A 72,089-nucleotide genomic window follows, 5' to 3' on the forward strand; every position below is an offset into this window, starting at 1 on the left:
AGCAGCAATGTCCACAATAGCCAAACTGTGGAAAGAGCCAAGATGTCCATCGACAGATGAATGGATAAAGAAGATGGGGTATATATATACAATGGAATATTATGCAGCCATCAAAAGGAATGAGATCTTGCCATTTGCAACGACGTGGATGGAACTGGAGGGTATTATGTTGAGTGAAATAAGTCAAACAGAGAAAGACATGTATCATATGATCTCACTGATATGAGGAATTCTTAATCGCAGGAAACAAACTGAGTGTTGTTGGAGTGGGGGGTGGGGTGGGAGGGATGGGGGGACTGGGTGATAGACACTGGGGAGTGTATGTGCTCTGGTAAGCGCTGTGAATTGTGCAAGACTGTTGAATCTCAGATCTGTACCTCTGAAACAAATAATGCAATATATGTTAAGAAAAAAAAAAAAGAAGAAGAAGAAGAAGAAGAAGGTAGCGGGAGGGGAAGAATGAAGCGGGGGAAATCGGAGGGGTAGACGAACCATGAGAGACGATGGACTCTGAAAAACAAACAGGGTTCTAGAGGGGAGGGGGGGTGGGAGGATGGGTTAGCCTGGTGGTGGGTATTTAGGAGGGCACATTCTGCATGGAGCACTGGGTGTTGTGCACAAACAATGAATCATGGAACACTTCATCTAAAACTAATGTTGTAATGTAAGGGGATTAACATAAGAATAAAAAAATTAAAACAAAACAAAAAAAAAAAAAAAAAAAAGGATGAGATCATGCCATTTGAGACAGCATGAATGGGCCTTGAGGGTATTACCCTAAGTGAGGGTATTATGCTCAATCTCTCAGACTGAGAAAGACAAATACCATATGATTTCACTCATAAGTGGAATCTTTAAAAAATGTATGAAAAATAAAAGAAGAATGGGACCTATAAGTACAGAGAACAAACTGTATTCCCCTCTCCAGTGGGAGTTGGGGAGGGCATGATGGGCAAAATGGGTGAAGGGGAGAGGGAGGTACAGGCTTCCTGTTATGGAAGGAATAAGTCACAGGAATAAAAGGCACAGCATAAGGAATACTGTCGATGATACTGTATAGCAATGTATAGGGACAGATGGCTGATACTTGTGGACATAGCATAATATATAATGTATAAATTTGTCACTATGTTGTACACCTGAAACCAATGTAATAGGGTATGTCAACTATACTCAAAAAGTAAATAGGTAACATTTCATAAAAGCCCATGCACAAAAGATATTTCTAAGAGTGCTAGATGCTTGAAAGAATCAGTAGAGTGCTATCTCAGTGGACACATTGCTCAGCAGTATGTGCCATGTGTAACACACTCCTAAAAGAAACATGCACAACAGTTGTTGGTAATAGTGATATCTGAGTGAATTAAACCATACCATTGATTTTAGTAAAGCACCATATTTAGCGCTTTGTGCTACATGTTACACACTCCATATAGGAACATGTCCAAAAGGTGATCCTGGCAATGCTGGATTCATGAATGACTCAGTGTACTGCTATTCCCAAATAAAAAGATACAAAATATAAAAAAGAACCTATCACAGTTGAAGAATACAATAACCAATAAAAATACACTAGAGGAAATCAGGAGTAGACTAGGAGATGCAGAAAAATATATCAGAGATCTGGAAGACAAGGTAATAATAGAAAACACCCAAGCTGAAGAGCAAAAAAGAAAAGAATTTTTAAAATGAGGAAAAGTTAAGGAATCTTTTGGACAAGTAAATAAACATTCGTATTTCAGGGGTCCAAATAAATAATAATGTTTTCCTACTGGATTTTTTATTCCTTGCTTGTTTGTCTGCTTTCACACTCATAGAACATAAGACCTTTTAGTGCATATCTGTTTCTACATATTTGACCACTCCATCTCCATAATTTTGCATGATACCTAGCCCTACTAGGCTCAATAATTACTTATAAAACAACCAGAAGAATGGATGGATGAAATAGTTCATTTGATTAGGGATTGTTGAGGAGTAGCATATTTAGAAGACTGTAACAAAATTTGTTTGTATAGTAGATGATAAATTGGGTTCTTTGTTATGCACAGTAGGTCAAAGTTTTGTTTTGTTTTGAGGTCCTGCTACTTCTCTTTTCATCTTTTCACTTTCTTAATACAGGAAAATACTTTCTATTATCATTCTTCCAGGGTCTGGCTCTTCATCCACAATCAGGTAATATCCCTAAGGTCAAAAAACTATTACTGTAATCTAATACCATTTCCATAGGGAACTATTGAATTCTGAAAACGCTTCAACATTTGAGTAGGCATATTTAATGGAGGATTTGCAGGCATGCTGACTTGACGTGAAATAACTATTTTGAGCCTGTCCAGTGTTGCTTAAATTGTAGCTTCCCTTGCCAACTATTCAGGCAAGAGATGTGAGGAAAGCCATAAAAGGAGCAGTGGGGAAGTGGACCGAGGGAGTAAGAGAGAGAAGGGGTTGAAAAGCCGATTAGCTGCTTCACAGTAAAACCCGGAGAAAGTGAGCACTAACGGGAATGTGGATTTTATCCCTCCAGGAATTCTATTCAGCCCAACCGGAAATAACCTTGACTGTAATTAGGCCCCTGAGAGCAATGACCCTTTCAGAGAACGTTCAGAAACCTCTACTTTGTTTAGACACCCTGTGTGGGTGGAACTTCCTGTTTGCACCAGGAGCAGTATAAAGCCTAGTTGCTCTGAGGAATGTTTGGGACCAGACCATTTGCAGGGAGCAGGGTACAATACAGTCTGGTCTCCTCAGGGCCCTTTTCCCTGCAGCATGGGGAAGAACAAACTCGTTCATCCAAATCTTTTTCTCCTCCTTCTGGTCTTCCTGCCTGCAGATGCCTCAGTCTCTGGAAAACCGTGAGTTTCACAGAGAACATGAAGAATCCTTTCCTTAAAAGAGATTCCTTTGATTCTCATTTAGAAGATTCATTTGTCTTTCCCATAAAACTGTCACCTTCTTATCTCTAAGGTCTCTTCCAATGATGAAATTTCATAAATCTGGTTTATTCATTCTTTACTTATTCTTAACTATTTTTCTCCAACTCTGAATCCCTGACTTTCTAAATTTTCTAGAGATATACAAAGACTTTCAAAGGGGCATTGGCAATTGATACTTTTAAAGGAAACAATTTTCAGATCCTCACATTCAGATTGATTTTCTCGAGACCATGCTATTTATCCTTTCTTACTTCTCCTTTCTTAATTGCCCATCTTCCACTTTATAAAAGAAAGACAAACCTCTCCCTCAATCAGATGTTACCATGAAGCATTGTCCTGGAGTATAAAAATCTGTAGGGTGGAATAATTTGAAATACTAATAAGGAACAATTTGAAATACTGATGCTGATGTTGAGAAAGCAAAGGATTCTAACAATGAGGGAGAAAATTCTTTTGCAGATTACGTGGTGATGATTTGTTTCAACAAAGTTGAAGGGGGATCTAAAGGAAATACCCACTGATAGATGATTAGAAGTAATTCTTGATAATAGGTACTGGGTGATTTTTGGTACCTAATGCAGAAGGAGTTCCAAGAACTGGTAACAATGATATAATTGTTTTATCTGTATTTTATTTACTTTATGTAAACAATTTTTCATGGCACTCATGTCCCTACAACTAAAAATAGCAACAGAACTAATGTTAAGCCTCCTTCAATTCTTGCAATTAAAGAATATCCATCCATGGATACATAAAAACCACTCATTTTTCTTATTAAAGATGTGTTTCAAAAATATTTTTATTTTATATCTAATATGTGTGAATATTATAATACATTTATTTTGTTTTGATAAGTTATATACTAGTAAGACTTGAAAATAATTCAATCCAGAAGAAAATGTTTAACAGCTTTATGGTCACATAAAGAATTAATGTTAAATTAAGCACCCATATATAATATTACATATATATGAGTATATGTCTATATATATATACACATATATAGTTAATAAAGAAGCAAGAGTTATCCATAAAAATATTTTGAAGCATAAAAAATCATAGGATAAACTTCTATGTTGTAAGCGGTATGGTAATTCAAGTTTAAGGAGGAAAAAAAGGAAAGATGTTAAATTTCTGATCATACAAAAAGAACCTTTTGATGTATTTTTTAAGTTGGTCATACTGGGTATCTTATCACTATGATATTTAAGAATCCATTGAAAACTTATAGAAGACTAAGTTTTAACTTAAAATGTCATCAAAAATAATATCTTTTGCTATTATTTGTGATAAAAATATAGATGTTCACTTGAAAATATGTAAGGAATGCATAGTGTCTAAAAATTATTTTAGGAATTCTGTGAGCAAAAATGTTTGAAAACTACATAGTCAATAAAATTATATATGAGGATATTGGCAAAGTTTCTGTTCTGCTCATTGAGTTACCAAGACCCATAATTCCATCACTAGAAGGCCATTTTTGGGTGGAACCATTGTCTAGCCATGAGTTGAAAGGCAAATATTTAAAATGCAAACAGTCAGGGTTAGGTAACATGGAGATTTCATTAGTCACTTACCACAACTGAGACTTTAAACTAATGACTCACTTTCTTTGAGCCTCAGATTCCATATCTGTAAAGTAGAAGCAAGTATTTGCCATACCATTTTCACAGGGTTGTTGAATATATATAACCAATGAAAATACTGTTTATCGATTGATTTTTATAGTGCCTCTCTTGAGATTTGCTTGCTTTTTACAGCAATCCTAGTGTAAAATAGATTTACAACATGAATAAACATCATTAGCATATATTTTATTTGAATTCAGATGCTCACATATTGTGTTCCTTAAAGTGAGGTATCCTAGCAAGTTTTAAACTATTTAAAGCTCACTTCCAGCAAAATGTTCATTGCCATGGCACTGATGGTGGAACAGGGAATAATTCTCATGCATGCCATTCAACAGCACAGATCAATGTCATGTTCATCAATATATCCTCTCTTGGTATCAAACTAACAATCATTGTGATGGAAAATAGTGCTGGTGATAACAATACCTCTCCTTTTACACTCTCCTCTAACTGGACTTCCCCCATTCCCAGGCAGTACATGGTCCTGGTCCCCTCCCTGCTCCACTCTGAAACCCCTGAGAAGGGCTGCCTCCTTCTGAGCTACCTGAATGAGACAGTGACTGTAAGTGCTTCCTTGGAGTTTCTCAGGGAGAACAGGAGCCTCTTCACTGACCTGGTGGTGGAGAAGGACTTATTCCACTGTGTCTCCTTCACTGTAAGTATGCCTATTTGACTTCATATACTTGAGTCTACCGGTTAGGATCATAGGCATCTAGAATTCAGTCAAGATAAAGATTTGAGAGCCTGGCAAAGACTTCAGAAAGAAATCTAAATATAGCAACTGTGCATAGAATGTAAGAAGCAATGCATGAATTTCCAACCATGGGAGACAAATACTTATAGGCATATTAAAAATCAACTTAATGATCAAAGAAAATTTCTATTAGCCAGGAGGGGAAAAGTAGTATCCACTAGACAAAAGGAAAATGTGACTTCTTAAAATTAAAATGGAAAAAATGTTAATAAGGCAAACGAGACCAACACATGACATAAGCCTCGAGTGGTGGTCTGACAGGAGCACATCAGCCCATATTAAAAGGGAAAATTGTAGAAATTACTATAAGCAAATATCCACTATCTCTTCAGAGTTGCCCATATATAAAATGCTTACAGCCTACAGCCAATAAGATATGGTAACTTCATTTCCCATAGCCTTAAATATGCTTCTACCATGCCCCTTTAGCACAGAACATCAACTTGGTAAAGTTCATTATATAATTGAATCAAGACTGTATTGGCTGATCTATAAGGAGATGTGAGTCTCACTTATGACCTCTTTTACTGATGTATTTTCCTCCATCTTCTGTTCTGTCTCCCCATTTATAAAATGATGGAAGTAATTCCTGTCCATGCCAACTTCCCCTGATGAAAATGAGGGGGTGCAGTGAAGTAAAGGTGCCAGGTCTCCAGGGAAGAGAGGAACAGAGAGTGTAGGAGGAAACTTGGAAGACTGAATGGGTTCTCGGGGTCTGTCCTATATTTCAGGTCCCAAGATCTCCGTCCAATGAGGAGATCATGTTCCTCACTATCCAAGTGAAAGGACCAACCCAGGAATTCAAGAAGCGGACCACAGTGGTGGTTAAAAACCAAGAGAGTCTGGTCTTTGTCCAGACAGACAAACCCATCTACAAACCGGAGCAGACAGGTACGAAGAGGCTCTACAGTCAGAACAACTCCTTCCTCCCCTACATTTTCCCTGGTCAAAGGCTCTATAGTCCTGGTTCTTTAACAGTTTTTTTGGCCGGCTGCTAAGCCTGATTTAAGGTTTCTGGGACTCATGGAAAATATTTCTGTTTCAGTGAAGTTTCGTGTTGTCTCATTGGATGAAAATTTTCACCCCCTGAATGAGTTGGTGAGTCTCCAAATACTATCTAGAATCATTATTATCTGTGTAAACAATCTGGGAGCCTGGTTTTGGTGCTGGGGGAGGACTAGGGCGAGGAACAATCTGGTATCACTAGCAGTGATTTCTGGCATTACAATAGTGCAAGATCCTCATTTAAACCAGAATCCCAGGTCAAAGAAGTAGCTAATTCTTTCCATCTTGGTACTGGTACTTAGTCAGTTGTCACACAATTAAACTTACTCTTTATAAAGTTCTCCATTAGGCAAATTAGAAAGATATGTTAAATAATAGCTATGCCTACACCATGAAATAATTTAAATTCAAATAACTTCTCAAAGATTTAGAATTTTTCTAAACACACCTACCAGAACCTCTTCTATCAAGGAAGAGTGTAATCAGTGTTTGTTCTTTGAGACTAACACCTGATATTTATAAGAAATAACTCTTTCAACTTTAATGCAGACATCAAACCAGAAAGTCTTAATTTTTCTCTCCCAAATCTACTGCTCCACCACATCTTCTTATCTCACAGGCAATTCTTTTCTTCTAACTCCTAAAACAAAAGCTTATTGTGGGGCACCTGGGTAGCTCAGTTGGTTAAGCAACCGACTCTTTATTTTGGCTCAGGTCATCATCTCAGGGTCCTGGGATCGAGCCCAGTTTCGGGCTCTGTGCTCAGCGGGAGTTGGCTTGAGGATTCTCCATCTCCCTCTGCCCCTCCTTCCACTCCCACTCTCTCCCTCTAAAATAAATAAATAAATCTTAAAAAAAAAAAAAAGATTATCGCATAATCCCTGTTTTCTCTTTTTCTCTCATATCTACATCCACTTTATCAGAAAATCATGTTAGCTTGAAATATATCAAGACTATTTCTATTTTCTCACAACCTGAATTGCCACAATCTCATCCTGGCCAATATCACCTCTAAACAAGGCTGTTGCAATAACCCTGAAGCTAATCTTCTATTTTCTACTTCCATTCCTCTATCTAAAATAAACACCTCATCCGTCACTCTAGCAGTCTTACCCTGCTTCATTTTTTCTTCTCAGCATTTCACTACCTAATATAAATCAGGTGTATACATATATATATACACACACATATATATATGTTTATCATATACATTTTATCTTTGAGATCTATATCATTGATATAGATCTCAAATAAATACTGAACATCAAGTAAATATCAATATCAAATTATAAATATAAAATATTAAGTATATATAAAATATGTATCTCCTAAATATATGTGTGTGTATGTGTTTCTTATATATCCATCCCTATTAGAATGCAAGCTCCATGAGAGTAGATATATTGTTCTTTTGTGCTTTGCTGTGCTCCCAGCATCTAGAATGATGCACAGCACATGGTAAGCACTTAATAAATATTAGTTTTTTAAAAATGACTAACCAGGGGCGCCTGGGTGTCTCAGTCATTAAGCGACTGCCTTCAGCTCAGGTCATGATCCCAGGGTCCTGGGATCGAGCCCCGCATCGGGCTCCCTGCTCAGCGGGAAGCCTGCTTCTCCCTCTCCCACTCCCCCTGCTTGTGTTCCCTCTCTCGCTGTGTCTCTCTCTGTCAAATAAATAAATAAAATCTTTAAAAAAAATAAAAATAAAAATGACTAACCATTGATAGTGGAGGAGCTATTCTTCCTCTTTATTCTTAGTACTAAGAATTCTGTGACCATTTCAATATTTGGGTCTGAGTATGGTTCTTATAGTTCTGTTAGTGTTTATTTCTTAATCTATAAAATTTCCTAACAAAGGAGTGTTCCTCACTAGGATGCCCATAAGTATTTAAGTAATGTTAGTAAATCTCATTCTTAATGAATGGCTGTGCACATGGATATTTGTTGCTGATGGCCTAATAAGTTCTTAATATTATTTATTAATTGCTTAAAATAGATTAATTAAAAGTTTTGTAAAATTTAACTTGGATTTTTTTTTTTTCTGTTTTACTACAGATAGAGTTACTCTACGTAAAGCTGTCTTGCTTATAAATCAGAATTGAGACTATTTGAGAATAATTCTACATTCCTTTATTTCTCTTTTGTCTTTCAGATTCCACTAGTATACATTCAGGTAAGCAACATGAAACATTCCATAAACTGAATTAAATAAATTTAGAGAAAATGTTCATATTTGAGAGGTTCTTACCATATACCAGGAACTTGTCACTGAGGGAGAAACCTTTGAGCTCATATCGCACTAGATGGTTCTAACTCATCTGTCCTCCCCACCCCTCACCACCACCCCATTGGTTTATTTGTGGCTAACATAGGAGTTTCCATAGATTTCTTTTATTGTCTCTAATGTTCTAAGCTCTTTTATAAGTTACAATTACTGTATCCATAGGACCCGAAAGGAAATCGCATCACACAATGGCAGAAACTCAAATTAGAGAATGGTCTCAAGCAATTGAGCTTTCCCCTCTCGTCCGAGCCCTTTCAGGGCTCCTATAAGGTGGTGGTGCAGAAGGAATCAGGTGGAATGACAGAGCATGCCTTCACCGTGGAGGAATTTGGTATGGATTATGAGAAGTCATGGAGCATTTTTCTTCATATCTAAACTTCTAGGGCCTAGAATTTGAGCTTATTTAAAGTCCTTCTATTTCCTATGTGTGAGGTTGAGCTTTGAGTAGAATCAATTATATCTAATTCCAATGAGACTATCAGTGATTTGTGAATAGAACTTCATATAGCTTGGTTAATTTTGTAATAATTTTTAATCTCAAAAAATATGTAAAACATTCTTGTTTTAGACAAGTCTTCCATAATTCATTAAGGTTACAGTGATCTGTCACAGTCCTTCAATCAGAATATCCATTTGAGGGGTGCCTGGGTGGCTCAGTCAGTTAAGCATCTGCCTTGGGCTCAGGTCATGATCCCAGGGGTCCCTGCCCAGCGAGGAGTCTGCTTATCCTTCTCCCTCTCCCTCTGTCCCTCCCCCTGTTCATGCTCTCTCTCTCTTTCAAATAATTAAATAAAATCTTAAAAAAAAAAAAGTATCCATTGGTAGTAAGGTGGTTGTATTGGAGAGTATAGCTACATATTCAGAGCCCTAAAATATTACTAGGGAATTGTTACTGAAAATACTAATTCCCCAAAAGTTGAAAAACAATCACTGACTTCCTTTATCTCCAATGAACAGTGCTTCCCAAGTTTGAAGTGCAAATAACAATGCCAAAGATAATCACTATCCTGGAAGAAGACGTGAATGTGTCAGTATGTGGCCTGTGAGTTTATATATTTTTTAATTTTTTGAGAGAATTATTTAAAGGAGACTCATCATTTGGGATATTTTGACTTATTTCTTCAGGAGCAGTGAGAGCACAAATACCTTAAATGCACGGGATCATCCCATCTCTGGAACCTTCCTCACCTGTTGCTTTTCTATTTTTCCTTCTTATTTTCTTTCATGGTCTTACCAGTATTATTATAACTATCATGGGGCAAGCAACTGTTCCTAGAGAAGCTATCTACTAGGATTGATTCTGAAAGTGACAAAGCCACACACACACACACACACACACATACACACACACACAAGGAATAGTGTTGAAGGGTATACTGACTTTCCCTTCCCCAGGTTGTAGAGGAAATTCTATCATCAACAGATCATTTACCTGACCTTGCATGCCTAGTGGAAAAACAGCTTAAATTCAGAATTTGTAGAGATAGGCATATTACCAAAATCTCAGCTGAGTCATTGGTCTACCTAAGGCATGTCACATACCTCTCGGCACTACCATTGTTACTGATGAGACTGGACATGATCTCTCAGTTTGGTCCTTCTCAACCTTGAAAATTCATGTTTCTAAAATCCTATGCTCCCATCTCCAGTAGTCCAGGGGTAGCACTAGCAGAAAGAGCACAGAGGGAAGAAACCAGCCCTGCCTAAAGACCACACATGTAATGCACCATGATTCAGCTGGGTCCCTGAACTGTCTCAGAATAATCACCCCCAAGTTCCTGATCCCACATAACTGGTGAGCCAATACTCTTACAAATAAAGATACAGAGGATATTTCAGGTAGGGAAGGAAACAAATGCCCTTGAAAACACATCAACCATCAATGACATATAAGTATATATGGCACAACCCCATTTTTGTAAAAAGTAGACAAGTTAAATTCCATATAAATAGAGAGAGCTACACATCAGAAGAAGGTAATGGAAGGGAACACCATTGTACTAATGGTTTGTATTCCTAAGTAGAATTGAGAGCATTTTATCTCTCTAATTTTCATTTTGTTGGTACTTTTTTTTTTCTTTTAAGAACAGGTGTAGCTTTGGTAATAAGAAATATATCTTTTTAAAGATGAAATTAAAAATAAAAAATAAAGGGAAAAAAAGATATGATCAAAGAAGACTGTGGCACTGGAGATTTTTTAAAAAGGGTCATAACTTAGTTTACTTGCTCTCAAAACTGTGAGAGCCCAGCAGAGATTAGAGAGAAGAACAGAGGGTAAACATACTATCACTAAGGGGGGAATAGAAATAGGTAGAAAATGGGGATGTTCGATGTCTGCTTGATTCATTTGGCAATGTTCTTATGACAGATACACATATGGGAAGCCCGTCCCAGGACATATGATGATGACAGTGTGCAGAAAGTACAGTAACCCTTCTAGCTGCTATAGTGGGGAGTCACAGGCCGTCTGTGAGAAATTCAGTCACCAGGTAGGTGGAAAACCGTTCCTTCTAGGGACTAACAATGGAGACATTGTTGATAAGCAGTGAATTACAACATGGTGCTAACTCAGGAAGAGAGCAATCTATAGGAGAATTCCGTGTTAGCTACACTGATTTTTAAATATCAGCGATTTAACACAATGGGAATTATTTATTTCTTGTAATTGTCCACTGTGGGTGTTCTTGGTTCACCAATCTCCCAGAATAATGAAAGTTGAGCAATCTCCAATACTTGGCATCCAAAGCTGCCTTGGGCATCTACCTGTATGAAGGAAGAAGAAAAGGCATTATACCTGTTACAATTTGGATGGAAAGGGTATAGGTTTTGCCTTCTTTCCATGAGCAAGAACTTGTCACATGGCCCCTCCTAGGTGTCAGGGAGGTAGGAGACATGGTCTCCAGATGGGCAGCCCCTTCCCAGCAACACCTATATACTATGGAAGGGGAGCTCGACTTCGGTGAAAAGTTAGCTCCCTGCTACAGTAGGATTACTCACAAATTTTTAAGGCATTTCTATCTCATTAACTCTAGGGACTATCAGATACTAAGAAATATATCTATTATAAACCAGATACTATTATGAAATGCAATTATAATTAATCCATAGAGAATATTTATTGTGTTCTTACCATAGAAAACCCCTAGTTTATAATGTCCCAAAAAAAAATCTCACTGGATTAATTGACCACTGATCTGTCCAGTATTATGTTTTTGTATTTTATTTTATCCCCTACTAGCTAAACAGCCAGGGCTGCTTCCCTCAGCAAATAAAAACCAAGATCTTCCAGATGAAGAGACAAGGGTATGAAATGAAACTTGAAGTGGAGGCCAAGATCCAAGAAGAAGGAACAGGTTTGCATACAACTTGGGTATGGGAGAAAAAACAATGAACATAGATTTATTTCCTTTGCCAAACTATGAACTGAAAGGGAAGTAGTAGTGTAAGAAGTTCAGGGAGATCATCCTTTCAAAAAAACTTATTTTTTTCTTTTTCTTTTTTCCAGAGATAGAATTAACTGGAAAAGGATCCATTGAAATAACAAGAACCATAACCAAACTCTCATTCGTGAAAGTGGACCCACACTTTAGACAAGGGATCCCCTTCTTTGGGCAGGTGAAGTATTTTCTAAGTCACAAATCAAATTTGGTACTATCACTTAATAAGTACATCATATTCTGCTAAAACCAGATCTGGTTTATTATCTATTGACTAATGTAACCAAAAGTATAAAACCACATAAAAATAAATCTGTCCCTCTATAAATTGATATATGAAATCTACAAAATTACTCGAAAGCACCATCATAATTAGAAGTGGTTTTTTTTTTTTTCACCTTTGGCACAATCTTTTGTGTGTGATATCACTCAATCTTTTCTTGGTTTACCAGTAGTATCGGATTTTTATATTTCTCACAAAAATCTCAAAATCTATGGTGGCCACTTACATTATCCTGCTAACACTAACTTTATATGGAAATGAGTGGGTAGATGGCTTTCATTTTTATTTTGAAGTATAAAAGATTCCACTGTACCTGGTGTTTCTTTCATGGATATTATATTTACATTATTTTCTCTGTAATAGCAAGAATATATTTTTAAAAAAACAGTGCACATAAAGGCAAAATACTGTTATTTAAGGCTTCCAGATTTTAAAAATATAAATTTTCTCATGTATCTACAAAATACCTTGTATTGTTATTTTTTGTTTTATAAGCAGACGTACAGATGGATCTTTCTGACTCCAGAGGTCTAAATGGCAGTTTTATGTCCACAAATGTATAATTATTGTGTATCATATTCTTAATGGAAATGTTATAAGGTTTTAGGTGTGGAGACTATAAGACAGAGAGGGACTAGACCCCACTAAGGTGGGGTGGAGTATGTTTTAGAATATTTTGATTATGTTATGACAGCAAAAGATTTGAGAAACTTTAGTCACTTCCTAAAATGAATAGTCCATTTATTTTTAACTTCTCAGAGATATATTGTACTTTTTTGATATTTCATTCCTGCTAAGTAACTACCCCATTAGTCATAAGACTCTTTCATCAAAAGAGAATCAGAATTTTGTACCTATCCTTGTCTTTGTATGTGCAGCCAATAGTTCATTGGCAAACTCAGATTTTATTAATCAATTACAAATATGGATCCAAGTCTTCCAATTGTGCTTCCTTCTCCCAAATTGTGCTTCCTTCCTTGGTAGAAGGAAGAATCATCATCTTTGCGATCTGAATCAGACTACTCATCTACTACTGAGTTCAATATTAGCAGTAATTTGACTTTAGGCCCTTATGAAATACTGTATGATTCTCCTCAACTTTGCATTTTTCACATGGGAAGTGCCTCATAATATCTGCCTACCTTTCAAAAGTTTGAAAGTCTAGATTGAGAAGCAGATGCATAAAAAACAACTAGAAAAGTACACAGGGTAATGCATTAGCAATTGTTAACTTGTGCACTTATTATACTTTAGAACACTAACCCATAGAAAGTTAAGGGTTGGTCACAAAATAAGTGTTTGGGGCTCAATTAAATTTGGCTAAAGAGTTAAAAATTTTCATTACTATCTAACACTTGTGCTCTGTGACTCTCCAAGAGTTCTATATAGTACATGGCATTTCCAAAATATCCACAGAATACTTTTTTTCAGGTTATCCCTATCATCAGCTCCATGATTCTCTACATTTTCAGACTGTTTTATTTTGTTTTATTTGGGGGGGAAGGGGCAGAGCAAGAGGGAGAGAGAGAATCCTAAGTAGGCCCCTCACCCAGTACAGAGCCCGATGCAGAGCTCAATCCCCCAACCCTGAGATCAACCTGAGCTGAAATCAAGAATCAGATGCTTAACCGACTGAGCCACCGAGGCACTCCCACAATGCTTTATTTTTCATCTTAGGGCTGATTACTCCTAAATAAATATATAATATCTGTGCATTTATTTAACATCTATCTCTTTTCTATGATGGCAGGAACTTTGTTTTGTTCACCGCTGTAGCCTCAATGCCTGGAACCATGTCCAACATATAGGACATAATAAATATTTGTGATAAAATGAATGTTTGGTGACTGCTGGGTATTAACCATATAACTGATCCACAGATTTTAATCTTCAGGTTCAGCTAGTGGATGGGAAAGGTGTCCCCATGCCAAATGAACTCGTCTTCATCACAGCAAATGAAGCTAACTATAACTCCAATGCTACCACTGATGAGCATGGCCTGGTTCAGTTCTCTATCAACACCACCAACACTATGGGTACCTCTCTCACTGTCAGGGTAAGTTTGAAAAGAAGTACCAGTGACATGAAGGAGCCTTGGAAATAAGGTTGCAACCTAAAAGTGATGAAATTTCCAAGTTATATTTAGTCCTATGGAAATGGAAAATAAATAAATAAATAAATAAATAAATAAATAAATAAATAAATAAATAATAAACGTAACACCCTTCAGTTTGCAGGGTGGTGGGAGTAAATGTGATATTTAATTTCTTTTTTAACAGTTGATATGTTATTTTGAAATAAAAATAAATAAAAATTTACTTATAAAAAAATGATAATATATATTAAAGCACTTAGTAAGCTCCCTTTACCTTGAATATTATTATTGTAAAAGTCCAGTTTAACATCACTAGCATTTACTTTCAAGTATATATACTCTATAAATTATTGTTCTTACTTTATTTTTGTCCTGCTATTCTAATTTTCTCCAAGTTTTTGTTATACCCATATAACTTGCTTTGTATAGCATAGAGTTCTCTATTCATTAATGAAGATGTAGATATACAGTAAGAGATATAGGGATACACAATAGATATTACATAATAATGATGATAAATAAACAGGATAAATAATATGCTTTATTGACTCCACTTTAAATAGATGGCATGAAAGCCCATACCTCCTAATAATTAAAAATCGAGTATTCATTCATTTATTCAATCAAGAAGTGTCTTGAATGTTTTCTATGTGCTAGGCAATGTTCTCATCCTGAAAATAAAAATATTATTTTTAAATACTCCCTCTTTTTGGTAATCATTTACCTATTATCATTAGAAAATATATTAAAATATAAATAAACTGTTCTACTGATACAAGGATTCGTTCACACCACTTGGGAGGTGAGGATGAAGGTAGAGGAAGCCTGAAAAGAACAAGGAAAAACTTGGAGAAAAGTTAAACTGCAACTCAAGTAGGGCCTATGAACTTTATGAGTCCAGAACCACAAAAAGCATTAAAAATAACCAGCTTAGGACAGTCCAGGAGAGATCGACTTCAACTAATTCACCAACTCAACTCATGAACCAAAGCCATTGACAGAAAGAGTTCTCAGACCTCTATGGCTGCAATATCACATTTATTCATAATACATATTTAAAACCCACCATAAATAGGTTTCTGAAATGTAGTTCTTCAGTTTCTGAAGAGTATTTAGTCTCTTCAAGGAGCTTTTATAGCTCCAACATCTCTGTCTGCATAGGCAAAGTGGCCCAAAAAATGTCGAGCAAATTAAACAGAGCAAAAGATGCCTCCATGTATGCTCTTCAGAAATTTAAGTACCAATCCAAGGAGCCTCTGCAGTGTAAAGATCTGCAATACAGATAAACACTATTCTCACTTTTTACTGTGGAGCAAAAGCTTTCTAGGAACTAGTTAAGGTAGGACAGTGAACTAATGCAGTTTTGTGAGAACACTGATTCGCTATGACATCTGATCTAGAAAATAATATCATTTTTTTAAATTCATTAGGTCAAACACAAGGATCCTAGTCCCTGTTATGGCTACCAGTGGCTGTCGGCAGAGCACGAAGAAGCTGATCACACCGCTAATCTTGTATTCTCCCTAAGCAAGAGTTTTGTCCACCTAGAACCTATGCCTCGTGAACTGCCCTGCAGCCAAACTCAGACAGTCCAAGCATATTATATTCTGAGTGGACGGGTCCTGCAGGAGCTGAAGGAGCTCGTGTTCTATTATCTGGTGAGAAGGAAGACCACTTCATTGACTCATCCATAGACAAAAGCCCTCTGTGGGGCAAGGAATTAAGAAATTCTTCAGCCATCACTACTTTGACTTATTATCCATGTTCCTGTTGAAAGTTTGACTTCTCTTAGGGCTAAATATTGCCAGCTGGAGCTCAATAAAACAAGCATAAACATGAAGGGCAGGACATGGGGTATAAGATTTCTGTCAAGCAAATCAAATTCCTTTTCCTTTCCTTTTTTGCAGATAATGGCAAAGGGAGGCATTGTCCGAACTGGGATGCACGTGCTGCCTGTGGAACAGGGAGATAGTGAGTACTTCCACAATTCTACATTTCTGCCCCACTCCGACATATTCAGCCTTACGTTGCAGAAATATCAGAAAAAGTTTCAAATAAATAGCGGTGATTTCCATCAAACTTCAATAAATGAGAAGTTGAGAGGGGAAAGAAAGAATGGGTGTTTATTTGTCCGTTTTGCCCTTTATCAAATATTTCTTTTCTTTTCCTTCAGCATCTTCTGTTCTGATTACTTAAAATGTTGAGGTTGTTGTTTTAGAATCTATGCTTATTCCAAATTTTCAAACCATAAATATTCATGGAGCTTCTTCTCAAAATGGCATTTTAGAATTGTTTCAGGAAATGGAGAGAAGGTAAAATCTTGGAATACTTCCTATATACTAGGTCTTTTGCTGAATCATTTATATCTATCATATTTCCTTTTTGAAGATAGTTCTGACTATGGAAAGTTAGACTGGGTACTTCCACCATTGAAATGGACTCTCGCCATGAACAAATATGGAGCAATATAAACCTCGGAAGCTTTCTGCTCTTCTTACAAGAAAACTATCAGGGAGCTACTCTTTTGATGATAGCATAGCATCACAGAAGCACCATTGTAAACTTACTTATTGAAGCTTGACGAGACTTCTAAAAAAATCTACATAGGTTTCAAAAAACAACTATCAAAGGAGCATAGTAGTCCTCTTAAGAAAAAACATAGAATATTTGGTTGCTAGAAAGTTAAAGAAGATATGAGGATAAATGCAATGTGTTAAATTTTTACTATTACATCACACAACTTCAGGTTCTATTTCCCTTCTCTAGTGTGAAGTCTAGATCAAACACTAGCCAAGTGGATGTCTCCATACCCTCAGATAGCATCAGAACTTTATAGAGATGAGCTAAAACTGAAAATTGGTGTGAAATCATTATATGATCTATAAGTGAAGAGAACCCTTTAATAAAGTTTTTTTCCTAAAGCTAGAGTTCTTAGAGGTATAGAATTCTTAGAGGTAAACATTCATTTATTACATCTACTTTTTCTGATACCTGTTATACCAACTAATAGAAACAGTAATTCACCAGACCAGGCTCCTAAAAATGGCTCTGTGTAACAGAAAAATTTCATTTCAGCCCTGGGGAGTTGTCTAAGCCATAATTGCTTCCTCGTTCTCTCTGTGCTCCAGTGAATGGCCATTTTTCCGTGTCAGTCCCTGTGGAGTCAGACATTGCTCCCATTGCTCGATTGCTAATCTACACCATTTTACCTGATGGGGAAGTGGTTGGGGATTCTGCAAAATACGAGGTTGAAAACTGTCTAGCCAACAAGGTGGGTTTTTTTATCATAAAATTTTCAACATTTAAAACCAAAAGTTGCTATTATCAATTACATTCTACATGTGAACATTGGGGCTAACGGGTTAAATGAATTTTCCAGAGATTGTCAGCAAGGTAATGGCAGAGTCAGACTAAGAAGCCATGTCATTTGATTCCTACTCCAAAATTTTCATGCATTGTCTCTTACTATATGATACAGTTCAGAGTACCTTGCTCCCTTCTATGATGAAGTGCTGGAAAATATGTAAGCAAGTTTTTAAGGCTACGAAAGAGCCAAAAGAAAAATACAAGAGCATCTAGAACCATTTGCAGTTGTTTTCTCAACCATTCTCCCCAATTCAACAGGTAGACTTGAGCTTCAGCCCAACACAAAGTCTCCCAGCCTCACACGCCCACCTGAGAATTTCAGCGTCTCCTCGGTCCCTCTGTGCCCTCCGTGCTGTGGACCAAAGTGTGCTGCTCATGAAGCCCGAAGCAGAGCTGTCCGCAGCCTCGGTGAGTTCCCGGCAGCCTCGGGGGTCAGGAAGGCTACACAAGGGGCTCAGAGCAAGGAGAAATGCCTATCTCAGTAAGATTGGATCTATTAAAATTCTATTTATCTAAGAGTTTATAGTTTTGATCTCCTTCATGGGCACTTTGTTGATAAGAAATATATCAGATTTGAATACATAGATATATGTTTATTTACATAAATTTATATACATACATACACAAATATATATATGTATTTGTGTGTGTTTATATATATATATATATATATATATCTCTCAATAAAATCATACACCATTCAAAGTCCCTGAAATCCTAGAGCTCTATGAAACTAGTAACAGGCGTTTTCAAGCTAGTTGTAATGTTTGAAAAAGTCTAACAAAAGTGGTGCATTGACCTGCACTACAACTGATATGAAATATCAAATTTCTGTTTTTATAAGAATTATATCAAACACTGTATGCCCCAAGACAAACATAATTTCTGAAGGAAGATATACATTGTCTCTGATGAATAAAAATTTGGAAAAATGAATTATATGGTAAATGACATTGATAAATGAAATCCTTTAAAATGTTGGGTGAATAGAAGAAATAGCAGAAGGGTATGGCTGGAATAGAACAATGAGAAACAACACGTGCTAATAGTAATCTGCTTATATTTTCAAATTTTCAATATGAAGCCAATTGAAATAACCTTTTTTTCCCACTATCAAAATTTTACAAAGGGAAATTTATATTTTACTCCCTAAAAAAGAAAGTTTTAAGAAAAGACATTTTACATTTTGATCCTTACAAATGGAATTTAACTGAAAATATTAGAATTCTTCTAAAGGAAGTATTAAGTACATTTCAATGAGAACAAGGGGATACATGGAAAAATAATGATGTTTTATGTTTATATAACATAATTTTATAGTTCTCAGGGTTTTTTCTAAATTATAACAATGCTGGTGGATAGATAAGGCAGAATGTCCTATTAGTTTGTTAATAAAAAAGCAGAAGCTTTCAGGTAGTTAGTAGTAGACCTGGGTTAGAACACTAGCCCAGTCCTCTCCAGCCTTGATAGTATTTTACTAATGAAACACTTTGCTCCCAGTAGCATAAGCCATCCATTCAACACATATTTATTTCACGTCTGCTGTGTTCTAGGTGTGCCCATTGTTTGTTGAAATGCCGGGGTGGGGATCTAGTAGTGAAGGACTCAAAAGACAAAAAGCCATGCTCTCATGGAACTTATGTTTCCACAGATGAGATAGACAATAACACATAATATGCTTTGGAGAAAAAGCAGAGAGGGGAGATGGAGAATAGTAAGAGGGAGCTACCTTCGAGAAAGCACGTAACTTCATTACCCTACTTACTTGGCCAAGCAGTTTTAAACTCCTTTGAACATAATACAATGCACTATCAGCATTTTTCTTCCCCTTCCCCTTCAAATGAATTTGAAAGCATCATTTCCAATATTATATGTACTGTGTGAAGATAAGGAGCATTTTGTTCCCATGAATAATACCTAAGAAAATACTATCCTGTCCTATATAGAGAGTATATACTTATTCATGTGCCAGTTTAGAACATGGGTTCATTAACTTTGTTAAACACTGAGTCAGCTGCTAACCACAAGGAGAGACAAAGCTATCACTTCATTGTATCATCCTGAAATTTTATGGCACATCTAAAATACAGCATACTCAATTTATCTCAATAAAGTTTTATTCCATTCTAACATGGAATCTAGTGTTTGCCTCTGAACTGTGTAACAAATTATTGTGGTGTTTGAGGACTCAGATGAGAATGTTCTGGGTTCTTTTCCCCCCTAAAACTGTTTAAAAAAAAAAACAGCTTCGAAATCATTTCTATAAATTACTGAAGCAACAGTGGTGCTCAAACAAAGACTGATGGTGATTATTCTTTTCTTTTCTCTTTGTGCTTAAGAAGAATAAGCCACAAATAAGTTTGTCCTTTCGTCGTTTGCATTTGTGCAGGTTTATAACCTACTACCAGTGAAGGACCTCACTGGTTTCCCTGCAAGCTTGAATCAACAGGAGGAAGATGATAGAGACTGTGTCAATCGCCATAATGTCTATATCAATGGGGTCATGTATTCCCCTGTATCAAATACAAATGAAAAAGATATGTATAGCTTCCTACAGGTAAGTTCCTTATATTGTAGATGATCCATTCTAAAGATTTACAAAATATTATATATGAAAAAATTATGTATTGTAATGCCTTCATATCATAACTGAAGCTAATGGGACACAGAGAGCTCAAGTGACTTCTCCAAGTCACTAATAGTCACAGATCTGTTACTAGCAACAGAGCCAGCCAACTTTCTGGACTAGTAATCAAGTTTTTTTTTTTTAACTTTTCCTGAAATTCATTGCCTTGTGTTATTTAGAAAAATCACATATATAAAATACTACTCTTAAAAGAGTTTTAGGGGTGCCTAGGTGGCTCTGTCGTTAAGCATCTGCCTTCGGCTCAGGTCGTGATCCCAGGGTCCTGGGATCGAGCCCCGCATCGGGCTCCCTGCCTGCTTCTCCCTCTCCCACTCCCCCTGCTTATGTTCCCTCTCTTTCCGTGACTCTCTCTGTCAAATAAATAAATAAAATCTTAAAAAAAAGAGTTTTAACAACAAAATAAAATTAACCTCCATAAGTATACCAATATCCCTTCTACAGATGTGAACATTAAAAGTTTAGTATTAAGCTAATTGGATTATTTGTGAAATTCAATGAAGTATGTGCCTATATATATTTTATAATACTTATGTACTGATTAGGTGATAATCTCCTTCATAGGATATGGGCTTAAAGGTATTCACCAACGCAAAGATTCATAAAACCAAAGTATGTTCACAGCCTGAACACAATGTAGTGTACTCATCTCGAAGACTATTCGCTTCTCCAGGTAAAAAACTAATAAAAATTAATATATTGAGTCAAATAAAAGAATATTTTTAAAGATAAAATGTGATAACATTAACAAAAATGGCCTCGTGATTCAGACATATTAAGGTTCTCGCTCAAGATCACATAGCAATACAAACCCCAAAATTCTGATTGTGTCAAGCCCCCACATGCTGAAGAGAATACAAGGCAGACTATGAAAAGTTTTCTGAGAGGTACAGTAATGTTGTGTGTCAACTATACTTCCATTTAAAAAAAAGAGAGAGAGGTGCAGATATGCAGAATAAAAGAAAGTATTAATTCTTATTGAGCAATCAAGAAAGTCATTCATAAGGAATCTGCCGCTAGTAAATGGAGATGTGTGAATGTATGAGGTTGAGGAGGAAAGATAATTTCCAGAGGATCAGTATAAACTGAAACAGAAATGTTCACAAGTTGGGACTACATTCTTGCCAGTTAGATAAGGAAGCTCTTTAACTTACCTGAATTATCAGCCAATATTCATGTCGAAGTCACATTCATTTGTCAATGAAATGGGCTACTTTACTGGTGAATCAGATAGTAACCAAACGTTTATTTCTAGTCTGATATTTTCAAATCATGGTGGAATATAGTTTGAGTACAAACTAAAGAATTTGTCAAAGATCAAGGAAAACGTTTGTTCAGTGAAAATTAACTGGTTATATGGAATTTAAATAAATATTATTATATTTTTTTATTATTTATAAATTAAAGTCAACCATCCTTTACAGTAGAATTTATAGTAAGCTTATGTATGTACAAGTATATATATGCACAAATTTTTTCAGAGCTGATTGTTAAATATTTACCAGCACACCATTAACAGAGAAGGTAAATAGGTGAGAGAACCTGACTGACCTTCTAGCACATGTGGAAACAAAGAACTTTTTAATCCTTGATCCCTCACTCCTATAAACTTTCTCAGAGCCACTGTCATCATGTCTGGGTATGATGTTTCTTTGATCCCACAGAGGAACACACCAAATGGAAACTGACTCCTGCCTTCCTCCCAACCCACGTCCTATCACTCTCCTCTTGAGACAAAGCTTAGTAACCACAGAGGACTCCTCTTCTGATTCATAGGCCATCCCAAGTTCTTTCTGCCTCTAGGTCTCTGCTCTCTGCTTGTGATTCTCTTCCCCCAGCTCACTTAGAACTTATTCTGAGACTCCAGGATTCAGCGAAAATATCACCTCCTCAAAGAAGCTTTCCCTTAGCACCCAAGCATCCTCTCCTGGTTCTTGTCTATTCCATCATCCTGTTTCTTTCTTTTGTAGCATGTATCACAATCTCTTTATCTGTATATTTATTATTTCTGTCTCCCCCCTCACCCACCATAGTTGTATCTGAATTGCAAAGAGGCCATGAACTTACAAAGATGGTCCACATTTCCGAGCATCTCACTGAGACTGTGCGGAAGTACTTCCCTGAGACGTGGATCTGGAACTTGGTGGCGGTAGAGTAAGTAACTTTCTTTATATATAAAAGGCAACAGGGGCGCCTGGGTGGCTCAGTTGGTTAAGCGTCTGCCTTCAGCTCAGGTCATGATCCCAGGGTCCCTGGATCGAGCCCCGCATCAGGCTCCCTGCTCTGCAGGGAGTCTGCTTCTCCCTCTGCTGCTCTCGTGCTCTCCCTCACTCTCTTTCCCTCTCAAATAAATAAATAAAATCTTTTTTTAAAAAAAGGCAACAATATAGACTTCTCAAAATTTTCCATTTTTAGGCAATTTTTCAATATCCAAGTATTTCTTTTAGACACATCGCTATTTTCAGGACAGGTTTAACATAAATACTTCTGCTATAAAAGTCTCACTATTCTAATTATATCAGAGCTAAGAAATTTTGTACACATTTGATTCTAAGACTTCCAGAAAATGGGAATAAAGACTAACTATGACCAGGCACGGCATAGACTAACACATATAAGAGCTCCTTCATTGGCCAACAATCTTGAGTTAAACACAGAATCAGTCAGGCCAACTACACACTGTAGTAGTAGAATTAAAACTTAAAAAAAAAAAAAAAAGCCCGCCCTCATTGGAACAGTATTTTAAAGAGTAAAATTTAAGAGCAATCTCAGATTACATACTTAGTTCATAAAGATATTGTCTATAATAGATAATGCTATAATTCTGTGTCTACAGGAGATTCTAATATAGACTAGAATTGAAAACAGAATTGGAAGGAAAGGACTTCTTATATTTTCCCACTTTAAGTCTTGACTATACTCTCCTATATTGATATTTCTACTGAGTGCTTTCAAGTCATGACAATAGAATTATTTATAGGGGTTCCCTCCTAGAAAGGATTTATTTAACTGCTTACTTTCTGTTCTTCACATCTCTATCTTCCCCAGCTCCTCAGGGGTGGCCGAAGTGGGAGTAACAGTCCCTGATACCATCACGGAGTGGAAGGCAGGAGCCCTCTGCCTGTCCAGTGACACTGGACTTGGTCTCTCTCTTCCCGCCTCCCTCCGAGCCTTCCAGCCCTTCTTTGTGGAGCTCACAATGCCCTACTCTGTGATCCGAGGAGAGGCCTTCACACTCAAGGCCACCGTCCTCAACTACCTTCCCAAATGCATCCGGGTAAAGACCTCTCTTACCTAAATTGAACACAAGGTGTAACAGTCAAGTAAATTAAAAATTGCATTTTCAAAATACTGACAAACTCCTGTGTGTAAGATGTGCTCACCCACAGAGGAACACTCTCAGAGATATTCATATATTATAGAAGTTGTGGTTGCTGATATTCCCATATACTTGCAACTTCAAACAAGCTTCTGACCCTTACCCCCACCCCATAAGGTTAGGAAGTTCATGCAGTGTGAAGATTTCTGACACAGTGAACAAAAATCAGTACACATCATTCTCATGTCTTAGATACCCCAAGTTTTCAACTTCTACATTCCATATATTTAACTTTCAAATATCATCATACAGCATTAATTAGATTAAACCTTACTTTAAAAGTTATTTGTGAGCATCTTACCTCCATTGAAACCATAACCATTTATAAATCTTGAATACTCTGCTTGGAGAGCCAAGGGAATGGTCGAGATCCCAGGCCAAAGAAGTAGAGCTCCCACAGGCAACATACCATCGTGAGTTTTCCTCACCTCTTGTCCCACCCCATAAAAGAGCAGATTATCCAAAAATACAAAGATTTCAATGTCAGATCCACTGTAAGGTAGTCAATCGGCATTTAGATCATCTTCAGTATTAGGCAACCTAAAATCTAACTAATCCCCCAATATACTTTATTTCAAACCATTCTCCCTTTGGTCTCCTTCTCCCTCTGATCTGTCTCTTTTTCTCATGTGTGGTTTCAGGTTAGCGTGCAGCTAGATCTGAATCCTGCATTCTTAGTCCAGGAGAAGGAACAAGAGTCTCACTGCATCTGTGGGAATGGCCGACAAACCATGTCCTGGGCAGTAACACCAAAGGCATTAGGTGAGGAACAGTCTCCTAGAGACAATTCTCTACTCAAGGATTGTATATATCAGTAGGATCCTTATATCTAGTGCTACTTCCTTCAGGCAAAGACCACGCCCCACCCCCACCCCCACACCCCCATCCTCCCCCACACCCACCCACCCCTGCCACCGCCATTGTAGGATATTTCTTCCTTTGTCTTTTATTCTAGCATGTCTAGAAGACTATCCCCACTTCCTTTACCTCCATCTATCTCTGCCTTGAATTCTTAGGATCACTAGCCTCTAGTTGATGCCGCTTCCATTCCTGTTCCTGTGTTTTTATAAAACAAAAAGAGGTTACAAAGCATTAAACACTTATAAATCTTGAGGTTTGGAGGCACGGAGAAAGAAGGAGATGGTGCTCATCTGTATTGCTCCTTTCTTAGGAAATGTGAATTTCACCGTGAGTGCAGAGGCACTGGAGTCTCAAGAGCTATGTGGGACTGAGGTGGCGGTGGTCCCTGAATATGGAAAGAAAGACACCATCATTAAGTCCCTGCTGGTTGAAGTAAGTAAGCCTACCCATTTGATAGGTCACAGTGAGCCAATAAAAACAATGGTGAGTTGAAGGTTCCAAGTTTTAGGTGAGAAGGGCTAAATAATACATAATGACAGAATATTTCACAATATTCTCTCCTCTGTCTCTCTCTTTTTCTCCATCTCTCTATCTGTATCTCTATCTTTCTCTGTCTGTCTCTCTTGATATTTACATAATTTTTCCTCACTTTCTCATCTATCAACCTGTCTTCTTCATATTGCTTATACTTATAGATTCGTTTATGTAATACATTTGGAAGTCAGCTCCAATTCTTCTCTTCACCATCAAGAAATTTGTGGTTCCGCTATCAACATACGTGTCCATTTTCACCTCTGCCTTTTCTTTCTTTCCACCTACAGCCTGAAGGACTAGAGAAGGAAGCAACATTCAATTCCCTGCTTTGTCCATCAGGTAAGAGTCATTCATCGTAATTAGAATAGCATTAACTAAAGTTTCTGTAACATTGAATGTTCAAAGAATCTTATATCTTATTCCTACACTTTCCTACAAGGTAAGACCCAAAGAACCATCAAACCATTTGATAAATGAGGCACCTGGTTCTTACAGAAGCCATGTAATTTGATCAGGAAACTGTCCTTAAGCCATGCTTTCCCAAGTTTTTAATCTGTTATAGCATCTATGCAAACACGCAAATGTCTTTCTGACCAGTGTATGATGTGGTTACATAGAAAGTGAGTAGAGGGGTGCCTGGGTGGCTCAGTCGTTAAGCATCTGCCTTCGGCTCGGGTCATGGTCCCAGGGTCCTAGGATCAAGCCCCACATCGGGCTCCCTGCTCGGCGGGAAGCCTGCTTCTCCCTCTCCCACTCCCCCTGCTTGTGTTCCCTCTCATGCTGTCTCTCTCTCTCTCTCTGTCAAATAAATAAATAAAATCTTTAAAAAAAAAAAAGAAAGTGAGTAGAATCAAATGAATATTGCCAAAGGGAATGTTTCCTTGAATGTTTAGTAATACAACATATGGGTAGCTGAATTCAAGCCACCCCAACATTGAATTTTGCACAGCCAATAGCATTTGATAATGAGACCATACGATGTTCTGGAAGAAAGAATTGTCTTCACGTGTACCATTATTGTCGTGTCAATATCTGTTTGATGCCAATCTTGTACCTGATGCTCTGTCAGTCATTTGAGAAGATACTAAAGAAACTCACAGCAGAATATATAAATTTATCTTGGTGGAGAATTTTCTAGTCTAAACAAAAACACAGAAACTTAATACACTAAGAAATTTATCAACACAATGTGTTCTTACCTCAAACAATGTCAAATCAACATCACACATGTGTTTCTTGCCTTTCTCTGTCTACCTCCTAAGTTCTGTTTATAATGCTTATTATACTGCCAAGACTTCAAATATATAAAATGTGTTCTAAAAACATAATTGCCTGGTTGTTTAGCCTTATTTCTGCATTTAAGTGAACTTGCCACCAAATCCTTTTATTATGGCATGTCTTCCATTACTGAGTTCTTCATTTTTATTTATTTCTTATGTATCGAGGGCTAATCATCAAGTAGTTCTATTAAAATTAATTTAATTGCCCATGTAATACAAAAATACATTCTCCTTTACAAAACATAACAAAACTTCCTACTAAAGGCAATCTTTTTCAATACTTTAATGATCATCCATGTATGTTTAGAAATAATATGCACATGATTTATACAAATCGTGTAAGTTTCATTCTATAACTTCTATAAGTAAAATTTTATAACTTTTTACTCAACAACACGTTTTAGAAATCTAACCATGTTAAATTATAGAACTAGGTAATCCTTTTTAGTCCCTTTTAATTCCATACTATTAATATATCACAGTTCTGTTGTTTTTTAGCTATTCTTCAATTTGTTTAACTATTTGCCAGAATGAATGAATGAATGAATGAATGAATGAATGAATGAATGAATACTTATGTACAGATGCAAATATATTTAAGGTAGATGCCAAAATGTGAAATTCCTAATTAAGAGGGAACATCTATATTCTTAAGTTTTAATAGAACTTCAAAAACTTTTCTTTATTACCTATGTTAATAGTCCCATTAGTTTATATTTCCTTGCATGATCACCACCATCTTTAGCCATCAAAGTTTTCAATTTTCCTGAAAAATCTATTGCTGTTGTTTCAATCTAAATTTCTATAATCACAAGTGAGGATGAGCTTTTTTTTACATATTTATGAATGCTTTCATATCCTTTGACTGTTCGGGTTCTAGTGGTTTGTCTTTTTCTGATTCATCTGTATGACACTGACGCTTTATTGAATAAGTTGCAATTATTTTTGCTTGGTAATTTGTGTTTTACCTTTGTTTATGGCATCTGTTTTCTTACAAAATTTTTTTAGGAAACGTAAGAGAGGTTTTTTTTAACACACAAATAATACATACATAATTATATTATATACTTAATTACAAAATTAAATTTAAATAAATACAGAGCTGTGTATATTAACATAATAACATAATTAATGTATACAACTTGATGAGTTTGGAAATAAGTATACACCTGTAAGACTGTCACCACAATCCATACCATAAGCCTACCCATCACCTCCAAAGGTTTCCTCCTACTCTCTTACTATATTTTTTGGGTGATAAGAACACTTATTATGAGCTCTATCTTATTAGCAAGTTTTTAAGTATACAGTATGATATTCTTAATAGTAGGCAGTTCTAGAATGCAAGCTGGTACAACCACTCTGGAAAACAACATGGAGTTTCCTCAAAAAATTAAAAATAGAGCTACCCTATTACCCAGCAATTGCACTACTAGGTATTTACCCAAAAGATACAAACAAAGTGATCCAAAGGAGCACCTGCACCCCAATGTTTATAGCAGCAATGTCCACAATAGCCAAACTGTGGAAAGAGCCAAGATGTCCTTCAACAGATGAATGGATAAAAAAAATGTGGTATATATAATGGAATATTACTCAGCCATCAAAAAAATGAAATTTTACCATTTGCAACTATGTGAATGGAACTAGAGGGTATTATGTTAAGCTGGATAAGTCAATCAGAGAAAGACAATAATTGTATCATTTCACTTGTATGTGGAATTTAAGAAACAAAGCAGAGGATCATAGGAGAAGGGAGGGAAAAATAAAATAAGATGAAATCAGAGAGGAAGACAAACCATAAGAGGCTCTTAACTATAGGAAACAGAAGTGCCTGGGTGGCTCAGTGGGTTAAGCATCTGCCTTCAGCTCAGGTCATGGTTCCAGGGTCCCATCGAGATCCCTGCTCATTGGGGAGTCTGCTTCTCCCTCTCCCTCTGCCCCTCTCCCCTGCTTGTGCTCTCTCTCACTTGCTCTCTCTCTCTCTAAATAAATAAAATCTTTAAAAAAAAATTTGGAGGGGTGCCTGGGTGGCTCAGTCATTGAGCGTCTGCCTTCGGCTCAGGTCATGATCTCAGGGTCCTGGGATTGAGCCCTGCATCGGGCTCCCTACTCAGCAGGAAGCCTGCTTCCCCCTCTCCCACTCCCCCTGCTTGTGTTCCCTCTCTCGCTGTGTCTCTGTCAAATAAATATATAAATAAAATCTTTAAAAAAAAATTTTTTTTTGGAAATTAACTGAGGGTTCCTGGAGGTGAGGGGGGGGAGGGGGGAGGGGAGAGGGGTAACTGGGTGATGGGCATTAAGGAGGGCACCTGATGTAATGAGCACTGGGTGTTATATACAGATTAATCACTGAACTCTCCCTCTGAAACTAATAATACATTTTATGTTAATTAATTGAATTTCAATTTAAAAAATAGGAGGCACTGTTCTGTACAAAATAATCCTCTTGCAAAACTGAAATTTTGTACCCTTTAACAAAAGTTTCAGTATTTTATTTCATGAGGAAGGGGATGCAGCATGAAGATAAATACTACGATTCTCTTTCATCATCCTGAAATTTACCAATACTCAAATGGCAGTAAATGTATGCCTATCAGCAGCAATTATTTTATTTTCAGTGAGTCAAACACTGCTCATCTTCATCCCCAGTCCCATGTCTAGGGTTTCCATAAAAATACTATTTTCATATCTGGCGAAATTTGATGGCAATAAGGACAGAGCATTACTGTAGAATTCAGGAAATTTCAGAGATTTTTCCTTTGCTTATGTATACATTAAGGGTTTTTTTCATTAAACTTTTGAGTAATGAGTTGAGGGATGAACATTAAACAGATCATCTTGTGATAACCATCTCATGCTAGCCACAGGATGACTACAACAGAGTCACAACATCATGGGCACTTCTCAATCTGTAGCCTTCTTTTGGAACACAGTCTACATACAGAGGGGAAAGAGAGATGAGGAAGGAGAATTTCTGGAACTCTCAGAATCCCGTTCATACACATTTAAGATATATATATCTACTTTGAAAACAGAAGTATTAAAAGAGTGACAACTTTTCAGAACTTTAAGTGTAAGGCACAGTTCTGCCTCCTGGGTTTGGAGGTCTTCAAGAAGATATATGGCAGACATAATTCCCATTATTTCTCTAGGTGCTGAGGTGTCTGAACGATTATCTTTGAAGTTGCCAGAGAATGTAGTAGAAGACTCTGCCCGAGCCTCCATCTCAGTATTGGGTAAGCTCCAGCCCTAGTGACTTATTCTACTATATTAATAGTTTTTACCATATTTCTTTTCCATAAATACTCAAAATCACAACTATAATATTAACTTGATTCTTACCTCCTTCTTTGGGCTTGTATACTGCTCCCAATCATACTTCTGTCCCTGGACAACTCACCCTTCCTAAAAATCTTCATTTTTCGATCTTCCTAAAATTATTCATTTCTTCCTAATGATTCGGACAGATTAAAATCTATAAGCTTTCTGATGTCCCATCTCTCCCATTCCCTAGGAGACATACTGGGCTCTGCCATGCAAAACACACAAAATCTCCTCCGAATGCCCTATGGCTGTGGAGAACAGAATATGGTCCTCTTTGCTCCCAACATCTATGTTCTCAGTTATCTAAATAAAACACACCAACTGACTCCAGAAGTCATGTCCAAGGCCATTGGCTACCTCAATACTGGTGAGTGATTAAATGAGTGAAGACTTCACGGTGTTATTTTAACAATAGATTGGATTTCCCAATAGGTTGAGTTACTTAGCAATTCTATTTTATGTTAGCATAGCATAGAATCATAGTTACTGTGATAAAAATGACAGTTAATTTTATGGTTATTATCCAGTGTCCAACCTCTAATAAATGCTTAGAATGCAGAACCTTGTAACATATGACAGCAAAATTTAAGAAATATCGCAAGAGAAACCAAGGCATTTTAGTAATTTCTCTGGCCACAACATATACAATCTGTCATATTGTTTCATGAACCTTCCATTTCAGGTTACCAGAGACAGCTAAACTACAAACACCATGATGGCTCCTATAGCACCTTTGGGGAGAAATATGGCAATAATGAGGGCAATACCTGGTAAGGAATAGACAGTTTTTCGAGGTCCTATTTTTGTACTAGCTCTTTTACATATATTATCACAATTATAGTCACAGTAACCTTATCAGATATGTATTATTAAACCTATAGTTGGTTATACTCAACAAATATACCAAGGGTAGCAAGGTAACAAATAGAAAAGCTGACATTCAAATACACATATTTTAGATTTGTCCCCCAAATTCATCCTGTTAATAATAACCAGGGTATTCTTTCTAAAATAGCTAGTTTTTTGAGAGAGAGAGCGCACACGAGCAGGGGAAGGGGCAGAGGGAGAGAGAGAATCTTAAGCAGGCTCCTTGCTCAGCACAGAGCCTGACGTGGGGCTCAATCTCATGACTTGAGCCAAAAATCAAGAGTCGGACATTTAATTTCAGGTGCTTAACTGACTGAGCCACCCATATGCCAAGAAATAGCTATTTTTTTAAAAGGTTATTTTTTTTCTAGAATAGTTCCCATAGCCATGAGTTTTTTAATATATGGCAAGTGAACATATCATCTAACTTCTAGATAAACCATGTTAACTTCAGCTTTTTTTTTAACTTCAGTTTTTAATATGTTTTTAGATCATACTCATCTTGACTGTGAATAAATAGGAAGAAAGAAATGAGGAGGACCCAGTGACATGCAACATTGTTTTAAAATCCCTAAAGCATGGGGCACCTGGGTGGCTCAGTCAGTTAAGCACCTGACTCTTGATCTCAGCTCAGGTCTTGATCTCAGGGTCACAAGTTCAAGCCCTGTGTTGGGCTCCATGGTGGGTGTGGAGCCTACTTAAAAAAAAAAAAATGAATAAATAAAATCCCTAAGGCAAAGCAAAGCAGTTTGAAGTTATTCAGTCTTCTAAGTGAGAAGATTCTGCCATCTACAGAAGGAAATCTCTAAAGAGAAGAAAGCCTTACTCAAGTAAGTAAAAACAAGTAATATCAGAAGTACTTCGACTCTCTGTAGCAATGAGAAAATGAGCCAGCAAGGAAATACTAGATCTAGCAGATTAATCAAGCAGTCTAAAGGCAATGGGCATTCTAAATACACAGGAATACCTGTCAGGTGACTCACGTCAATGTAAACAACATCATAAAAAGCCTTTACTGTGCCACAGTTATAAAACGATTGTAACAACATAAATATCATCATCCCCTCCCCCGCTGCTCAGGCTCACCGCCTTTGTACTGAAGACTTTTGCCCAGGCTCGAACGTATATCTTCATTGATGAAGCACACATCACCCAAGCCCTCATCTGGCTCTCCCAAAAGCAGAAGGACAACGGCTGCTTCAGGAGTTCCGGGTCTCTGCTCAACAATGCCATTAAGGTGAGGTGTTCTTGGAGCTAGTTTTGGTTTTTGTTTTGTTTTTTTAATAAGATTTTATTTATGGGCGTCTGGGTGGCTCAGTTGGTCAAGCGACTGCCTTCAGCTCAGGTCATGATCCTCAGCAGGGGGTCTGCTTCTCCTTCTGATCCCCTTCCCTCTCGTGCTCTCTGTCTCTCATTCTCTCTCTCTCAAATAAATAAATAAAATCTCAAAAAAAATAAGATTTTATTTATATATTTGAGAAAGAAAGCGAGAATGCACAAGCAGGGGGAGCAGCAGAGGGAGAGGGAGAAGCAGGCTCCCTGCCGTCCCCTGAGCAAGGAGCCCAAAGCGGAACTCGATCCCAGGACTCTGGAATCATGACCTGAGCTAAAGGCAGACACTTAACCGACTGAGCCACCCAGGGGCCCTCAGAGTTAGTTTTGATTTGTCCATTTATGATGTCTACAAGGATGAGAGGAAGTAATAATGTAGGAATTAGCAAAGGTAACTAGCTAACTAACTAAATAAATAAATAAATAAAACCTAGATCGTACCAAGAAAGAGGGGACGGAACTTAGGTTGATTGTGATAATTGGCCCCATGGGGATGAATAGGAGTGAGGGTAAATTCCATGACACAGCAGAAGGCAGAGAGCTAAGGGAGCGCTTTCTCCAAAGTTAAATTACTCATGTCTCTCTCTGTGACTCACAATTACAGGGCGGAGTGGAAGACGAAGTGACCCTCTCTGCTTATGTCACCATTGCCCTTCTGGAGATTCCTCTCCCCGCCACTGTGGGTACCACCTCATCTCCCTGCTGAGGCATAGTTCTGGAGGCAAATGAAATCGTTGCCCTGCCGTCAGAACCATCACCCTACTAAAAGTCAAGTGTCAGCTTTCCTTTTATGCCATGATGGCGCTTCCCAGATCAACAGAAAATTGGGTCAACCCGCTAAGAAAGATTTACACTGTCCCAGTGACGCCCCGAAGCTATTTCTCCCCTAGAGACCTCCTGCTACTGCCATATACACACCCAAAATGAATTCTAAAAACATGGCCCGCGTTCCTGCCTTATGAATGTAATAATAACATAAAGATCCTATTCTCTCTTTCCACAAGAATGAGAATAGATGGACACATGCAGTTGAAAAATGATCTGTGCTTGCCTGGGAATGCTAGCATCCCTGGTCACATAGCTTGGTTCCCGTCTTGTCTCCCTCCCCAGCACCCCGTTGTCCGCAATGCCCTGTTCTGCCTGGAGTTAGCCTGGAAGTCAGCAAAGGAAGGAGCCCATGGAAAGCATGTCTACACCAAGGCACTGTTGGCCTATGCTTTTGCCCTGGCAGGTAACCAGGACAAGAGGATAGAGACGCTCAACTTACTTCATGAGGAAGCTGTGAAGGAAGGTGAGAGCACATCTGAGATCTTCTCCTATCCCCCATTCTCTGTACCAAGAACTGTACTGCAGAACCCCCACACCTACATCCCGTGATCCCTTTCCCCTCTCTTCTCTTGTCTATATCACTATCCAGTCTGAGATTTCTTTAGCAAGTCACACATCAAAAGATAAGAGGAAGTATACTGTAGTAGTGAGAAGCTCAGCCTCTGGAGACTAGCTCCAAAGCATTTCACATATGAGGCCTTGGCCAAGTCACTTACCTTGTCTGTGCTTCAGTTCCTTCATCAGTAAAATGGGGATAATAATAGTATTTACCTCATAGGGTTGTGTCAATATTAAATGAATTAATACAAGCAAAGCACTTAGTAGACTATATGGTACATAGTAAGTGCTATAAAAGTATTACCTATTATGATTACAATAGCCATTCTTTATATATACCCAATCCTTACTTGGTGCATCATATCATCTTAAACATAAGAAAGGACTGGAGAGGGGCGCCTGGGTGGCTCAGATGGTTAAGCGTCTGCCTTCGGCTCAGGTCATGATCCCAGGGTTCTGGGATCGAGTCCCGCATCAGGCTCCCTGCTTGGCAGGGAGCCTGCTTCTCTCTCTCTCTCTATGTCTCTCATGAATAAATAAATAAAATCTTTAAAAAAAAAAAAAAAGAAAGAAAGAAAGAAAGGACTGGAGGAAATAACCCTACGAATAAATTCTGGTATTTTATGCTCATATCACAAGTCTGATAATGTTGATAAATCTATTCATATTCACACAATATTCCTATGTATACAGTGGTCTATATGAGGGGTCAAAGAAATAGAAAATAAAAACGCAAATAATATTTTATCCCCTAAAATATATTCTACCTTTCTCCTTTGACCGTGCCATCAATTGCTTATCCTTAAAATGTATTGGGAATATTTCAGATATACAAAAATACATAAAGAATAATTAGCAAACCACTATATACTTTCCTCCCAGCTTAAGAAATACAAAATTACCAGGCAGGAAAAATTCCACTCCAAAAATATCACTCCCACCTCCAAAGGTAACCATTATCCTGAATTTGTCATTACAATTTCCGTGGGTTTCTTTATTTTTTCCTGCATACTTATTTCTAAACAATATTGAGAATTTTTACGTGTTCTTCATCTTCGGATAGACAGTATCACACTTTTGAGTATGTCTGCATCTTGTTTTCTTGCCTGTTTGTCGGCCTTTTGTTTTTTGCATTCAACCTTGTGCTAATGGAGTCCCCTATATGAGTGCCTGTGGCTCTAGTTCATTATTTTCACTGCCACATAATATATTGCAATGCACACGTAGGTCATAATTTATATTAAGGAGTCTCTCCTCATGGATCTTTTCTTGTGTCTTATTTGTGACTATTGCAAACCATGCTGCAGTGAACCCTCATATACATGCCTCCTTGTACCCGTGTGTGAGTTTCTCTCAGTTACACTTCAGGAAGTGAATTGCTGATTAATAAGCTAGACACATCTTCCCCCTTGCTGGATATTCCCAAATGGCTCTCCAAAGAGCAGTTTCCTTCCCACAGCAGTGTAAATCAGTACCCATTATTTCACACTCTTGTCAGCCTTTGCTATTTAAAGGCTTATGTATTTTTTCTGGCCTCATGAGTATGAACTCCACTATCTCACGTCATCTGTGATCCTCACAAGAAACCTCTATAGAAAAATTTATAGAAAATTTAACAAAGCCCAGATAAGGTCTGGATAACATCAGAAAGAGGAAATCCCCACAGTCGGTAAGCGAACTTGCTCTTGCTCTTTTTCCCCGACAACCCAACGATGGCAACCATTTGAAAACTTCCATGGCCGTGGGCTTCTGACGCCAGCAACGTCATCTGCCTTCGGCTCGCCGAAACAAACCAAGTTCAGGTTTACACAGAAGGAAAAGTATCTAGATAAGGTTCAAGAGAATAGAATGGGAATGTACTCCTTACTTCAGCTCTGGCTTAGGTACTTTCACCTTAAATTAAATAAGAATATGTAGTCACTCATAAATCTTTTTCTCATCTCCAGATAGTTCCATCCATTGGGAGAGACCTCAGAAACCCAGGGCACCAGTGGGGCATTTTTACCAACCCCCAGCTCCCTCAGCTGAGGTGGAAATGACATCCTATGTGCTCCTGGCTTACCTCACGGCCCAGCCTGCCCCGACCTCAAAGGAGCTGACTTCCGCCTCGCGCATTGTGGAGTGGATCACAAAGCAACAGAATTCCCAGGGGGGCTTCTCCTCCACCCAGGTCTGTGTTTCCCAGAACTTTTCACTTCACCTTTAGGTATCAAAAGTTTTGAACAAGCTATAAAGACACGCAAGAAGAAAAACTGAAGTTGAGAATAACTTGGAATGAGGAAAATATTACTAGTATTCAGGGATAGTGAGAAATAAGGAAAAATGAAAGTCAAAGAGGGCTAAAAAGAAAATACCTGCAATCTTGGGACCCCATCCTTGTTATCATCACAGCCCCCTCCTCCCGATAAAAACTCTACCTCTCTAAAGAAATGGGACCCGGTATGCAATGGCCACAGCAGAATGAATAAAAAAAAAAAAAATCTACCTTCTGGAATCTTCTGGAAGTTCTAAGAGTGCCTTTCCTAGGAATGCTACTCAAAACCCAATAATCTGTCCTTGCAAATCTCTCCATTCGTAGGTCCCCTTTAACTGACTTATTTTAAAGCTAACAATTTTATGGTTCCACTATTCACCTCTTATTATACAAACATCTGTTCACCAGGAGCATGAAAAATTTTCTTTACTGTGCCAACATCCTGAGCCTAACTATGTAATCTTATATCTTAAAAATTCATCAATATGTACAGAGCAGGACATTTCATCTTCAGAGAAGTTAGAGGTTAGCCCACAGGCTAAACCTAAAAGAGAAAGAGAATGTGACAAAATGGCATCCCATCTTTTTTCATTGTATTTAATTTCTTACTTTTCCATATGAATGGAAAAAACTGAACACTTTTATTAAAACAGTGATTCTTTCTTAGAAATCTATTATTTAAAGACTGTCATTCAAGTTCAGTGCTAATGAGAATGGAGAATATGACGTGTGGGGGTGGGAGGAATCCAGACTTCCAATAAAAAAGGGAGACCCAGGACGCAAGGTGGCTCAGTCAGTTGGACGGCTGCCTTCGGCTCAGGTCATGATCCCAGGTTCCTGGGATGGAGCCCCGCATCGGGCTCCTTGCTCAGTGGGGAGCCTGCTTCTCCCTCTCCCACTCCCCTGCTTGTGCTCTCTCTCCCTCTGACAAATAAATAAAATAAAATAAAATCTTTTTTTAAAAAAAAAAGGAGAGAGAGCCAAAAAATGTCAATAAATCAAGAAAAGAATTATAATTAAGCATGACCTTCATCATGGCTGCAAACGACCTTGGGCTTTCTCAGGGCACTGACCTCAGCAGCAGAGCAGAGTTTAATCTGGGGTGAGAGCCAGACTGAACTTTGGTTGAGCAGTGGCAGGAATGACCACAGTTATCAAGTAAGACCTCTTAGGCAAATAGCCAAAGCAAATAAATGATTCCCATTCATGGATATTTTCCACATTCCATATCCCACGATTATTTATAGATAGAAAAAGGTCGGTTTTCTGAGAAATAAAATAAGCTTCTTTTTTTTTTAAAGATTTTATTTATTTATTCGTGAGAGACAGAGAGAGAGGCAGAGGGAGAAACAGGCTCCCCACCATCCCCCGAGCAGGGAGCCCGACTCAGGACTCGATCCCAGGACCCCAGGATCATGACCTGAGCAGAAGGCAGATGCTTAACTGACTGAATCATCCAGGCGCCCCGTAAAATAAGCTTCTAAAGCAGATATGTGAATGTTATGGTTCTATCTAAGGCTTATAATCAATCTTGAAATTAGAACTCCAATATTTTAGCGAGCGAAGCAGGAAAAAAGGAAATCAAAGCCCCAGTTGTGGCAGCTGACATGGGCCTTTGGGCCCTGGGGAGGTTACCAGGCCTACGCAGGTTCTCTCGCTCGTCTCTTCCAGGACACAGTGGTGGCTCTCCAGGCCCTGTCCAGATATGGAGCAGCCACCTTCACCAGGACTAGGAAGCCCGCACAGGTGGCCGTCCAATATTCAGGGACACTTGTCACAAAATTCCAAGTGGACGACGACAACCGCCTGTTACTACAGCAGACCTCATTGCCGAAGGTGCCCGAGGAATACACCATGACAGTTACAGGAGAAGGGTGTGTCTACCTCCAGGTGAGACTCTCGGGCCCCGTCGGGGCAGAGGGTCCACGTTAGCCGTTCCCGCGGAAAACCCCTAACTCAGCAACGGAGAGGGCAAATCAGAGAACCAGTGGAGGAAGTTGGGAGGAGAAGGGAGAAACACAGATTTTTGTCTTTGTTGTTTTACAGACATCCTTGAGATACAATATTCTGCCAGAAAAGGCAGAGTTCCCATTTGCTTTGGAGGTACAGACTCTGCCCCAAACTTGTGACAGACCCAAAGCCCACACCAGCTTCCACATCTCACTGAATGTCAGGTAAGACCTCTGACTGAATCATCTAATTCTGGGCATAACAACCAGTCCTTTTACTGGAACTCCTCATTAAGCTGAGTAGTGTGTCGGTTAATGTTTGCACTACATTTATTGAAAAAGCAGTGTGTCTGTCCTCATCCTCATATTATAGAATGTCTCCGTGGTGGGGTACCTATACATTGTACAACTCCTGCCTCCAGGATCTATGATTGTCAAACCTCATTATTTAAAGGTTAATTCCCGGGTGGGGTGGGAGGGATGGGGTGACTGGGTGATAGACACTGGGGAGGGTATGTGCTCTGGTAAGTGCTGTGAATTGTGCAAGACTGTTGAATCTCAGATCTGTACCTCTGAAACAAATAATGCAAAATATGTTAAGAAAAAAAAAGAAGAAGAAGAAGAAGGTAGCAGGAGGGGAAGAATGAAGGGGGGGAAATCGGAGGGGTAGACGAACCATGAGAGACAATGGACTCTGAGAAACAAACTGAGGGTTCTAAAGGGGAGGGGGGTGGGAGGATGGGTTAGCCTGGTGGTGGGTATTGAGGAGGGCACATTCTGCATGGAGCACTGGGTGTTATGCACAAACAATGAATCATGGAACACTACATCTAAAACTAATGATGTAATGTATGGGGATTAACATAAGAATAAAAAAAAATTAATTCCCCTCAATAATAGCTAAAGAAAGAACGTTAGCCCTTGCCTCTGGCCTGAATTCCTGATTTAACTCTAATGTCATTGAGTAATTCTCTGATTTCATTCTCTTGTAATGAAAGTCTCTATCATCCTTGCTCTCTCCAGGGCAGAGATGAAGAATTCCTGAAAAGCATGAAAAGAAGGAAGTAGTGACTCTCTAGTTAGGATTCCTACTGGCAATAAATAAATCTCAGATTATATACAAAATAATCAATTTGGGGGAAAAAATAGATATATATGCAGCAGTATTCAAATGGCTCCAGGGCTTACAAAAAATGTATCTGTCCACAAGAATATTCTAACCTGGGTGGGGATACTATACAGGAAAAAAAGTTAAAGTATGTGTAAAAATAACTGGCAGAGATTAGAGGTCTCAGACCAAGCTATGCATCAGGTGCTTTCTTAAACTGCACAACCTCGAGTCCACACACATGAAGTCCCAATTCATCCGGTCTAGGGTACAACCTGGTCTTTGTGGCTTTACCAAATTCCCTGGAGATTCTAATGCACCACCGTCTTCCACTTGGGTAGGATATTTAGGAAGACTTCCATGTACCTTTGAGGGCTGGGAGGGTTTGCTCTGGGCATAGGAAAAGAGAATATTTAATAACACAGAAAACCCTTATTCCTTTCTTCCCTGAATCTTCAGTTACACCGGGAGTCGTCCCACCTCTAACATGGTGATTATTGATGTGAAGATGGTATCCGGCTTCATTCCCCTGAAACCAACAGTGAAAATGGTAGGTCTAGTATATGTCCAGGAAGCCCTATTTTATTTAGTGTTTTAGGTATCTCTAGACTAAGAAAATATTAAAATATTTTAAATCACTTCTATCAAAGACTAATATTTTCTCCAAAGTCAGAAATATAATTTAACATGCTTGTATACGGGTTTTTTGGTGTGTGTTTTTTCCTTCGCTAAACTTTGTTTTAATGGGTCTCAAAATTCTGTGACAGATTTTTGGTCAAGTTGTTCCCACTAAAAAGTACTTATTTCAAAAACTAATTAGTTAAAACACACACGCATATACACAAACGAATGGTCCACAAAACATTCTCTCTTCCCTCTGAAGGTTTTCCGAGGCATTTTTATCATTAACCAGTCTTCCTTTTAAACTTAAATGGCCAACTGAAACAAACAGTTCTGTGATCATTCTTCCACAACTGGTTAAGACTGGGGTGGCCGGTATTAGGGATAATATTCATTTAGCCTCTTGAGGTTTCTGGGCAGACGTGGTAACCTTGCCAGCTCCAGCAGCCTTTTCGTCCACTGCTTTGATACACCCACGGGGACTGTTTCATGTTACAAACAGCTCTCTTCTAGGAGCCACATCTACTAAAAGAAGAATGTCAGCAAGTTCCTTCTTTCATGGAGCTTAGACTCTTAAGAACATAAAGCTTAGGGGCGCCTGGCTGGCTCAGTAGGAAGAGCATGAGACTCTTGATCTCAGGGTCATGAGCTTGAGCCCCACATTGGATGTAGAAATTACCTAACTAATAAGACTTAAAAAAAAAAAAGAAGATAAAGTTTATGCACCAGTGGAAAAAAATATGAAAGTGACCTGTAGACATGAACTATAATTATTACAGAAGTTCAGAGAAAAATAAGATTGCTATAAGTTAAAGCAAGCAAAAAAGTAAAAAAAAAAAAAAAACTCTCTTTCATGAAGGAATAGAATATACATTGAACATCAAAATATGGACAATTCCCAAATTTAGGATACTTATTTCACTTTTCTTCAGATATATCAACTTTACACATAGGTCATGTGTCATACTAATACCAAACCCTGCATCCAAATTATCTCTCATTTTTAATTTAAAAACATTATCATCGGGCGCCTGGGTGGCTCAGATGGTTAAGCATCTGCCTTCGGCTCAGGTCCTGATCCCAGGGTCCTGGGATCGAGTCCCACATCAGGCTCCCTGCTCGGAAGGGGGCCTGCTTCTTCGTCTCCCTCTGCTGCTCCCCCTGCTTGTGCTCTTTCGTTCTCTCTGTCAAATAAATAAATAAAATCTTAAAAAAAATAAAATAAAAAAATAATAAAAACATTATCATCTTCACTTACAAAAATCACTTGAAGAAACTTTACCCTCAGGCTTAATTTGGTAATAAAAATTCTTCATTTCTCTGGTTTTCCCAGAGGCTTCATCTGTTTATTAACATTTGTGATGTATTAATTTTCTTCAGCTTGAAAGATCTAACCATGTGAGCCGAACAGAAGTCAGCAACAACCATGTTTTGATTTATCTGGATAAGGTGAGAGCCCTGCCAATCTAGTTGCAAAAAATGTATAGATAATAATCTCTCTAAGGGAGCTATACGAATCCTATCCTAAGGGAAGTGAATGGAGGCATTTTGGAGACATTGGCTCCATGGCAAAAATTTGAGCATTCTAATATTAATTCCAGTAAATATTCTCTTCTCCTTTATTCGCATTTCATGCGAGACTATGGGAAGAAATGGCTTATTATAATACTGGGATATGAATACTTCTTGGACCTCATAAGCAAAAAATTCTCTGCACAATGTGTTTGTGTCCATAAGTTATTTTGAAGATATCGAGTAATGTAAGGAAGAAACCATTGGTTTCTTCTTCCTTACATTATTACATCAACATCAACATAATAATTGATGTTATATATTATATATTATATATATCTCAATATATCAATTATATAATTCACATCTCAATTATTATATCAACAGTATAAAAGAGGAAAATACTGTCCATTTCAGCAAGGATGTACCATAAAATGATAAGATCAGTCAACCAATAAACCAATCTCATTTTATAGTTATGTGTTCTAACATAATTTATTCATTCATATATTAATGGACATTATATTTTACAAGTTTTGTGAAATTTTAAGGCTGTAATGATAGACCTTTTATATGACTTTTTAAGTCAACACAGTATTTCTACAAGACAGAGAAGTAAAACTATGCCAAATCTCTTGATGTGTAAAAATGAACATCACCATTCAACCAACAAAATCATATTTCACCCCCTATAAACAGAGCCCATGTACCAGTATTGATAGGAGTATATGAATTGTTCGGGTTATTTAAGAAAAATTTAAGGATGTTTTCATTCACTCTGGAAGCTTTCTGTACAACTTAAGGACACTGTTAGTTGATAAAAAGGTTTTTCCCTCCAAAAGTAGATGAATAATTAAACTCATCCAAAGAAGAGAGAAGAAAGCTTGTAATTCCCTTTTGCTTTCTAGGTGACAAATCAGACACTCAGCTTGTCCTTCATGGTTTTGCAAGATGTCCCAGTGAGAGAATTGAAGCCCGCCATAGTGAAAGTCTATGATTACTATGAGACAGGTGAGTGTGAACAACTTTGACTTAGAAATTAAATTTCTGATCACAAAAATTTAGACCTGAGAAATGTGTGGGGGCAACTTATTACACTGTTCTTTCATTTTTGTCTCCATCAAGTCTGATTCTTCTCTGTCTTCTATACCTACATTGTAGAAACTACCTATCGTATAAATCCATCAACTACTAATACAGACCACCTGTAGGATATTTAGTTCCCTTTTCTTCAGATAAGACAACATGAGACTTTAAATAAGTATAACATTTGAACTGTCTTTCAGAAGTTTAGGGGAAAGAAATATACTATATTTGAAGAGTTAACATTATAAAACAGCAAGCAATGCATCAAGTGGATAATGCTGATGTTTCTGATACAATTCTTCCCGTAATAAAAGTTTTTTTAACTGACCTGTATCCCATAAATGTTTGCTCTCCCTCTCACTTCACGTAATGGTTTTGCTTTTATTCAGATGAGTTTGCAATTGCTGAGTACAATGCTCCTTGCAGCAAAGGTAAGTAATGCACACTCCTTCCAAATGCAGTCAGACCCCCTTGGCTTGTCTCTTAACATCTCCTCCATAAAATTCTGGCTAACTATTTTTCATAGACATCGTCTTGCTCACAGTGCAATTTATAATAGAAAAATGAATTTACTGGGAAAGGACCACTGATGGTCAAACTTCAGATAGTTCATAGGATTATTTATTGGATACTTAGAAGTAGTAAATCTCATTTCCCACTCTACTAATCAAGCTTCCTTAGACAGTATGCTACCCAGATCTGAGAGATGGACTATTCACTGCTCAGGAAGCCCGAGTCTATCTTGATTCTCTCTTCTTTGCACTATCACAGATCATGGAAACGCTTAAAGTCCACGACCATGAAAACTGCTTTGCTGGGGTCCCTGTTCCTCAGACTGAGGTCTCTGTGGAAAAAAAGAACTTTTGTATCTTTGAGGATTTGAAATAAACCTTTTTTTCTGGCCCGTCTTTATCACTGTTTCTTCATTCATTCAATAAACATTTATTAAATTTCCATATAATTCCCAATAGAATCCTGAGACTAAAAATTCATAGCGATCAAGGGTTGAGAGAATTCAGAAAATGAGAAATATTACAGCGATATTGGTCTGAGTAGGCTTCATTAGGGGTTGCAGGGAAAGTATTGGATTATGTACTAGGAGAATGGGAAGGGTGTTTGGTTACAGGAATACCCTAAGAAAAAGCCAGAGTGCATTTTAGGAAAAAACAAGGCTGTCTCGAGTAGAAAAGAATTTCCACATTAAAGGGAAATAATGAAATACAACGTTGGATAGGTTACACTGGGAGGCAGCATAATTAGCTGGAACTTCACCTCAACTGGGGTTATGTGTCCTCAGAACCAAATCTGCCATTTGACTGATACGAGTGATTAGTCAATTAACTGTGGGTCTCAGATTCAATAAAGGATGACAAATGGAAAATGCTGAAGGGGTGACACATTAGAAGCGAGCTCTCTTAGGGGCGCCTGGGTGGCTCAGTCAGTTGAGTGTTGGACTCTTGATTTCGGCTCAGGTCATCATCTTGGGGTCATGGGATCAAGCCCCATAACTGGGCATGGAGCCTGCTTGGGATTCTCTGTCCCTCTGTCCCTCCCCCCAACTTTCTTTCTCAAAAAATGTGATCTCTCTTAGAAGAGAGAGACTCAAAAGCCCACATAGGAGTGTTATAGTGGAGTATTTTTTTTCCCAGAACTTCAAGCCAGGATCAAAGGATAAGTGTAAACTTAAGGAGGAATTCAGAAGCAGAAATCAGTGTCCCCACAATACTCAGTCTCTACATTTTCTTTGTTCTAAGTATTGAAATCATTTACTGTATGTATCGAGGGGCAGAAACCTCAGGAGTTCAAAGAGATCTCTGGAGTTGTCCTAGGAGTCCATGTCTTCATTTGGGTTAGCTTGACTGAAGCTTGGATGGTATCAGCTAAGAACTCTAAAGGACCTTGAAGTTCAAGTGTTCTTAGCTCTATCCCTGGACTGGGCAAAAGTAGAAGATAAAAGCTATCACTGAATTCCACACAGTCAAGCATCCCCCACCCCAACCCTACTTGAATCCCAGATCACTTGCAAAGCTGCAATTGCACTACAGAGTCCCCACACAGAAAAACTCACAGGGATGATGAAGCACAAGATTGCTTCAGCACAAACTCGAGAACCAGGGCCAAGCTAAAAATCCTTCCAAAAACACAGGGAAGAAATGATTATCCTAACGGTGACATGGTCGGGGACCAGGTTTCCCTCTTCCAAGAATCATCTTCCACATTTTACGTAATTTCAGTGTGATGTGGTGGGAAAAGCACGTGTTTTCAAAGATGTGGAAAATGGAATGGACTCAAAATTCGACTCTGCTACTTAGCACCTGTGGAATCTTACCCAGCACTTTAACTCCTCTCTAAACTCAATTTTTTCACCTGTAAAGAAGGAGAATGTTATCACCTTCCACAAGTGTGTGTGAAGATGAAAAAACAAAGGGCCTGCACCTTGCGGGCCTCACTGGACCCAGCAGTGCTGACTGGAGCCAGTGGCCACCTCGGTTCCATCTGTGAAATGGGAAGAGAAACAGACAACTCTCCCAGGAGACAGCTGTGAAGAGTGTGCTGAATCTAGTTCTTGACATGCAGAAACACTCAATAACTAAATGGTAGCCATTTATTAAATGATCTTTTATTTTTTTAAAAGATTTTATTTATGGGGCGCCTGGGTCTGCCTTCAGCTCGGGTCATGATCCCAGGGTCCTGGGATCGAGCCCCACATCGGGCTCCTGGCTCAGCGAGGAGCCTGCTTCTCCCTCTCCCTCTGCCTCTCTCCCTGCTCATGCTTTCTCTCTCTCTCTCTCTGTATCTCTGTGTCTCAAATGAATAAATAAAATCTTAAAAAAAAAAGATTTTATTTATTTATTTGAAAGAGAGAGAGAGAGTGCAAGCGAGAGCACAAGCAGCAAGGAGAGGGAGAAGCAGGCTCCCCGTGAGCAGGGAGCCCAACGTGGGGCTCGATCCCAGGACCCCGGGATCATGACCTGAGCCGAAGGCAGATGCCCAACCTACTGAGGCACCCAGGCGCCCCTACTAAATGATCTTTTAAAGCCTGCCAGTAATAACATGATCTGTTCAAGGGAAATCTGTCCAGAGGTGGGGAAGCTCAAGGTTGTTTCTGAACAATAATAACAATGCACTGGAGAGCAATTAACCACAAAAAAGCAAATCTAAAAATGGTAAGTCTACCATTTAAAAAATTACATTTTGAAGTCCAATCGTTTTTTCCAATTTCCTGAGTACAGAGTTGGTAGAAATCTGAGACTTTAAAAATATATTGGAAAAAGCAAGTAATTGGGTTAATGCCCTTATATTCACTCTGCTGGCAGAGAAGGGAGTGGGGAGATGATAGGGCAGGAGGAGGGGGCATCGGGCCTGAGCCTGGGGGGCTCCTGCAATGGTTTCTAAAATATGACACCAAAGACACAGGCAATAAAAGAAAAAATAAGTAGGGCACCTGGGTGGCTCAGTTGGTTAGGCGACTGCCTTCGGCTCAGGTCATGATCCTGGAGTCCCGGGATCGAGTCCCGCATCGGGCTCCCTGCTCGGCGGGGAGTCTGCTTCTCCCTCTGACCCTCCTCCCTCTCATGCTCTCTGTCTCTCATTCTCTCTCTTGCAAATAAATAAAATCTTTAAAAAAAAAAAGAAAAGAAAAAAGAAGTAAACTGAACTTCGTTAAAATGAGAAACTTTGTGTATCAAAGGACACTGTCAAAAAGAGTGAAAAACAACCTGCACAGTGGGAGAAAATATATGCAAATCACATATCTGATAGGGGTGTGACATCCAGAATATATAGAGAACTGTAAGTCAACAACAAAAACAGAAACAACCCAGTTTAAAAATGTCAAAGCACTTGAATAGGGATTTCTCCAAAGAAGATATAAAAATGGCAAATACGTACATGAAAGATGCTCAACACCATGAGTCATCCAGGAAATGAAAATCAAAACTACAATGGGATACCTCTTCATGCCCAGTAGGATGAGTAATAAAAAAAAAGGAAAATAACAATTGTTGCTCAGGATGTAGAGAAATGATAACCCTTGTTCCTGAGAATGTAAAATCCACAGCCACTATGAAAACGCTTAGTGGTTCCTCAAAAGATTAAACACCAAATTACCATATGATTCAACAACTCCACTCCTAGGGATATACCCCAAAGATTTGAAAACAGGAGCTCAAACAGAAACTTGTACCCCATTGTTCATAGCAGCATTATTCACAATAAGGTAGAAATCAAGTGGCCATCAACAGATGAATGGATAAACAAAATGTGGTATATACTTGGGCTGGAACATTACTCATCCATAAAAAGAATGAAGTTCTTTTTTTTTTTTTAAGATTTTATTTATTTATTTGACAGAGAGAGGCACAGAGAGAGAGGGAACACAAGCAGGGGGAGTGGGAGAGGGAGAAGCAGACTTCCCTCCAAGCAGGGAGCCCGATGTGGGGCTCGATCCCAGGACCCTGGGATCATGACCTGAGCCGAAGGCAGACGCTTCACGACTGAGACACCCAAGGGCCCCAAAAGAATGAAGTTCTGATACTTGCTACAACTGGATGAAACTTGAAAACATTATGCTGTGAAGTAAGCCAGACACGAAAGGACAAACACTGTCTGATTCCACTTGTATGAAGTTATCTAGAATAGGCAAATTCATAGAGACAAAAGGTAGATTAGAGGCCCCCGGAGACAGGTGGAAGACGGAGGGTGGGGGTGGGTTATGCTTAGTGAGTACTTAAGAATAATGAAAAGGCTTCAGAACCCATGGTGATGGTTGCACAATACTGCATATAGAATTAATGCCACTGAATTGTATGTGTAAATAATGGTTAAAATGGCAGATTTTATCTTAATATTTTTTACCACAATTTTCGAAAAGCAAAAAAATAAAAACAACAGTTTGGATATTGAAATGGCTAAATAAAACGTAGTATTGTGCAATATAACACTATAGAACACCTAAAAAGAATTAACTGGCTCTTTATACATATCAACATGGCACATGAAACCAAACAACTGGGAGAACAAAGCAAATTTCAGACTGATTATATGCAGAATGATACATTTATAGAGAAAAAACACACAGCAGTAGTTTATCTTTTCTTTTGGGATACATAGATGTATGTAAAATAGTGTTGTTGTTTTTTTTAATTCTAAATATCTCTGGGGAGTATGGAAGACAGCAAATGGAGGGTAGCCACAGAGCACTTTCCCTTCACCTGTAATCATCTTTTTCTTTTTTTTTTTTGTTTGATTTCTTTTTTTTTTAATTTTTTTTATTCTTATGTTAATCCCCATACATTACATCATTAGTTTTTGATGTAGTGTTCCATGATTCATTGTTTGTGCATAACACCCAGTGCTCCATGCAGAACGTGCCCTCCTCAATACCCATCACCAGGCTAAGCCATCCTCCCACCCTCCTCCCCTCTATATCCCCCAGTTTGTTTTTCAGAGTCCATCGTCTCTCCTGGTTCATCTACCCCTCCGATTTCCCCCGCTTCATTCTTCCCCTCCCGCTACCTTCTTCTTCTTCTTCTTCTTTTTTTTCTTAACATATATTGCATTATTTGTTTCAGAGGTACAGATCTGAGATTCAACAGTCTTGCACAATTCACAGCACTTACCAGAGCACTTACGCTCCCCAGTGTCTATCACCCAGTCACCCCATCCCTCCCACCCCACCCCCCACTCCAGCAACCCTCAGTTTGTTTCCTGCAATTAAGATCATCTTTTTCTTTTAAGTATGCGTTAGTATATTACTTCTATGCTTTTAAAAGAATGGAGGGGCGCCTGGGTGGCTCAGTTGGTTAAGCGACTGCCTTCGGCTCAGGTCATGATCCTGGAGTCCCAGAATCAAGTCCCGCATCGGGCTCCCTGCTCGGCAGGAAGCCTGCTTCTCCCTCTGACCCTCCCCCCTCTCATGTGCTCTCTCTCCCTCTCTCATTCTATCTCAAATAAATAAATAAAATCTTTAAAAAAAAAAAAAAAAGAATGGAAAGAAAACTTTCTGGAGAGAGACTAAATAAATTAACAGTGGATACTTCTATAAAGGAAAATAGGAGAATAGGGACTGATGAATGGAAGCCTTTCTATTTTTTCCCTTTAATCTTCTGCATTTTTACCCAGTGTGTATTCATATGTTACTTTTGTCATTTTGTAAATGCTGAGTTGCTTCACCACGTTATAAGCAAATATTTAAGGGCTGAGACATTGTTATTACTACACATGTGAAATGTGATTATGAATTTATCTATGATTTTTTATTAGAACATTCATAAACTCTTCTTCCATTAGATGAAATTCTTAATTCTTTACACATAAATGGCAAATTTTACCCAGCTGGGGCAAGGAAGGAGAGAATTCAGCAAAATCAATGGAGAGTTTATGTGATCCTTTAGACAAAAAGATAAATACAATTTATTTGCATTTAAAATGTCCAATGAGTCAGTCTGTTTAATGTGCCTTACAACTCAGTAAAAGGGATAAAACAATAATAAAGCCTGGGTTTGGATTCCAGGCATTGTCTGTTTTTGTTTTTAGCCCTCTATAAGTGACCCAATGCTTATGGACTATCACAATAGATGTCTTTCATGCATCCTTTTAAAAAAAAAATGCAAGATGGCAGAGATATTAAAACTCCCATAATCAGTAATTTTGCAAGGGACTAAGTGAACCATTATCTTCACTGGACAATAGGCTTGGGTCATTTTGGGAATAACATTAAAGTAGCAAGATCTTAATGTTCAGAGGTTGACATGATTACCTAAGTATTTTATTTTTTTATCACTTTTAGAAATGAATGAAATTGCCTAAATTATCAAATTCATTTTAAAAATAAACGAATTACGACCTGATGAATAACAATGGTCTGAAAAACGTTTATTAGGTTTTTCACATTGTGTATTCTGATTCGCTTCCAATTAAAAACAAGTACAAAGAGTTAACGTCATAGCAAAGTTGGGCTTGCATCCCGAGAAGAAAAAGTTGGCCATGTCCAGTTACTGGGCTTTTTGTATTTGAAAGCGCTTAATATTTAATCAGAAGAAATGTCCTTCAGCCACTGTGGACTCAGGCAAAGTGCAGCTAATGTACTCTTGTGTAATTTATTCCAGCAGAGTTCAAATACAAGACCGAGACTCACAGGATGCAAGAAGACAAGAGATTTAATCCAGCCACACAGTAATTGTTATGGGAAACAAACATTTCATGCAGTTAACTTGTGACATCTAACCTCATAATCCCCATTTGTGTCCAGTCTCAAATGTTCCTGCTTTCTGTTTCATGTTAATCAATCACGCATTCATTCAACAGTTATTCATTGAGCAACTACAATAGGAAATAACACAGACAAAAATCTCCACCTTCAGAGGGTTTATATTCTAGAGGGTGGCGAAAGATTTAAAATATATATATACTATATATATATAAACTAGAAATTTAAATTACTGGTAAGAGACGTTTCCTGCTATGGGGTGGGGGGGCGGGAGGAAGATGGAAGTAGGGGTGGGGCGTGGCTACAGCTCTGCGTAGAGGCTATGGAAAGACCTGTGTAAGAAGCAGTGTTATGAGGGGCGCCTGGGTGGCTCAGTTGGTTAAGTGACTGCCTTCGGCTCAGGTCATGATCCTGGAATCCCAGGATCGAGTCCTGCATCGGGCTCCCTGCTCAGCAGGGAGTCTGCTTCTCCCTCTCCTGCTCTCCCCCCTCTTGTGCTCTGTCTCTAAAATAAATAAATAAAATCTTAAAAAAAAAAAAAAAGAAGAAGCAGTGTTATAAGGGGAGACTTGTGAAAGATGAAAAAATAATGCATATTTTCCTGTCTCTGGTTCCTCATCTTTCTTGTTCTTGATCTCTCTTCCTTCTTTCCTTCCACCTTTTCTCTCTAGGTGAAGAGTGAGAATCCCCAGTAATGGGATGAAGTAAGTATTCCAAAGCTGTAGTCAGCATCAAAGTTACAGTGGCTCTCTTTTCCCACAGAATTTTTACAAAGATTATCTAATGTCTATATTCTCTAGAGGTTGGTAAATTCCTTCCCTATGCTTCCCTAGCAGACTTGCAACTAGTCCCCTTCTCACCCCTTGGGAACAGTGATATTAAGCAACTATTATTATAAGGAAGGGAGGGAGAAAGAGAGGAGCTCTAACAGATGTTGCTTACCTCATGCTCTGCACTGTGATAAGCACATTACATGGCTTTCCTTGGCACGTTCACAGTGACCCCACGAGTGGATGGTATTATTATTTGCATTTCAAGGTTGAGAAAGTGAGGCTTAGAGATGCCAAGTAAATGGAGAAGCCAGGATTTGATGATGACATTCTCAATCATTACGCTAATCTTGCACTTTTGAATGTGCTTTCCAGTGAATGTGCTTCTCTTCTCATGAAATACCAGCTATCACTTAATACCCCAACATTAGAGTTGATATTAGTTTATGTTATTTCTCCTCCCCAGGAACATTTTCAAAGTCTCTGCAAAAACGAAGAATCCCTATCATCTAAAAGGAAAATGCTAATGCACTTCCCAACCAGTACATTAACGTGCTGCAAAAAGAATCTAAGTGTCTCCCAAATATTGATCCCCTCAGCCCTCAAAACACTCACCTTTACCTGCACTAAATGCCTTTGACTTACTACTATCCTGAGCAAATATTCTCACTTTCCATGTGTGCCGTGATGTGGGAAAGTTTGGGGAACACTATTCTAATGAAGAAACTGCAGGCGATGACATGTCGTTGGTAATAGGCTCTGAATCTTCCCAGTGTCCACAAACTGGGAGAACTGAAAATCTCTCATCAGGACTTTATAAGCCAGTGGTTCTCAACGGAGGAGAGAGGAGACATCTTTGGTTGTCACAACTGGGAAAATGCTACTGACATCTACTGGGTAAAGACAGGGATGCTGCCAAGCACGCTACCGTCACTGCACAGCCCCCAGAATAAACACTTATCTGACCCCAAATATCAACAGCGCTGAGGTTGAGAGACTCTGTTCTAAGATGAGGAGGTGGGTTCTGACTATAGGGTGGATTTCCATTCCCTGGGCCCTTTACTACCAGCATCTGCTGGGACACCACTTCAGGCCACTACTGAGAGCAATGACCCCTTTCAGGGAATTCTTGCCAAATTCCACACACTCTGCTTGGAAGTCTTGGGGTGGGACATTCTGTTTGCACAGAGCACTCTCATAAATAAATTCCTGTGAATCGGGGGAGTTTCTGAGACCAGGCAGAGTGCAAGGAGGGAGACACCATATTGTCTGATCTCCGGCACCATGGGGACAGGGAGATATGCTCTGTCATGTCTAGTTCTAATTCTTCTTGCCTTCAGTGCATGGAAGACCATGAGTACCTCCCATGGTCCTATTTTATATTGTCCCCTTTTCTTCCAGTCTCTCTTCTCTTACGTCATTCCATTGCCATATTCCCCTCAAAATCTCCAACTGTATTCTTGAATGCCACCTCGTACTTTAATATTGTATAATTCTATATAATCTTTTTTTCTAAAATAATTAATGTGACTAAGCTTATATGTGATTTTATTTAGGGGAGAATTCCCTTCCTGTGAGTCTGTCGCTGTTGGTTCATAACCTCCTCAGGAGCTTCCTAGGCGAAATCTGAAACCAGCCCCTGTACATAGAGGGCAGAGAGAGAACAAATAAGCAAAGAGAACTTACACAGGAGCCTGTGTTCAGCAGCTGCAAAATGAGTAGATCTCCACACCCACTTGCCAAATCTTAAAAGTTTACATAAAGGCCTGACCTGGGTTCAGTCACGTATACCGTGCAGGTGTCCCCAGGGCAGCTTCCGGGAGTAGGAAAGGCAAGCAGAATTCCAAAGACAGGGGAATGGGTAAGGAGCCTCTGAGTGCCAAGGTCAAGTCACAGGTCAACCTGCAGTCACGTCCTCTTAATAACGTCCTCCAACATTCCACTGGCTCTTACAATTTCTTCCCCAGTGTGCTCTGAGAAGTCAGCAAGCGTTTCCTTAGCAGGGAGGTGGCTCCTTTTCTGGCTGTCTTTCTGTACGGGAGGCAGATGCCACAGCAAGAATGCAGGTACACGGAAGAGAAGACACAGACTGGGACAGTGATTCCCGAACTCAGTGACAATTTTTCCAGCCAAAGCCCTGTGATCCAAACCGCTGATTTCTTAAAACCTCTAGGCTGGGGATCAGCTCACGCAGGGTGTTTACTTGTGTCCTCATGTGATTTAATAAAGACGATACATTAGCAGACTGACTCATCAGGTGTGAACACACAATATTCTGTTTGGAAAATGGCACAAGTGTGTCCTTGTGAGACATGATGGTGTCTAAGGCCAGCCTATTTTGGAGGACAGCTTTTCTCTTTAGAGAAGTTTCAGTACTTGGTAAGGACAGGCTTTGTTGCTATCATTCAAGGCTTGCTGGGTGAATTTAGGAAAAGTGTCTCTCTGTGCTGTAATGTTCTCCAGGCCAGTGGAGGGGACAAATGATGGTACCAGTGGAAAACAGAATGTGCCCACCTGACCTTGAGGAGAAGGATGTTGACAGTTTTAAGAACTTGACCTGGTTGTACATTCCACATACATTGGCCGGGGAAACAGCACTGTCAGGCATGAGGAGATGGACCGAGGGAGAGAGATGCCAGACCAGGACTCCCATCTTTTCTTCAACAACAGGGGTATAGATGGCCCGTCTCCAACTCCCTAAGAATTTGTTATACCTCCTCTCTAGATATCCAGGGTCTCACATGCCCAGCGAGATCCCCCTCATTGGGCTGACCCTGCAGGCTAGAATAATCCAATCTAGGGGCGCCTGGGTGGCTCAGTCGTTAAGCGTCTGCCTTCAGCTCAGGTCATGATCCCAGAGTCCTGGGATCGAGTCCCTCGTGGGGCTCCCTGCTCGGCAGGAAGCCTGCTTCTCCCTCTCCCACCTCCCCCTGCTTGTGTTCCCTCTCTCGCTGTGTCTCTCTCTGTCAAATAAATAAATAAAATCTTAAAAAAATAATAATAATAATCCAATCTATATGGGAGTGCCTGGATGCCCCCAGGACCATGCAGTTGCCGGGGACCATGCAGTTCTGAGTGTGTGCGATGTTGCTCATTTTCTCTGCCTCCTGCCCAGTCAGAGAAACGCCATGGCTCCTGTATCCTGCAGTGGCACGAACCACACCTGGAGACTTTCCCGGGCCTTTTGTGGGAAGTTGGCAGCTATTCAGTAAGCTCAGTGAGCATATATTCTCTCATCATGAGCATTTCCTAACTTGGGGGCTCCCCGCTAGCTGGGGGTGTTGTTGCTGTGCTTTTGCTCTCCTTCGTGTTAGGAGCTGGAAGCCATGGGACGTTTTATCCATTTCCCGGTCAATCCCCATGACACCTCCTGTCCCTTCTCCTCACTTTCCCAGGGATCCCCTTTGCCGCAGTGCACTGTGGGCAGTTCTCAAACAAGCACATCAAAGCCGCAAGCATATTCAGGGCGCCCCATACTCACACAGTGGTCCACGAGCATCTGACGTAGGGGCCACCCCTCCCCACATAGATGCCAAGGGTCAATGTGGGATCCCACCCCACCCCAGCCCCCGCCAGATGCCTCTCCCTCTAAGGCCCATTTCTCCAGTCTCCTGGCTGGCTGGCTGACCAATCGTTGGTTCAAAACCCTCTTGGGATCTCCCTGGGTGAAATCTGAAACTGACCCCCATACTCAGAGGGCAGAGAGAGACCTAAGAAAGAGGCAGACCATTCCAAATTGGCAGGTGGCAGGTTTAATAAACAAGGGAACTTACACACAAGGCTCGTCTTGGGCAGCCGCAGGAAGAGTAGACCTCGGCACCTGCCCGCCAAATCTTACAAGTTTATGTAGGGACCTTACCCAGGTTCACTTTGTGTCTTCCAGAGAGTCTCAGCACCACATCACTATCTCAAGGCTATGTCCTTGGATCAGCCTCTGGGAGCAGGGAGGGGCGAGCAGAACGTATATTCCAAGGACAGGGCAAGAGGGACAGAGCTCCCAACCGCCAGAGTTGAGCTCATGGGTCAATGGCGGGGGTGGTGTTGTCAAGTCCTTCTGCTGACCTCCCCCAACAGTCACTGAGACATAAAGTTCCAATAATGTTACAGAGCCATTCCTTTGTGTTGAAGCCAATTAAATGCGATGGTCTAAAACACAAATACTTAGGGCGCCTGGGTGGCTCAGTTGGTTAAGCGACTGCCTTCGGCTCAGGTCATGATCCTGGAGTCCCGGGATCGAGTCCCGCGTCGGGCTCCCTGCTCGGCAGGGAGTCTGCTTCTCCCTCTGACCCTCCCCCCTCTCGTGTGCTCTCTGTCTCTCTCATTCTCTCTGTCTCAAATAAATAAATAAAATCTTTAAAAAAATAAAAAATAAAAAAATAAAACACAAATACTTAAATTGTGGACACTCATGATTAGATTAGATGAAACGTTAAGACTGGAGCCATAAACTTAGGCCCCAGGTAAGATGTGAACAAATCACCTCTTTGAGTCTAGATCAGTGTCTGTAAAATGACCCTAACTGCTATGCAGGGCTATTGTGAGGATCAAAATGCCTTGAAAATCATCAGGCGTGCTACCAATAGAAAGTATTAATAGAGATTAAAAAATAAACACTTTATCAGGAGTCGTGTTGTCACATTGCTTTTCTCCTTTTTTATAATCACAAAAGCAAAGATATTTAGGGACACCTGGGTGGCTCAGTCGGTTAAGTCTGCCTTCAGCTTAGGTCATGATCCCAGGGTCCTGGGATCGAATCTGCATCAAGCTCCCTACTCAGCAGGGAGTCTGCTTCCCCCTCGCCTTCTGCCCCTCCCCCCACCACTCATGCTCTCTCTCTCTCACAAATAAATAAAATATTTTTTTAAAAACTAAGATATTTAGCTTTAATAGGAGCAGAAAAAGAAAATAATTTGATGATGTTTAAAATACTCAAGAAATAGGGCGCCTGCGTGGCTCAGTTGGTTAAGCGACTGCCTTCGGCTCAGGTCATGATCCTGGAGTTCCTGGATCGAGTCCCGCATCGGGCTTCCTGCTCGGCGGGGAGTCTGCTTCGTCCTCTGACCCTATCCCCTCTCAGGTGTTCTCTCTCTCTCATTCTCTCTCTCTCAAATAAATAAATAAATATAATCTTTAAAAAAATAAATAAATAAATATAAATAAATAAATAAAATACTCAAGAAATAGCAGTAATGGGGTGGACTTCGGGGCAAAAACCCCTCAGATACCAAGAAGGGAGAGGTGAGCCATCACTGAAGACAAGCTTTGCCTATTTCACAGTTGTGACTTGGGTCAATTATGCAGTTCTGGATTCCACACTTACTGGTATGAATCTAGAGATGTGGAGAAACTGAAAACAAAAAAGAGGGCACCTGGTTATTTTTCAAGAATTAAATATGGCGGGGTCCCTGGGCAGCTCAGTCGTTAAGCATCTGCCTCCCACTCAGGTCATGATCCCAGGGTCCTGGGATCAAGCCCCGCATCAGGCTCCCTGCTCCATGGGGAGCCTGCTTCTCCCTCTCCTACTCCCCCTGCTTGTGTTCCCTCGCTCACTGTGTCTCTCTCTGTCAAATAAATAAAAAAATCTTAAAAAAAAAAAAATTAAATATGACAATTGAGAATACTCCAAATTCAATACTTTTATGTAATAAATAATTAATTCTCTCATTTTTTTCCCTTAAAACAGTAAATTCAGGAACTGAAGCAAGCACATAACATTATCACATCTTTAGAACCTTGACTGAGATGCGACTGCCTAGGCTAAAGTGCTATCATTATCAACAAAAAGAGAAAATACTTTTCTTGCCATTCAGCCATAATCTGTTGTCAACCTGCCTTCTCTGGGTGTAGAAGTAGGGTGCTAATAATTACTGTGATAAAACTATTATCATGGATGATGATATCTTTCTTTAACATTTATTTATTTATTTATTTATTTATTTATTTATTTATTTATTTATTTATTTATTTTAGCGGGGGCGTACAGAGGGAGAAGGAGAGAGAGAACCTTAAGCAGGTTCCACACCCAGCACAGAACCCGACATGGCTCAGTCTCACAATCCCAAGATCATCACCTGAACGGAAAACAAGAGTTGGAGGCTTAATCGACTGAGTCACTCAGGTACCCTAATGATATCTTCTACTGACTTGAACACTGTCCTTTCTAGGCTGTATATGGTGCTGGTCCCCTCCTAACTCCACAACTGAGATCCCTGAGAAAAGTTGTCTCAAATTCCTTAGAATCTGTCAAGGGAAAAAGGAGCCTTTTTTTTTTTTTTAAAGATTTTATTTATTTATTTGACAGAGAGAGACACAGGGAGAGAGGGAACACACACAGGGGGAGTGGGAGAGGGAGAAGCAGGTTCCCGCGGAGCAGGGAGCCCGATGTGGGGCTCAATCCCAGGACCCTGGGATCATGACCTGAGCCGAAGGCAGACGCTTAATGACTGAGCCACCCAGGCGCCCAGAAAAGGAGCCTCTTTAATGACCTTGTAGCTGACAAGGACTTATTCCACTGTGTTTCCTTCACCGTACTAGCTTCTATCCCCGTTTTGTTTGTTTTCTTCCTTTTTAATGTAATTCTAATGGTCAGAGATTGGTTTTCCATAACAGGGAATTAATTTAAAAGGACATTAGTAACTTCAGAGAGAAACCTAGGGGCGCCTGGGTGGCTCAGTCGGTTAATCATCTGCCTTCGGCTCAGGTCATGATCCCAGGGTCCTGGGATCGAGCCCCGCATCGAGCCCCGCATCGAGCCCCACATTGAGCCTGCATCACACCCTGCATTGCATTGGGCTCCCTGCTCAGTGGGGAGTCTGCTTCTCCTTCTCCCTCTGCCCCTCCCCCTGTTTGTGCACTTGAGTTCTCTCTCTCTCTCAAATAAATAAAATCTTTAAAAAAGAGAGAGAAAGAAACCTAAAAAGAAAGTTTACCCCAACAAAGGAACAAAGTATATATTTCCCACCCCAAAATGAGGAGAGGCATTACTTATAGACATGCAAATTTGCTATTTAATTCCCGCAAAAGTCCTACGAGCCAGGGAAAGAATAAGTTAGACACTTTGGGGTATTTCTAATAGTAAGGTACAAGCTTTGAAATAATACGGGAACTAATAAGGGTCCCCACCTTCTACGTATAATTGATACCCTAAAGAAATTTCCAGGTTCTTCTTGGGGCAACCCACCCTCAAGACACACCTCCTATCATCATCACAATATTAATTTTTCCCTTTCCCATAGTTTTCAGAGTTGGATTTACTTTTTAATTTACATTATAATATTTACTCCATGAAGCTGACTATATTTTAATTGCTACTGTTGAGTCACATGGAAATTTGGGTTTTGTTACCCTCTTTCTGAATTATTCTCCTCCACCTTAAGTTTCAGTAATAATTAATGTCTCCTACCTACCTTCTTGAAGGAGAAGGTAAGAAATAAAGGCCTCCAGAGAGAGGTTATGAAGGCTCTCATGTTCTTTCTTGTTCTCAGCTCCCAAGATCCTCATCTTTTGAGAATGTAGTATTCCTCTCTGTCCAGATAAAAAGACCAACACATGAATTCAGGACAAAGATCACACTGCTGGTAAAGAACACAGAAAGTCTTGTCTTTGTCAAAACAGACAAACAAATCAAAGTACCAGGACAGTACAGTATAAAACTCCACAGTGGGTAACTTTAGAAATTAGATGTCCTTCACATGTTACCCAAAAGATCTCATAGAAAAATTTCTCTTTTCCGGTTACATTCAAGTTGTCTCTGTGGACAAAAATTTTCACCCACTTGAAGAGTTGATTTCGGCTCAGGTCATGGTTTCAGGGTTGTGAGATCAAGCCCAGCATAGGGCTCCTCGCTGAGCATACAGCCTGCTCAAGATTCTTTCTCCCTCTGCCCACACCTTTTCTCTCTCTCAAAAAATAAATAAATTTAAAAAGTCTTTAAAATTCTCCCATGATCCAGAGAACTAGGACACTATACCCCACTATGTTTCTATTTCTCTTCCCAAGGAAGAATACTAGAAATTTCCCAAATGACCTATGACTAATACAGCAGTCTTCCTAAATGTATTACTGCCTCTAATTCTTTATTTGATAAATTACAACCTGTTTCATATATTTAGGACCCTGGAATGAAACAAATTAGGCAATGGCAGAAAATCAAGTTAGAGAATGGTCTAAAACAATTGTCCTTCAGCTTGTCATCAGAGCCCTTTAGGGGCTCCCACAAGGTAGTGATTCTAAAACAATCAGGAAGACAGAGCACTCCTTCACTGTGGAAGAATGTGGTATGAGTTTGGAAGTTTGGGAAGGGAAAATGGAGATGATAACCTTCTGCTTACTAGAGTATGAATCCACTTGAATACTTTCAATTCCCATGGGTGAGGCTAGGCTTCATCTGATTCTACCAGGACCATCACCTATGAACACAGAACTTCATAAAAGTTTTGTGATTTTTCAAAAGCAAGTTATTTTCCCCAATTTGGAAGTTTGCTGTTGTTGTTGTTGTTTTTTTTTTCTTATTTCAATGGAAGCTTCTTTCCTTTGCCAGGACTAATATGATCTATGACCACTCAATTTTATAGTTCTATTGGTATTATCTTAAGATTGTGAAGTTCTTGGGGCACCTGGGTGGCTCAGTCGGTTAAGTGTCTGCCTTCAGCTCAGGTCATGATCCCAGAGTCCTGGGATCGAGCCCTACATCAGGCTCCCTGCTCTGCGGGAAGCCTGCTTCTCCCTCTCCCACTCCCCCTGCTTATGTTCCCTCTCTCGCTGTCTCTCTCTCTGTCAAATAAATAAATAAAATCTTAAAAAAAAAAAAAAAGATTGTGAAGTTCTTTATAAGGAAAGTCACCATTTCAGAGCACTTAGGCATTTATCATTTAGGCAACCACAAAGATAATTGCCAACCTGCCACATTTCTCTTATCTCCTCAACTGTGCTTCCCAAATTTGACGTGCAAGTAAAGGTTCCAAAGGTAACCACTAAACTGGATGAAGAAGTGAATGTGTATGTGGAATGTGAGTTAAATTTTGTTTCTTTTTCTACACATTAAAATGCTCTCAAACACTGAGAATATTTTGTGTGGATTTTTTTAAAGATTGATTTATTTATTTGAGAGAGAGAGCAAAGGGAAGGGCAGAGGGTGAGAAACTCAAGCAGACTCCAATGAGGGGCTATATCTCACCACCCTGAGATCATGACCTGAGCTAAAATCAAGAGTTGGACTCTCAGCCAACTCCACCACCCATGTGCCCCAAACTGAGAATATTTTGGATGATTTCTCATTACAGCACCGTGAAAATTTGTATAAATACCTGAGGCATCTCTCCTCTCTCCTTTAGAACTTTCTCTTCATGGCATTATTTTTTCTTCTTTCTTTTCCTCATTACAATTATAGCTCTACTTTCACCACTGCTCAGATATCCATTGCATAACTTGGTGGTATGAAGAAACAAGTTGGATTCATTCTGATAGACAGAGACTTTACAATGATGAAATGAATCCTCTTAGGCAGCAGTGAGTTCCCCACCTTTAGAAATATAAAAGCACACGATCTCATCCCCTTGACAAGACACATAAAAAGATTTAGGCACCAGGGGCAACTGGGTGGCTCAGTTGGTTAAGCGTCTGCCTTCAGCTTAGATCATGATCTCAGGGTCCTGGGATGGAGCCGTGCTTCAGGCTCCCTGCTCAGAGGCAAGTCTACTTCTCCCTTTCCCTCTGTCCCCTCCCCACCACTTATGCATGCTCTCTCTCAAATAAATAAATAAATAAATAAATAAATAGGGTGCCTGGGTGACTCAGTCAGTTGAGCATCTGACTCTTGATTTCAGGTCAGGTCTTGATCTCAGGGTCATGAGTTCAAGTCCCACATTGGGCTCCAATCTGGGCCTGGAGCACTTAAGGAAAAAAATGAAAATTAATTCATTAGTTAATAATAAATAAATAAATTATGTGCTTCTCTTTTTTTAAAGATTTTAGTCATTTATTTGAGAGAGAGAGAGCATGAGAGGAGGAAGGGTCAGAGGGAAAAGCAGACTCCCATTGAGCAGGAAGCCTGACATGGGCTCGATTCCCAGACTCCTGGATCATGACGTGAGCTGAAGGCAGACACTTACCTGACTAAGCCACTTCCGCGCCCCTATGCTTCTTTAAACATACTCAATGGCACTCCCTTTACAATACTCAACTTTGCTATGCTGAAGAGTATGAGGAACAATATTCAAAGAGTCTTCAAAGAGTAAAATACTATTATTCCATTGCTGCGTCAACTATTCTGTAACTCTCCTTGGTTATGTAGTTATAATGTTGTGGATTAGATACTATAACTTTTACACAAAGTGGGGTTTTAATATAATTTTTAAATATTTACGTTTTATTTGGTATTTATTTTCTTTTCAGAACATGGACTTAAAAGTATTCACCAACTTGAAGCGCAAACTTTACCTTTTTGTCTCTTTTTGGTTCAGGGGTTTATATTTTCCCCTTTTTTGGCCTTTCTACAAATTAAAAACATGTAAGTCAAAACACTGGGTTTGATTCTATGGATCTATAGAAAGAAAAACATTGCAAGACTACTAATAATGTTGGCACTGTTCAGCTCTGCTAATTAGTTATTCAAATGATTCTTATGACAGCCACATGGTATCTGGCCTACAGGGCCAATACATACCATCATTCTTGTTTCCCTCTGAGGCGAAAGTTCTGTTCTCTTTTTGGAAGTTCTCCTCAAATACCCTCCCCCGCAAAAATATACATCTTTCCTTCCAGTTCCACCTACACTAGGTTATGCTGTCTTCAGGACTTTATCATTTCTACTTTCACCAAAGAACTACCCATCCAGAAAAGGAGAGGCTCAACACATTGTTTCCAGGGCAATTGTTTTTAACATTTTAATTTTAACAGGAAAACTAAGTATTTAGCCACATTACTCATTTTCTTCCATTGTAATATTCATAGTGGCACTTCCTCATGTGGATTATAATGAGATGATTGAAAATCTCCACATAGAGCCATTTGCTGAGACTATAAGAAACTATTTCCCTGAAACTTGGATCTGGGACTGGTAGTGGTAAAGTGAGTAACTTGCATTTTTACCATTTGCTTGAGATGTGAAAACATGATTTCATTATTTCCAGCTATTTCTCTAATTAATTTCTGTCATTTCACGACAAGAGTAGGCTAATTTATAAAACTCTGGTCTAATTACATCAACTCATCAATTAATGACATATTTGCACTCCTGGCACTTCCTAGAAAATGAACATGATAACTATTTATAATCTAGCTTTCTAATGTTTAACACCATTCAAGGACATGGTATTGAACAGAAACTTGAAGCAATCCTACATGGAATAAATCATTTTTAGAATTACAATTTATAAAATTTTCAGATGGTGTTTTAGAGAGGGAAGTTCAATGACATTTTCAAACCCTTAGTCAGATTTGTAATGGTAGCACAGACTTTGAGGTGGTGTGGGAGGCATGGCCATTGTTAGTGAAATAGAACCATTGAAATGCCTTTTATTTTTCCATTGTGGGCCCTGATTACACTGCTAATTTCTATAATTCTTTCAAGAGGACTCAGAAGTATGGCATTGAGTCATGCTGATCAGTTACCATCCTAAAAATAACCAAAGCACTTGCTCACTTTCTGTTTTCTTCACATCTCTATCCTCACCAGCTCATCAAGGGTGGCTGAAGTGGGAGTAACAGTCCCTGATACCACCACTGGGTGGAAGGCAGGGGCCTTCTGCCTGTCCAGTGACAGTGGACTTGGTCTCTCTCCCACTGCCTCTCTCCAGGCCTTTCAGCCCCTCTTTCTGGAGGTCACAATGCCCTACTCTGTGATCCTTTACACTGTGTTACACTACCTTCCCAAATGCACCCCAGGTAAGGAGCTTTCTAAATTAAGCATGAACAAAAGATTATGTTGGCCCAGATCGATGAACTATCCCCTAATTCCAATGACCTATAGTACCATATTGATAACTATCAAGTTCTAAGAAATAAGGGACAAAACTAGCAATTTTTTTTCTCAAAAATATGTAAGACACTGACTGTGAAACTATAGCTTACAAACCCCAGATCCCAATGTTCTTTCATTTCTGAAGTTTATAAAAATATTTTATCATAACCTAGACTGAGTGCCTTAAGACGGCATGAAAGTCAGTACTGTTCAATCTCATTATCTGGATTTTCTAAGTCTTCCTCTAAATTCCCATGACACTTTCTTTGTGCCTTTCTTCTAATGCATCACATTTAAGGATATGTAACATAATTCTTCTTTTTGGGCATTGTACATGGCCTGCCACAAAAACTTCTTGAGGATTATATAAGTGGCTCTTATATCCTAGAAGTGCCTTATATGCATAAAACTTTTCATGTATATTTTTAAATGAATGAATGGCTGAGTATGTGGATAAAAAAATGAAGGAAGGAACTCCACTGGACTATAGCCACAGAGTAAGCTAGGAGAATTATCATGAATCTAAGCCAGTAGATAAATTTGCTCAGGACAACATGCTGTTGTTGACTTTCCTATCCTCCCCTACTGGTACAAAAACTAAATAAATAAATACACATATATAAAATTTCTATGTGTATATATATACTTATATAAGTATATACATACTTATATATTTTTATATATACTTATATATTTATATATATATGTTCTGTTTGAATTTTATACAACTTTCTATATAAATAATCTCAGCTTATGTCATTTTTAACCCCATGCTTTCCAAAAGTGCTTCTCCTAGTCCCTTTTTTTTAAAGATTTTATTTAGGGGCACCTAGGTGGCTCAGTCGTTGAGCGTCTGCCTTCGGCTCAGGTCATGATCCTGGGGTCCTGAGATCGAGCCCCGCGTCGGGTTCCCTGCTCAGCAAGAAGCCTGCTTCTCCCTCTCCCACTCCCGCCGCTTGTGTTCCCTCTCTCGCTGTCTCTCTCTCTCTGTCAAATAAATAAACAAATAATCTTTAAAAATAAAATTAAAAATTTTTAAAAATAAAGATTTTATTTATCTGAGAAAAAGAGTGAGTGAGAGAGAGAGAGAGCACAGCGGGGAGAAGCAGGCTCCCCACTGAGCAGGGACCCTGATGCAGGGCTTTATTCGAAGCTCCATGTGGGGCTCAATCCCAGGACTGTGCTCATGACCTGAGCCAAAGGCAGATGCTTAACCGACTGAGGCAGATGCTTAACAACTGACTGAGCCACCCAGATGCCCCTCTCCTAGTCCCTTTTTAACACCCAAATTCACTCTGGGCTCTTTCACTTGCCCCATGCCATACATCAACTTGCTGCCCTTGTAAACTCATCTCTTGTGTCTGTGGGGCTCATGTAAGGTTATAGGTGAGTGCGCAGCTGGAAGACTCTCCTGACTTCATGGCTACCCCAGTAGAGGAAGACCAAGATTCTGTGCAAATGGGAGGCGAACTGTGTTCTGGTTGATAACTCCAAATCACTGGATGAGTGAAAATTCTCTGAAGGGACCCTCTCTACTCAAAGCTGATGATATATAAAGGTTCCTTAAGGGGCGCCTGGGTGGCTCAGTCGTTAAGCGTCTGCCTTCAGCTTGGGTCATGATCCCAGGGTCCTGAGTTCAAGCCCCGCATCAGGCTCCCTACGCGGCAGGAAGCCTGCTTCTCCCTCTCCCACTCCCCCTGCTTGTGTTCCCTCTCTCGCTGTGTCTCTCTCTATCAAATAAATAAATAAAATCTTTAAAAAAAAAATAAATGTTCCTTAAATTAGGTTCTCCTCTTTGAGTCTCACAAGCAGATGACTCCAGTTGATGCTGTTTCTGTCCCTGTCCTTGCCAACTCCTTAAATAAGGAGCAAATCTTTGAACTGCTCACAGAACATAGGACACCTTGCAGATCTTGAGGATTTATTTAGAGAGTATCCAGTCCCTGGGACATCCAAGGTCAGATCTATAGGCCCTTTGTTTCAGGGAATGTGAATTTCTTCATGAGCGCAGAAACACTATAGTCCTCAGAGCTCTGGGGTGCTGAGGTGCTTACGGTTCTTTTTTTTTTTTTTTTTTAAGATTTTATTTATTTATTTGACAGAGAGAGACATAGCGAGAGAGGGAACACAAGCAGGGGGAGTGGGAGAGGGAGAAGCAGGCTTCCCGCTGAACAGGGAGCCCGATGTGGGGCTGGATCCCAGGACTCTGGGATCATGACCTGAGCTGAAGGCAGTCGCTTAACCAACTGAGCCACCCAGGCGCCCGGTGCTTACGGTTCTTAAAATTGGGAGGAAAGATTCAGTTGTCAAACTTTTACTAGTTGAGGTGAGTAAGCCTGACTTCTTTGATAGCCACACCGAGTCCAGAAAATGGTAGCAAAATTGACTATCTATAACCTTTGGGTAAAAAAGAATTAATAAGAATAATACATGAACTAAGTATATTTCACAGCATATGACAAGCCTCTGCATTAAAAGAGACTCTGTGTTTTGTTTTTCCAATTGCCTTTTAACTACTTTCCCATTAGCTGAAAATTGAGCTAGATATATTCTGGGGATTTTTGTTTGTTTGTTTTGTATTTTTTTTCAGATTTTATTTATTTATTTGAGAGAGAGAGTGCAAGCAGGGGGAGGGACAAAAGGAGAGGGAGAGAATCCTAAGCAGACTCTGCACTGAGCAGAGTCAAGGTCAGTCTCCATCCCAGGACCCTAAGATCATGACCTGAACTGAAATCAAGAGTCCGTCACTTAACCAACCGAGCCACCCAGGCTCCCCAGAGCTAGATATATTTTGTACCTATTTCTTTTTTTTGTTTTTGGGGCACCTTGGCTCAGTCAGTTAAGCATCAGACTCTTGATTTTGGCTCAGGTCATGATCTCAGTAGTGAGATCACACCCTGCATTGGGCTCCACACTCAGTGAGGAGTCTGCTGTTCTCTCCCTCTGCTCCTCCCTCCACTTGTGCTCTCTCTCTCTCAAATAAATAAATAAATAAATAAACTTCTTTTTAAAAAATAAAATAGGGACGCCTGGGTGGCTCAGTCAGTTAAGCGTTTGCCTTCGGCTCAGGTCATGATCCCAGGGTCCTGGGATCGAGTCTCGCATCGGGCTCCCTGCTCCGTGGGGAGCCTGCTTTTCGCTCTGCCTCTGTCTCTCTGTCTCTCGTGAATAAATAAATAAAATCTTTAAAAATAAATAAATAAATAAATAAATAAATAAATAAATAAATAAATAAAATAAAGATGAATTTCACTTGTTCTTGATGATATTGGCCAGTGATAGTTGTCCTGACTTTTCATCTTTCATTTCCAGGTGACATTCTAGGTTCCACCATAAAAAAAACACAGAAAATCTTCTCCAGATGCCCTATGGCTGTGGAGAACAGAACACAATCCTGTTTGCTCCTAATATCTATGTATTGAAATATCTGGATGAAACCCAACAGCTGACTCAGGGGATCAAGTCCAAGGCCATTGGCTATCTCAATGCTGGTGAGTAAGGGACAGAAACTTCACTTCATCATCATAAATGTTCTTTCCACAATTAGGCTTAACATTCACTGGACAAGAAGAACATGGCTATTGGTAGGTCCTGTGTGCCTGAGAGGCTTGGGCATGTCCTCGGTCTCTGGCTTCTCTGGCCTCAGCTTGCACATTTGTGAATCCTCTCATTCTTGGATATGTCACTGCTACTTCATGGGCCGTCTGAAACCTTGCATTCCAGGTTATCAGAGGCAGCTGAACTGCAAACACAGAGATGGTTCCTATAGCACCTTTGGGGACCAACATGGTAAGAAGCAAGGCATCACTTGATAAGAAGGGGGCCCTGTGGGCCAGACTTTGTACAAGCATTGCCACTCGTATTCCTCATGGAAACCCTACAAATTAAATATTGTGAACCTCATTTTGGAGAGTTAGAAGCTTATACCTAGTGTTGTTAAATAAATGTCTCTAGATTGCACAAATAATAAGTGGCAAGGCTGAGACTTATCTCAAGGTTTGTCTACCTTGACTCCCAAATGCATTTTTGATTCAACACAGTAACCTGTTCTTTCTTTCTTTCTTTTTTAAGATTTTATTTATTTGACAGAGAGAGAGAGACAGCGAGAGAGGGAACACAAGCAGGGGGAGCGGGAGAGGGAGAAGCAGGCTTCCTGCTGAGCAGGGAGCCCGATGCGGGGCTTGATCCCAGGACCCTGGGATCATGACCTGAGCTGAAGGCAGACGCTTTACAACTGAGCCACCCAGGCGTCCCTGTAACCTGTTCTTTCTCCATGTCTAAGACCCATCATAAGAAAAAATATGGCCACTTTATTTTCCAGCATCCAGAGATGATAGAAACTGGAACTAGAAAAGCTGCAGCCATCCTTCACACTACCTTATATTAAATAACACTGTTCCTCTGAGGCAAAACACACAGGCAAATAAGAAGCAATAAAGAAAAAGGAGATTGGTGGAAGGAGAGGGGACGGTGTGGGAAGAAAGTACCTAACTTTTTTTTTAAGATTTTATTTATTTATTTGAGAGAGAGAGCATGAGTGGTGGGGGGAGAGTGAGTAGAGGGAGAGGGAGAAGCAGACTCCCCGCTGAGCAGGGCTCTGAGCAGGGAGCCCAAAGAGGGGCTCAATCCCAGGACCCTGAGATCATGACGTGAGCCAAAGGCAGATGCTTCACCGACTGAGCCACCCAGGCGCCCCGAAAGTACTTAACTTTTTAAGGCAGAAAACCTTGCCAAGAGGTTAGTCCATATAGCAGGAGCCACAGAGAAGAAGGGTTTTCTCTTCTCCGACAGAAAATCAGTGAAAGGGAGAAAACCTGTTCTGAGAGCACAAATGTCTTAATCAACCACCTGATTAAGGAAGATGGAGCCTGAATCCTTGAAGCAATGAGAAGGTGAGCAAGGAAGTAAGGACCACTTGAAACCACTTGGTAGTAGGTTAAGAACAGATAGAGCCCGGGACGCCTGGGTGGCTCAGTCGGTTAAGCGACTGCCTTCGGCTCAGGTCATGATCCTGGAGTCCCGGGATCGAGTCCCGCATCGGGCTCCCTGCTCGGCGGGGAGTCTGCTTCTCCCTCTCATGCTCTCTGTATCTCATTCTCTCTGTCTCAAATAAATAAATAAAATCTTTAAAAAAAAAAAAAAAAAGAACATGTTATTCAGGGCGCCTGGGTGGCTCAGTTGGTTAAGCGACTGCCTTCGGCTCAGGTCATGATCCTGGAGTCCCTGGATCGAGTCCCGCGTCGGGGTCCCTGCTCGGCGGGGAGTGTGCTTCTCCCTCTGACCCTCCCCCGTCTCATGCTCTCTCTTTCTCTATCTCATTCTCTCTCTCAAATAAATAAATAAAATCTTTAAAAAAAAAAAAAGAAAAGATAGAGCCCACAGAAAGTGAACAGTGTCATGAGGTAACAAAGAGAGATTCCCTAGCTCTGAGCACCCCGAACCCCTCATATGACTCTCATGAGTGTTGACAGGGTCCCCCTGAAGCCTGTGCATGTGACGGTGCTGCCTGGAAACAAATGGCCTCATCACCCCACTCTTCTTCTTCCAACAGGCTCATAGCCTTTGAGCTCATGACTCTCGCCCAGGCTCGAGCCTTCATCTTCATCAATGAAACATGCATTACCCAAGCCCTTACCTGGCTGTCTGAGAAGCAGAAGAACAATGGTTGTTTCAGGAGTTCCGAGTTACGCTCAACAATGCCATTACAGTGCTGGCTTTTGTAGCCTAGTTCTGAACCCTCTGATCTCACCAATCCATGGAAATCTGTTCAAGAGGGAAGGCACATAAGAAGGTAGCACACAAGAGGGAGCCTGGGTGGCTCAGTGGTTAGGCGTCTGCCTTCGGCTCAGGTCATGATCCCAAGGTCCTGGGATCCAGCCTCGCATCAGGCTCCCTGCTCGGTGGGGAGTCTGCTTCTCCCTCTCCCTCTGCTTCTCCCCCTGCTTGTGCTCTCACTCGCTCTCTCTCTTTCTCTCTCTCTCTTGCTCTGACAAATAAATAAAATCTTAAAAAAAAAAAAAAAAGAAGGTAGCACATAGGAATTCCTAAGGGAAAGGACTGGGAAGTATGGAAGGGCAATCGGATGGGAGAATATGCTAACATACCACTGAGGAAAAAGAAATGGAATCTCAGCTGGGAGTGAGGAGACGTTGTACAGTGAAGATAGATGTAACTGAGAATTTCCGAGGAACCAGGCAAAAAGTAGCGGGGAGTCTGCTTCTCCCTGTCCCTCTGCCTACTGCCTCCACTACTTGTGCTCGCTCGCTCTCTCTCTCAATTAAATAAATAAAATCTTTAAAGAAAAAAAAAGAAAGATACGAAGTTAACAAATAGAAATTGGTTGCATTTCTATACACTAATAACAAGCTACCAGAAAGAGAAATTAAGAAGACAATCTCACTTACTGCATCAAAAAGAATAAAATACCTAGGAATAAATTTAACCGAGGAGAAGAAAGAACTGTACACTGAAAACACTGATGAAAGACACTGAAGAGGACACAAATAAATAGAAAGATACTTTGTGCTTGTGGATTGGAAGAATTAACATTGTTAAAATGTCTATACTATCCAAAGCAATCTACAGAACTCAGTGCAATCCCCCATCAAAATACCAATGTCAGTTTTCACAGAACCAAAACAAAGACTCCTCAAATGTGTATTGAAGCATGAAAGACCCTGAATAGCCAAAGCAAAGTGGAAAAAGAACATAGCTGGAGATATCACACTATCTGATTTCAATTATACTACAAGCTAGAGTGATCAAAACAGTGTGGTACTGTCATGAAAAGAGGATCAATGGAATAAAAGAGAGAGCCCAGAAATAAACCCATGCATAAATGCATGTCACTTAATCTATGACAAAGGAGACAAGAACATACAATGGGGAAAAGACAGCGTCTTCAATAAATGGTGTTGGGAAAACAAGATAGTGACATGCAAAAGAAGGAAACTGGATTACTATCTGACACCATATACAAGAATAAATTGAAATGGATTAATTGCTTAAGCGTCTGCCTTCAGCTTAGATCATGATGATCTCAGGGTCCTGGGATTGAGCCCTGCTTTGGGCTCCCTGCTCAGCAGGGAGTCTGCTTCTCCCTCTGACCCTCCCCCCTCTCATGCTCTGTCTCTCAAATAAATAAATAAAATCTTTTTTAAAAAAATGAAATGGATTAAAGACTTGAATATAATCCATGAAACCATAAAACTCCTAGAAGAAAACATAGGCAGTATGCCCTTGACATCAGTCTTCCTAATATATTTTTGAACCAGTCTCCTCAGACCAAGGCAACAAAAGCTAAAATAAACAAATAAAATAATCATCAAACTAAAAAGCTTTGGCACAGCGAAGGAAACCATTAACAAAATGAAAAGGCAACCTACTGAATAGGACTTTTCCTATATTTCCTATATTATGATATTTGCAAATCATCCATCTGATAAGGGGTTAATATTCAAAATACATTTAAAAAACTTAAACAATTTAATATTAAAAACAAAACAAAATAAAACAACCCAATTAAAAAAATGGGCAGAGAATTTGAACAGATATTTCTCCAAAGAAGACAGACAGATGGTCAATAGACACATGGACACATGTAAAGATGCTAAACATAACTCATCATCAGGGAAATACAAATGAAAACCACCATGAGATATCACCTCACACATGTCACATTGGCTAGTAACAAAAAATAAAATAAAATAACAAGTGTTGGTAAGGATGTGGAGAACTATGTACATATAGTGACAACATGGATGGACCTAGAAGGTATTATGTTAAGTAAAATAAGTCATCCAGAGAAAGACAAATACTGTATGATTTCACTTACATGTGGAATCTAAAAAACTAAGTGAATAATCAAAACAAACCAAAAACGACGCAGAGATACATACAGGTAACAAACTGCTGGTTACCAGAGTGAGGAGATATTGAGGGGTGATGAGGCAGGTGAGGTAGACGAAGGGGATTAAGAGGGATAAATCTGGGGGCACCTGGGTGGCTCAGTCGTTAAGCATCTGCCTTTGGCTCAGGTCATGATCCCAGGGTCCTGGGATCGAGCCCCACATCGGGCTCCCTGCTTCGCGGGAAGCCTGCTTCTCCCTCTCCCGCTCCCCCTGCTTGTGTTCCCTCTCTCGCTGTGTCTCTCTGTCAGATAAATAAATAAAATCTTAAAAAAAAAAAAGAGGGATAAATTTGCAGTTACAAAATAATTAAGTCATGAGAATATAATGTACAGCATGGGAAATATAGTTAATAATATTATAACAACTTCGTGTGGTTACAGATGGTAAATGGACTTATTGTGGAGACAATTTAATAAATATAAAAAATATCAAATCACTATGATGTACACCTCAAACTAATAGTGATAAAGGACAAGCAAGGCTAGATAGGGAGACATAGGCAGGGGGCCACGGGATCAGGCTCACAAAAATTCCAAAAATGCGGAAGTGTAAGGAAACTAAAGATAAGGGAACAAACCAGACCATCCTGTCCTAGGTGTCCCAGAGCTGGGGTCTTATTAGAACCTGTGGCTAACAAAGAATTACTGGCCCCTAAAAAGGAAGTAAGCCATTGAAGGTGTTATCACTAATCCTTGCTCAATGGTGATTAACAATAGAGATGTTAAAAGGATTAAGTTCCCTGGTTAGCTTTCAATAAAAGACCAACCCTAAAAGTCCCAAGTGACAGCCCTGTCGGGACCCCTCTCACTCCTGAGAGTTTTTTCTGGATCCTCACTTAATAAAACTCCATCGCTTTACTCACTCTCCCTTGTCCTCAAGATTCATTCTTCAACTCCATGAGACAGGAGTCTCCTGCTTCAATAGGATATTATACTTTGATTAATAAAAAAAAAAAGAATTATATTAACTCTTCAGCAAGTACTAAATCATCCTATTTTCTTCCCTCTTCTCTCCAAAGACACAGCGCAACGAAATACTCGAGGCCCATATCCATAAACAGGGCTTTGCTGAAGCCCCCAGAACCAGGACTCTACGAGAATTGTTTTGTCTCTAAAATACACAGCTAAACAAGCTTGGTGAACAAATATATATTTGTAGAGAGTATCTATCACTGATTCCTTCTTCATTCAATGCGAATTTACCCCAAGATCACTTTATTCTGCAGAACCTCAGAATATTCAAAGTAATCTAATGGCTGTTTGAGAAACTTTACCTCCCCCCCAATTTTTTGATGGATAGTTTAGTGACAAGAAGAGTATAAAGTATATCTGGGGGGAAGCACTTTTTAAAAAGGCATAGAGTGTACCTAATGCCAGGCAGCATGACTGACCCGACTAGATGGGAATTCCATATTGCAGAATGCTAAAAGTTAATTAATAAATACATTATGTTAAGGTGGCAGACAGAAAAGTCTTATGGCAATTTCACTGAATTAGAAATTAGTTCGCTTGACTTCTAGTTTAAAATAACCATCTGCATGACTTTGGATAAACTAACCTCTGGATATCAATTTCATGCATCAGAGAGAATCTGATGTTATTTAAGAAGTAATAAGTTACTACAGTAGCAAGGTTCTGAGGAGATAAGAAAGTGCAGAAGAAGAAAAAAAAATAGATATAGGGTTAACTTAATTTTTTTAAAAGCCAGTGTTGAGTGTCTACTATCTGCTAGGTACTGTTCTCAGCATTTTGTTTGTTATGTAATTCCATCCTCACAATCACTCTCTGATGTACCTAGTATGGTTAATTTTTTTTAATTTTTTAAATGAGGAGACAGAGGTATAGAGAAATTCAGAAGCTTCCCAAGGTCCAACTCACGAGGAGGCAAAATCTGAAGCCGGGCATTCTAGCATCAGAGTCCATACCTTAACCACTTCCCTCTGTTACTGAGCTGTGGGAAAGGACCGTCGTGTCTTCTTTTGAGATTTTAGATGATGGTGAGAGGCTGGATGCAGAAAGAGAGATGTGTTTAAAGGAAGAACAATGTATGTGAGAGCAGAGAACAGGTGAGAAAAATGGGTCAGGGAAAGCAGGAAAGGCAGAAATTAGGGGGTCCGGGGAGACCCTCAGGCAAGTTCACCTCTGAGACCTGTGGGCATCACCAGGTAGCAATTGTCCCTTTCTTGAGGGAAGCGTATGGGATTGACAGACTCTGGCCAGTGCTGCTGACACGGGAATAGACCTTCCCCAAAAAGTCAAACTACACTGGGGAAGGAGGAAAGGTAACATCTACAAAATCTCTTGTTTATTATT

At 39.5% G+C, this 72,089-nt stretch overlaps 1 protein-coding gene across 2 annotated transcripts; it reads left to right on the forward strand.

Moving 5' to 3' along the window:
• Positions 1–2,666: 2,666 nt before the first annotated feature.
• Positions 2,667–52,617, forward strand: LOC118025690 (alpha-2-macroglobulin-like). Of its 2 annotated transcripts, XM_035028262.1 has the most exons (37): positions 2,667–2,852; positions 5,036–5,219; positions 6,050–6,209; positions 6,364–6,416; positions 8,476–8,496; positions 8,770–8,938; positions 9,565–9,649; positions 10,976–11,096; positions 11,846–11,960; positions 12,113–12,222; positions 14,222–14,383; positions 15,853–16,080; positions 16,330–16,393; positions 17,551–17,693; positions 18,047–18,196; positions 20,178–20,345; positions 20,997–21,105; positions 22,466–22,586; positions 23,481–23,709; positions 24,453–24,573; positions 24,983–25,104; positions 25,494–25,545; positions 29,642–29,725; positions 30,004–30,180; positions 30,496–30,583; positions 31,761–31,917; positions 32,617–32,691; positions 33,123–33,303; positions 35,345–35,568; positions 37,324–37,542; positions 37,699–37,826; positions 39,169–39,259; positions 40,711–40,779; positions 41,751–41,853; positions 42,318–42,359; positions 49,810–49,842; positions 52,372–52,617. In XM_035028262.1, exons 1-36 carry the CDS (start codon positions 2,767–2,769, stop codon positions 49,818–49,820), a joined length of 4,422 nt encoding a protein of 1,473 aa, XP_034884153.1. In that variant the 5' UTR covers positions 2,667–2,766; the 3' UTR covers positions 49,821–49,842; positions 52,372–52,617. The 2 variants fall into 2 exon arrangements, with proteins under 2 accessions (XP_034884153.1, XP_034884152.1); XM_035028261.1 differs by lacking the exons at positions 49,810–49,842; positions 52,372–52,617 and adding an exon at positions 42,700–42,832.
• Positions 52,618–72,089: the final 19,472 nt, after the last annotated feature.

Source organism: Mirounga leonina, unplaced genomic scaffold, assembly GCF_011800145.1.
Source record: "Mirounga leonina isolate KUSES-001 unplaced genomic scaffold, KU_Mleo_1.0 Mir_201, whole genome shotgun sequence".
Taxonomy (NCBI): domain Eukaryota; kingdom Metazoa; phylum Chordata; class Mammalia; order Carnivora; family Phocidae; genus Mirounga; species Mirounga leonina.

Bases quoted from the DNA above. Each gene is read 5' to 3' on its own strand.
- LOC118025690 (XM_035028261.1), top strand. From the start codon at position 2,767: ATGGGGAAGAACAAACTCGTTCATCCAAATCTTTTTCTCCTCCTTCTG. The intron at 25,105-25,493 runs GTAAGTAAGCCT...TTCCACCTACAG, and splicing joins TTAAGTCCCTGCTGGTTGAA to CCTGAAGGACTAGAGAAGGA. The intron at 25,546-29,641 runs GTAAGAGTCATT...TTATTTCTCTAG, and splicing joins TTCCCTGCTTTGTCCATCAG to GTGCTGAGGTGTCTGAACGA.